At 40.5% G+C, this 72,089-nt stretch overlaps 1 protein-coding gene across 1 annotated transcript; it reads left to right on the plus strand.

The window, feature by feature from the left end:
- The first annotated feature begins 1,266 nt into the window (after positions 1-1,266).
- Adam7 (ADAM metallopeptidase domain 7) lies at positions 1,267-36,023 on the plus strand. Its single transcript, XM_050121868.1, has 23 exons — positions 1,267-1,318; positions 2,278-2,381; positions 6,053-6,129; positions 7,379-7,457; positions 8,699-8,775; positions 9,756-9,945; positions 11,191-11,244; positions 13,854-13,925; positions 14,791-14,960; positions 17,791-17,875; positions 19,622-19,752; positions 21,397-21,571; positions 22,880-22,969; positions 24,110-24,305; positions 24,697-24,799; positions 25,702-25,888; positions 27,568-27,648; positions 28,271-28,349; positions 28,810-28,915; positions 29,276-29,375; positions 32,194-32,256; positions 33,930-33,986; positions 34,950-36,023. Exons 1-23 carry the CDS (start codon positions 1,267-1,269, stop codon positions 34,992-34,994), a joined length of 2,373 nt encoding a protein of 790 aa, XP_049977825.1. The 3' UTR covers positions 34,995-36,023.
- Positions 36,024-72,089: the final 36,066 nt, after the last annotated feature.

Genomic DNA, 72,089 nt, shown 5'->3' on the forward strand with positions numbered 1-72,089 from the left:
TTTGTGTACATAATGTGTGACAAAGGACCAAGAGAAAAATAGTGAGATAAATTAGGATGTTATTTCAGTAAACTAGGGTAGAGGTAATGATGTCTTGGAACAGCACAGGAGAAGGACATGGGAGAGATTATCAGCTATCTCTTCAGGACAAACTGGGTTTGCTGATAGAGGAGATACACGCTGGCAGAGGAGACTGAAAGATAAGTCTGGCGTGGGTGAAAAGATGCAGCTGCTGTATTCAAAACAAGACAGTCTATGAAGAAACTATGAAGAGACTAAAATGACTCCAAGGATGATAGTAGATGTTCAACTTTATGCTAACATTTGAGATAGCGGACATTCAAGTGAAGAAAATTTCCCCTAAGGGTCTTAAATTCAGATGTCAGTTTAGACAGATAAATGAGACAGAGGAAAACGACCGCCGGACGTTGAGCGAAGTCTCGGAAGGAGTTGAGCTGAAAAGAAGATGGTTAAGAAACAGAGTGACTAGACTCCCAATCAGATAGTGGAGGAATTTCTGGGAGTATGGTGAGTTTGCTTAAATGGAAAGAAGCTGATTATCTGGGGTGAATTGGGCGAGACGGTGAGAATTGGAGGAGGAGACGGGATGCAACCCAAATGGAAACACAGTGGATGCACTGACATTAGAAGATTGCACAGATGTGTAGAAAGGCTTGTTGTTGACCCTTTGCACATCTGTCTGTATCTTCTTTCTTTGTTAGTTAGGAAAAAGTGTTACACTATAATGCTACTTATATCTCCCTTTCAATATGCCTTTTGTATTTAATTAATATATGATTTGTAACATGTATACAATTTTGACTTTTCTATTTTGGGGGGTTTTATTTATTGTTGTTGTTGGTTTTTTGTTGTTGTTGTTCAGTGTTCTCAAGTGTTTTTTATATTTGGTCCTCTACTTCATCTACCTCAACCAAAATATATATAAATAGACTTCAATGATCACTTTTCCTAAAACATTCTTGACTCTTTGAACCTCAAAAGTCTTAAAACCTCTACGATCCTATTAGACATGAAACAGGATCTGTGCCAAGTCCACTTCCACCCCCAGTATCTCAAATGTTGTCTTTAATTAGTACATTATGTCCACCTTTGAGTTTTAGCCTCAAGCCGTTCATGAGTTAACTGGGTCGAGGAGGGTTTCCTGTGGAGGATCAAAACTGCCAATTTACCTTCTAGGCTGGGCATCCTTGCAGTAGAAGCAAGAACAAGGAGTAGGGTGCAGCTTTTCTCAGATAACCACTCAGAATGTTCCCCATACGTATATTTTGGATGACTGTACTTATTTCTCAGATTGAAGGTATGTGTTACTCTTTTCTGCAAGGATTATTTATTACGCCTGATCCATGATATCTTTTGCTACAATATTTAAAGTGTAAGTTATAAAAGCTCTAACTGCTTTGGTGACTTCTCTTAGGCTATCGTGTCAGGCTTAGATTGGGTTATCATTGGTCCTGAGATTTAATGAGTCTGTGGAAGCCCTTATCACTCTTAAACATGGACAATAATGAGACAGGGACAGGAATGAGTATTGACAAAACACCTGTAGAAGAACAGACACCGTGCTGATCCTTAGCTACCTTTTATGTCATGGAGAATATTTAAAATGCTATACTATTTTCCCTTTTAGTGATAAAGAATATGAAAATACTGTTGGCAGATGAGATTCGATAAAATACTAGTGCTCATACAGCTCATAAACTGGTGAACCCTTGATTCAAATCTGAGTAACATTCCAGAAATCCATATTATTCTATATTTATTGCCATACACAATTCAGAATAAACTCACATCTGACTGCCAATGTGATAGTTCATGACAAAAGATAATGTATAGCATGGTGGCGGGGCTATCTCATATTATTTCAGCAGTGGAAGCTTTGAACTCTACCTTTAAGAGTTAAGACTTCTAATGCATAGTTCACTGAGGGGAAAAAGGAGTTATTTAATGTTGAAACAGGCCATTCCTGTACAGGCTTTGACAGGAGACAGTATCTGGAGAGAGATGTAGAAAATAAAAATAACAAAGATCAAAACAGCCATAGGACACTGTATCTTTGTCCTTCTGCTAGTGTTGCTTGTGTCTCCCTTCTTTGTAAATAGCCATCTCAACTCTTTCCCATCACCAACCAAGGATGACGTGACTGCATGGCTGGCAATTGGAAACACCTGAGCTAGATGAGCATCAATCCACTTGTTCATCACTAGAGGGTGGGTTATAATCATACATGGATTTTCCCTTCTTTATGTTTTCTTCTAGAAAAGGGGATTGTTGGAGTAGAGGGTCAACAACTGGTTCGTCCTAAAAAGCTTCCCCTGATACGGAAGCGGGATCTTGAGCACACCCATGACTCTGATATGCCGGTATGTGTTTTGACTTAGTAAATATGACTTAATGGCTTTCACAGCTGTGCAGTGGTGACTTTTAACTACGCCCTGCAGATCTGTCTTTGAGGACCTTAAGGAACACGGCGAACTATACTCTCATGCTGTAGACAATCTTCGTTCAGCCTCGCTGTACTTTTATACACACATGTAACAAAGCGATGATGATCCAAGTAAGGTTGTTTGAGTTTAGAAAAACATGTAAATAAATGCCAGTGAGCACATACTAACTATTGACAGCGAAGCCCTTTCCCAGAACTTTCTTAAGACAGACCAATGTAAACACAATTGCCTGGCACAAACTTTGTAGATAATGTCTGGGAAAGCATGGAAGCAACGCAGAAGGCCATCTCCAGATTCAGGGTACACTTTCACCAGATTGGGTTCTATGGCTATGTTCTGACACCCAACAAGAATAAACATGTCTTACAAATTGAATGTAAATGTTTAACACAGGAGGCATGAAGTCATGTCCACGAACAATCTAGGGAACAAAATGCACTTGAGGTAAAAGGCCCTCTGCCTTTTTCCTGGAGACTCTCACAAAGTTCCCAAGGCATTGTTTACCATGGCATTCTTTTGTTTGGGTTCTGACAGTGCAGAAAGCTGCCTCTGCCTCTGAGCAGGAGCAAGTATGAAGCAAATATGGGTTTCAGTTTTGTAGAGGACCTCCAGTTGGTTTACAGCATAAGCTTGGGGGTAACTGACCCTCAGTGGGTGTGTTAGCAAACAAAAAAAAAAAAAGAGGACTGCTCAGGCTTTGAGGGAACTATTTTCTATTTCTCTTTGCAGACTTGTGTAATGCACCCTCAATTTTTCTGAGCTGGTGACCTTGGCATACACTCTCCAGCCTTTATTTTGCTTTTGTGGATTTTCAGTGGCAGACTTATTCGTTATACAGATTCTGTACCCCAAAGGGACAGCTTTCACGGGAACAAAGTACCTTACCTTGCAAAGGTCCTGAGTATTAACATTTAAAAATACCTAAAAGATTACTTTCAAAAAATATTTACCATATAAGACAATATACATAAGATGGGACAAGCATTATAATTTATTCAAAATCCAAGATTATAAAGATCTTAGATATGTGTCCTCCGAAAGTTGGAATTAGATACTTGCATGCTACAACCTAGATTCTAACTTGGGTTCACAGAAAATACTAACAGGTCTCCTGTCCTAACAATGACCGAGGACAAACTTCTGCTGGTGCCATGACCTTTCTTCCCTTTCCCATGGTGGCAGCTCGTTTTCCTTTCCTCACTTGTTAGATTTCTCAGTCATTAGAAAGCTATATTTCAGCTTCTCACATGGTCTCAGGACTTGATGCAACAATGAGGCAGCTCTCTGCGCTCTTCCTTCTGATCGTCAACTCTTTCCTCATCTTTTCAGGTCTTTATGTAGTTAAAAGGCTAACACCTAGCCAAGGGGGAACCTGCTTCCTATCGTCCCCTATGCACGAGCTGTGGCCTTATGATAGCCATGCTTTATATCAGAAGCTTCACTCTGTGTAAAATTAGCCTGGTCCATAGAGGAAATGTATGGGGTGAGCCTGGAACCGAAAAGTGTCCCTCCTGAAGCAAAAGACCTGCCCCCAAACCCAAATCCACATATGTGGGGACATATCAAATGAAATCAAGAGCCAACTTATAGAGCCCCTAAAAGAAAATATAGGACAATATGAAGAGTAAGATAAATGATGTTTGCTTATTTTGCAGCAAGATAAATTACGAAGTATCCATGAAGCTTTACTAATACAAATAAATTAGAAAATAAATAAGCCCACATCAGAGGATAGGCCAATGTTCCATACAGAACTGAGTATTTCTATTCATCTTCCCTTCTCCAGGAGGTATAGTGTTGGTCTCCACCCCTTAACCATGGGCTTCACACTATGACTTCATTCCGAAGAGTGAAGCATAGGGCAGAAGAAAAGTCACTTTCTAAAGAGAAGATTGTAAATAACTAAGATGTCTGCCAGGTGACCAAAGCCAGCATCACCCATAAGAAGTCATGTTGACAGTACGACCTCTTGAGGTGACACTGTGGTACTGCCTTTAGTGGTTTTCATTGGAAAAAAACATAAACTGCAGTCAAGCCTTCATAGAGCATTCAAAAACCCAAGAGACATCCTATAAGGCAACTGATAAGTGCAAGACAAAAATGTTAAAGCCATCAAAACCAGGGAAAATCCATGAAACTCATGGGTTGAGAAACCAAGGGGATATGACAGACAACCATAACAGACAGGGCATGGGGGTTAGGGCTGTCCAAAACCAAAAAGACAGCCAGTAAAATTTAGAGCATAAGAATACATATGAACTTTAAGGATAATGCCGTCTTGGTTCATGAGTTGTGAAAACTATAACGATGTAATATGCTAATAATAGGAAGGTTGGGTGGAAACTCAGTGTTATATTCTCAAGTGGTTTTGAAATCTTACTCCATTGATTTTATTTGTTGGAGGGAGGCCATTTGTTGGTTCCTGACTGCTCAGCCCTGAAATAATCACACAGAAACCGTATTAATTAAATCACTGTTTGGCCCATTAGCTCTAGCTTCTTATTGGCTAACTCTTTGACTCTGCCTTCTTCCTCCCAGCATTCAGTTTAGTTTTCCCTGCCTAGCTCTGTTCCCCTATAGCCATGCTATAGGCCCAAAGCAGTTCCTTTAACAGTCAATGATATTCACAGCATACAGAGGGGAATCCCACATCAATTAATTGCTGTGCCTGAAGAAGTAGTTTTGTCCAACAAATTAAGAATTAACTTAAGGAATGGACAACACATATGAGCAGCAACTATGAACCAGCAGTATAAAGAATTCTCACAAAGTATTAAAACAAAACCATGATGAATTGAATGTTTAGCAAATTCCTAATAATTATACCAGGAGAAAACAGCTGTGCCAATAGTCATCAAAGGCAAAAGAGAGCTAGAATTTCATTGTTCATTACTGACAGCATCTACAGCTAATAAGCTGGCCTGTCATAACTAGATACTTCTATTGGTATTCCCAGCAATGACTGCAATGGACTGTGATGGTAGAATTTCTAAATCTATGTTCCTTTTCTTCAGAGTATCTTGCCAGTACATATCAAAAGCCTTATTTATTTTATCCAAGTTGTAGACAGTACAACTCTAGCTTAAATGAACATCCCAAACTAAATTTCTGATAATTAATATAGAGTAAATAAATTAAGTTCTTTTCATATTTATGTCTGACAGATATGTAAAACCTTCTATATGAGACTAATTATAAGAGGAAGTGGCAAAGAATTATGATGACAAGAGGAAGAATATAGAGAATATACATACAAAACTTTTTTTAAAATACAAAAAGTGAAGGTCTTTTATAAAGACAAGTTAATATGAATTAGTAATTGACTATAAAGTGATTTATACATTCCTGAATGAGGGGTGAATATAGATTATCCATTTTATTTCTTTAGTAGAAATGTCTTTTTAAATAAAATATAATTGGTGAAAATCATCTGTATAGTTCTATTTCTCTTTAAGTTCACCTTTTCAGCGTTTCTTCCCTGAAGTTACTGTGGGGAGCTATAGGTGAGTTATGGCCCCTGAGCCACACTCCACCCACCCTCTTACATAAGCAGATATCAAAGTCACAGGGAGAATCTTGTTTTCCAGGAGGCATATGAAGAAGAATTGTTGTATGAAATAAAATTGGGCAGAAAAACTTTAATCCTTCACCTTCTGAAATCAAGGTAAGTTGTCTTGTTTTCTTTCTACAGAGTTTCTTATAGCCCAGACTATCCTCAAATTTACTATGTAGATGAGGATGACCCTAAACTCCTTATCCTCCTGCCTCTGCCTCCTTAGTGCTAGGATTATAAGTGTCCACTACCATGCTCATCTTAGATCAAGGTAAGTTCTATGCGGTGGCATATCTTATAGGGGTAGGTAATATAGTAGCCCCATTTTTTTTGTACATACTACCAGTAATGTAAATTCCTCAAAACCTTATTAATTCCTCCTCTTCAAATATAAACCTGTAATATCTTAGCAGCAAAAAGCTTATAGATTCTGCTCTCTGTTTACTAATTTTCTCTTCCTATTTTGATAGGGAGCATTTTGAGTGCCATCTTGTCTCTCTGAGACGACTATTAGCACACTGATACATACTTGAGTTACTGTTCATTCTCAGTATGAGGGAAGCTAGTAATTACAGAGAAATTTCTATGTGACCTTCTTCACTGTTGTTTCTTGTTTTCCTAAATATCCATATAGAATGTATGCATTAAAAAACATGCTGATGGTAATGATGCATTTCTTTGTAAGTTTAAGTTCATCTTGTCAATTCAAGAAACCATCTGCTGAAACTTGAGTTAGGATTTTATTGACACTATAAATCAATGTGGAAAGATCCGGTTGGCATGTCAAAGGGCTTCTTATCATGACTCGGTTTATATGGGTTTCTTTATCTGATTAGGAAAGATCACTGAGAAGTGTTTTGGGATTACTGTGCCTTAGCACAAGTGGATCAGTGTATCGAAGATCTGAAGACAAACGGAAGGAGTCACATTTATACACACTAGTGTCGTATCTGGAGCAATGATCATATGTGTTATCATATGTCGTATTCTGTGCAATGATCATAGTGTGAATGACACTCGTTCATTTTAAATGTTGAGCCATCCTGTCATGACTAGGTTTGAAACCTATTTGCACTTTACAAATTATTTTTCTGAAGTTTTAAGAATACTGCTTTGGTAAAATTGTCGCAATTTTTTTTCCCGAATTTTCTGTAGCATGTCTAATAGTATGAAGTTCAATTTGTGAATGGTTTCCCATCAACATGCTTGATATTGTGTGTGTGTGTGTGTGTGTGTGTGTGTACAGAAAAGGATTTATTGAGATTCAAAGGCATCTTTGAGGCTTTACAACCATATGACTGGTTTTGCGGGTAATGATTTTAGAATAAATAAATCTCATTACTTCTCTTCTCTCTTTCAGGGAATTCCTCGCCTCAAATTACAGTGAGACATACTACAATGTAAAGGGAGAGATGCTCACCAAGCATCCACCGATCTTGGTATCTTGTAAAACTTTCCTCTGCTCCTCTCAGAAACTTTTACTTACTGGTGTGGTTTGAAAGAGCAGTGCCAGATTTACAGGCTATTTCAAAGCTTCTCTAATGGAATTAGCCCTGAGTTGACTACTTTTACTAAATGGTGATAAGATGGAACAAAGGACCCGTTGAACCCCGCAGGGAGCTGATTACTTCCTAACAAGCAGAGCAAAGATTGTTTTCTATCTTTCTTTGCTAAGATTTCTCAAGTGAAAGAAGGCTGAAGCAGGAGCCAAAATAAATATAACATATCTATATAGGATGTAATTAAGTAAAAGGGATAAAGCTTAAGTACATGAAACAACACTCCAAAGCTACAGTGAAGTAGATCTTTCATGGTCTGTGACACCTGTCCAGCTAGTTGGTACATTATCATGAAAGTCTCCTTTTCATTCTCCAGAGGAAGCTTCACACCAACCATTACTAGAGTTAGAGAATCTTCACTTTTCTTCATCACCTTTGCAGAACTTTATATCCCTTAATCAAGAGAATGACTTCCTCTGCCCAAAAGTGCCTTTAAATCTCCTATTTCCTCTACATAAAGCAACTTTAAACTTCTTTAAGATCTATATCACCATGCCCGCTTAAAATAGAGGACAAAAGAAACACAGACTAGCAAGTGTGAGGTACTTGGAAGGCCACCGAAAGTGTCACCTGTGGGATGATGAGCAGACAGAGGAGGTAAAAAGAGTCGTTGCCTGATGGAATTACTGTGAGCAATGCACCAAGCGGGAGAAATGAAGAAGCCAGCTGGACTGAAGCAGAGAAACAAGAGAGAAGGGCATTGGGAGGAAAGGCTGGAGAGCAAGATCTAATTTTAGAAACATTGAAAGTTTGGCTTGATTTAATAGGCAGCGTGGGAAACGACGGGAAATTGTCGAGGATTGGAGGATGACAGAAAGTGTCATATTTATAAGAGAAGGAGTCATATTTATAAGAAAAGGGTCATATCAGAAACAGGTCTCATCACCTAATAGATTAATGTATGAGAAAATAATTTATATATGGGTTTACCCAACATAGTCAATCAATTAGAATTAAAGGTCTCTAAATTAGGTTCAAATAAATGTCTTAAACAAGTGCTTAAACACATTGCAAATGTCACTTATAAAATACTGGTTTATTCTCAACAGAAATTGCTAGCTACCAATATTTTTCCAGTCCCGATATATTTATACCTGCCTTAACTGACTCATCTGTTTTAGGATCACTGTTTTTACCAAGGGTCCATCATACATGAATTCGATTCTGCAGCTAGTATCAGCACTTGCAATGGTCTGAGGTAAGGCAGAGTACCTCCCTAACTGATGTCCTAGAGATTTCAATGGCAGCCACTGGCTGATTTATTTTTCACTAGTCCAGTGCATTTGAAAGTTAGTGGGAAGGGGGCGCCGTGTGCCCTCAGTCTTGTGTGTGAACTCCAGCCTGTGCCTTATGCTCAATAGCAAGATGCCTGAAACACAGCCCTCAAGAAGGTGGGTCCAGCACAGGACGGAAGGATTCAAAACTGGTCAATTCCAGAACACTAGCATGCACTCTCCTATTAGAGGTCCGGATGCCGAAAGCATGCAGCTGCTTAAGTGCACAGAACTTGCAAGTATTCAGCTGATTCCCCAGTTCTGACTCTGGGGTCTGTGGGTGTTCCAGTCATTTTTCTTTATACTATGCCCCGCCCATTCTGGTTTAGAAAATAAAAAGTTAAAAATAAAGCTTATAATTTTTCTGTCGGTTTTGGACTTAAATATAAGAATGGAAGATGTGAGGAAAGATGGAAGGCAGAAGAAAAAAAAGCTCTGTTTTCATTTTTCTTGACTTTCTTTAGGGAGGCAGTAGTATCTGTCCCTTTAGATACCTACTCTACAATTAGCGCATGATAAATTTTTCAAATGTATGCAAAAACTTTGAGGCAACCACAGATGCTGCAGTAGTGGGTATTTGTTCTCCCCATGACCTTGGACTATCTGACCCCATAGAGGTGGTGCTTTTTCTGACCTCTTAAAAGGAAAGAGGGAGGGGATTGTGCTCCCTTGGATGAAAACTGTTTTTGACTTATGCTCTAAGCAGAAATCATGCTGACAAGCTTTTGAGGACAAAGATTAAGTTGACTCAGTCAAAGGCCACACGCTGGGTCACTTGTTTGCTACCAAGATCACCCAGCTCAGGAAGTTTGGATCCGGTAGTTTCCCTTTCTGAGAAGGCTAATGTTAATAAAATAGAGTGGGGAAGCTACATATGTGAAATATTGTGTTGCCATTCCCACAGGGGCTTCTTCAGAGTGAATGACCAACGGTACCTCATTGAACCGGTCAAATACTCAGATGACGGAGAACATTTGGTGTTCAAATACAACATTAAGGCACCCTATGCTACCAATTACTCCTGTGCAGGGCTCAATTTTACCAAGAAGTCTGCTCCAGTAGAAGTTAAAAACATAAATGAGCACAAACTGCAAGTGAGTATTCCAAATCATCTTTACTTTAAGAAAGAAAAAATTACTTTAGATTTCCGTTATGATTCTTCAAGAAAAAGTCTGTGCACACAGCTAGTGGAACATGGGTCCTCTTCTAAACTGGAAACTCATGATCCAAAGGCTGAACTTCAAACTTCTTCATACCTATGTAGAAAGTAATTTTGCCTCTTCAGCAAATTCCAGTTTGTTCCATCAGTTTCAATAAAGGAAAAAGCTTCCCATCCTCTTTATAGAACGGCAGCGTTAAGGCTGCAAGCAACTGGAAAAGGAATGTTTGCAGTACCCTAGCCTACTGTTTCTTACCACTTTGGGAGAAGCTGTTGATGACAAACTCACCTCTTACATCAGACTCAATGTTATGATAAAAGACAACCAAGGATGATAACAAGTTTAGTTTCCGGTGGGATGATGGTAAGGTGCTCAATGCTTTTAGGCTTCTTCACAATCAGACGTTGTCTTCTTGACTTTCCCCTCGATGCTAGCTGGTAGGCTTGCTTTCCTTCTCATGCTCAGGGTTTAGGTAGTGGGGGTCTAAAAAATTATATACTTCACGGGTATTTCTTTGTTGAGTACCTCATTGGATAAATAGTCACATAGTTCAGCAAAGAATGACTTAGTCAAACCATGAAGCATAGCCCTGGACACTGTTCAGAAAATGCACTTGCTCCATAGAACTAAAAACTCAGAATTTCCTACTGTTTCTGTTTCCTATAAAGGAAAGGTCTATAATTAGCAGTGCTTATAAGTGTCCTTTGGAACAGAGAACAGCACACAGTGAAAAGGGGTAAGGAGCACTGAGGAGAAATATGGGCATTCTTCATTATTTCTCAGTTACACATACATGGATGCAGGCATAATACTTTTTGCATATATAGATATAAGTACACAAATATATGGGCTAGTGGCACATGGGCTGAGCTACAAACTGTTTGAAAACAAGAAACCTAAAATATAAAAATACTTAATTTGTAATAATTTACAACTCTTATTTTGAGCTAGAAGACTAAACAAAAAAGGCAAAATGGTTGATGATGAAATGTCACTCAAAAATTATTAAAATCTAGTGTGTAGGTCCAGGGGCTTTAATAAGGAAAGTTCATAGACATATTAGATGCCCTCATTTGCTTCACTTTCAAATGCAATAGCATTAGAATTCCTTATCATGATAAGTTGTTGCTTTCTAGTGAACTGGTGGTAGGTTTCATATAACTTAATGTCTGTTTTCAGGGCTTCCACAAAGAAAAATTTATTGAGCTGTTCATTGTTGTTGACGACTATGTGGTGAGTTCTCTGAGAAACAGCAGACTCTTTATTTTTCAATAAAACCAATCTGTGGTTCTCGTTTAGAGAGGAGGAAATTCCACTAAATTCCCTTCTGGATTCACGTGTCTGCTTTCACCTCCTCAAAACATACGTATTATAAGAAACTTTTGAGTCTCTTCATTGCCTTACAGATTAACCTAAACTAGAACCCCCCTTCCTACTGCAACTAATAGATGTTTGGAACAATTTATAAAAATTTGAATTCAGATCAGTAATCTAGACTTGAACTCAACAGAAGACATTGAAAACTTTCAGATGCTAAAAATTAAGGAGAAAAAACCTTCATCAGAATGGGGAGAAAACTTTGAAGGTGGTGTACCTGTATTTGGAACATATGGGAAGACATAATTAAGAATGTGAACATTCTAATAAAAGAGGGATTAATTCTTCCCAGTGGTAACTCTAGCCAAGAGGTCAACCCTATCACAGAAGATCTCCCCAAGGACCACAGAAGATAGAGAGCATTTCTTGCACGCATGTAGCCATGGCAAGGAAAATAGCAACCACGGGAGGGCAGATCCCAGGTCTGTGCTTTGCACAGATGCTCCACAACAGCATCTGGTGTTCGGCTGCTGACAGGCTAAGCAAAATTTTCAACAAAAGATGTTTGGAGAAAGCATGAACAGAAATTTCCCAACAAAGCCACTTCAGTACACCTAGATAAAATGGACCTCTTTAGGTCGACCAGTGTAAAAGGAGGTGGGTTGGTTCTTCAAGAGCTGTCAATCAGCCAATGGTACTTTATTTACACCATATAATAGAGGTGAAAATATGAAAAATGGATAGAGCAAAATAAATAGGATAGTAAAAGAGAGACTGCATAAAGAATGTGCTTTCTGGAAAAACTACTTTAGAATCTGTAAGGGGGAAAGTGTGTTTCTTCTAGTGAATTAAATGGAGATTAAACACACGTGAAGAGAGAGTGTGTGAAGCAGAGGACGAATCAAGGAAATCGCTTACAGAGCACAGGGAAGAGTACAAACTGTGAGAAGGTAATGGACATGAACACCGGATGAACAGGCAGGGGAGAGAGCAGGCAGGTAACCTGATGTCAGATAGTATCTGACAAACAATCATTGAGAGTTTCCCAGAAACAGAAATGTTAAATCAGATAGCAATGTATGAAAATTTAAAACTGGGAAGACAAAGGGAGGGGTATATGGTTTTCAGATCAGCTGAAGCAAAGAGATACATTAACTCTGTGAAATTTACATGGCATGTGCTATAAGCAATAGGAGATCGTGTATGTTTCAAGAATAATACGTTTAAAACATCAGTGAAAATACCATCCTCAAATTTGGCACAAAGTATTTGGCAGTGACAAGGATTGGGGTCATCATTTAAAATACAGTTGGTACCACTGACGTAAGAACTACAAGGAGAAAGAAGAACACACTTGTCTAACCGTCAGGCAACACCAAACACTGAATAAAGGGTTGGAACTAAAGGCACAAGGCTCCTACCCATCATTCGCCTCTACTCTCCTTGGGTTGCAGACCTTAACCCTGTGGTCTCCCAAACAGCCTCAGACTCTTTCTACAGTGTATTTTAGGCAACCCCTCCCACCTGACTATTAGAAATCACGTTTACCCCCTAGAATTTAAGCATAGTGTGGGAGAAAAGGAAACAGCGGTGAGCGGGTAAATGGTAGTAGAAGTGAAGATGTAAAGAAATGCCTTGAAAGGAAGCTGGTCAGCAAACTGCATCCAAGATACCCAGAAAGATGAAGAACAGCTGCTTGATAGAGTTAAGAGGAAGACACGTGTGGACCGAGAGAAGAATTTCAGAGACTTCCAGCAGGATTCAGGAAAGGCATCCTTGGCTCTGATTTTTAGCAGGAAAGGAAACTGACCGTGTGTGCTCGCACAGAAAATCTTCCTCTATCGTTCAATACATTTTATTAATAACTAGTAAAAGAAATAAGGTTATAAGAACAGAATCAAAGTCAGAGCAGTTAAATCGACTTGGCATCATAAGCCTTGTCCTGGAGAAAAGCAATGGTCAGGTTCCTGTCCCTCTCTGGTACACGATTCAATGTGAGCTCTGTCTTGACTGTGTGATTTTTGTGATTTTTTTTTTTTTACATTCAGATTCTCAGGGGTCAGGGAGAGTAAACTTGTTGATGCTTGCAATGCATTGGCTGTTGTGTAACTTCAATAGTTGTGGCTTGGGAATAAAAATGGGCCCTAAAGAATACTAAGCAGCTGCTTTTTAAAAAATCAACAAATGTAATGAAATAGAATTGAAAAAGATGTCCAGATTCAAGAGAAGATCTTAAAGTGCTAAGCCAAAGCACTTCTCCAGGAACCACTATGTCCAGTTATTTAATTTAAAAATCTATTATGTCTTCATAATTTGTTCAATTTTTAGTTCACCGGAAAGAGAACTATTTTCTATTGCCCTAGAGGCTTCATTTTTTTTTTTACTTTTTTCTTTTCTTTTCTTTCCTTCCTTCCTTTTCTTCTTTCTTTCTTATCATTTTTTACACTATCTCAATAGTAACTGAAGTATTTTTCTGGGCTTTTTAAAATATTGGTAAGTAACAAGTACTGTATTTGTGTTTACAGTACCACAGGAATAACAAACCCCAAAACAAGCTAAGGAAACGAATTTGGGGAATGGTCAATTTTGTCAACATGGTAAGTTTTGCTATAATTTGAATCAATCTGAAAATATAAACGCAACGTACTTTTTATGGCAGATCTCTGAAAAGACTGTAGTAATAACCTTGACATCGAGCCAGCAAAAACCACAGACCCACTAGGTCAACTAGTTAGTAAAAATTGCTTCAAAACAGTCAGCAACAAACCACAGCACTGAAGTTTGGGTTTACTAAGTAAGTTGCACTTATTATCTAAATTAATCCCAGAACTTGCTCACTGATGCAGACTGTTGAGATGCCTCCATGGATAAAGAAAGGTGTTTGACACAAACCATGAAGGTGGAACTTGAGTTCCACCCCTGGGATCTTCAGGAATGTAGAAGGAAAGGACAGATGCCACTAAGTTGTCCTCAGACTTCTACACATGTGTTTGCCATATGCACCTGCTGCCACCACACACACACACACGCACGTGCACACATATGCACATACAGAAATAATAAGTGCTTTTTAATTCCTGGATAATTCTGGGTAATTCCTGTTGAGCCAGCAGGATTCTTCCCCTGATTGTTCATAGCCTTCTAATGCGCTCATGAAAGCCTATGATTGTTTCTATCATTTTCATTCATGCTTAACATTTCTATCTCTATACTTAAAGTATTTTCAAACAATTTTTTATCATAGTTTACCATAGTTTCTTTATTGAAATTTATGGAAATTCACCCAGTATTCTAAATAATAATCTTCACTGAAGTTCAGTATAAAAATTTAAACAAGAGCTGTGCTATTTAAAATGTACATACTACATTGAAATTGTTTTTTTTTAATACAAGGGAATACAGGTAATAATGAAAGAGACTTCTAACAATTTGGCTTTGTGAAAATTATTCCTCTTTGGACAGATTTATAAAACCTTGAACATTCATGTGGCATTGGCTGGCCTGGAAATATGGTCAGCTGGAGACAAGATAGAAATCACGTCAAATCTAGAAACTGCCTTACTGCATTTTTCAACTTGGCAAGAAACAGTTCTCAAAAAAAGGAAGGATTTTGATCATGTGATTTTACTGAGGTATGTAATTATTCTATTTTCCTTCACATATTAGGGTGATTATTTTTATTTAAAAAGAAAACAGAGTTCAGGAGATAGCTTGGTGGGTCGGAGGACTAACTATAAAAATAGGAGGACCTGAATTTGAACCCAAGCCCCTACGTAAGAATATTTAGGTATAGCCATGCACTTTTTTTTTTGTCTCTTGTGACCCCAGCACCATGAGTCAGGTAGAGACAGGAGAAGCATGGGAGCTTGCTGTCCACCAACCCTAACTCCAGGCTCAGTGGAAGACCTGTCTTGAGAAAGCAAAGCCATAGCCTGATAGTGCTAAACACTTGATACCCACTTTTGTTCTCTCATGCCCACACATGGGCGTACATATGTGTACACACATGTGCAAATAAACCACACACACTCAAACACACAAAAAGAAAAAAATAGAATAGGACAAATAAATAATGCATAATAACACAAAATTATTTATTTGGGGGGATTTTTATTATATAAGAAAAGTATTAATTATGAGTATAGAAAAATAGAATATTTGAAATAAGTAGAATATTTTTAATAATTTTTTTCTAATACTAATTAAGACTGTAAAGAAAAATATATTCTTATGTAGAGTTGAAAATGTGCCAAAGCAAGGATAAGTTGGGGTCCCTTGGCAATTTCCTATCACCATTCAAAGACAGCTTCTCTCTAATAGTCCACTAAATCTGGCTTTCTGGACTATCTCATCTGATAAGTTGAACCTGCTATAGCTTCAATATCCCTACACACAAGTTTGAGAAAATCTACTTAATTATTAATTCCTCTGTTCAATATATCTAGCATTATACTTAGCCTAGAGAAAAATGATGAATACAGGAATGAAATTCATAGGCTCTGTAATAATAAGCACCTTTGCTATCTTAATCAATATCACACTCTGGGGGAGCTACCTGAGAGCAATAGTAGCTTCCAGCTTGTCGCTGATGCTGCCAAAGTCACCCACTCTACCTAACTGTTTCTCTGCCTATAATGCCAATATCTCCAGAGTCCTCAAATCTAGTCTGCGGAGCCTCTCTCCAGGGTTAACTAGAGGAGGGCTTTCAGGCCGAGTTCAGAAGCAAACAGTTCTAAAGACTGTCATGAAATGTCCAGTCCAGTCATCTATAGGTTGATGAGAGTGAGCCAGATGTCAGCTCTCATCGGATGGGCCCAAATCACTTCTCTTCAGGAGTATACCTTGGGTGTAGACACTCATAGACAGTCATGACCAAAAATGATAGGAGATGAAGCACAGTAAAACATCATCATAAACTTCAGGGTGGGCAGGTTGGAGCCCCTACTCGTACATTAATGTTTAAATATGTATTTATTATTTATGGTGTGTGTGTGTGTGTGTGTGACAGTGCATTTGTGGAGGTCACAGGACAATTTTCAAGAGTCGGTGGATCCTGGATATTGAACTCAGGGAGTCAGGCTTAGAGGCTAGTGCCTTTACCTACTGACTTAATCTTACAAAGCCAAGTGTGAATTTTTAGAACACATAACATTATCTAAATAGGTGTAATGCCCTGGCGATGGTGGCGCACGCCTTTAATCCCAGCACTCGGGAGGCAGGGGCAGGCAGATCTCTGTGAGTTCGAGACCAGCCTGGTCTACAGAGCTAGTTCCAGGACAGGCTCCAAAGCCACAGAGAAACCCTGTCTCGAAAAACAAACAAACAAAAATAATAATAATTGGGTATAATGGAGAAGAATATTTTATTTTAGTAAAATAATTTTGCTTATTTCACAGGTAACTTTTCAGATCGATAAGTTATTTGAAACAGGGCCTTAAAGTGGACTGTTCACTATTCACCTGGACATTGTATCTGGGACTTCTTATGCACTGAGTTACTGAATATTTCCCACCTATAGTCACATAGATATAAAAGAAAAGACAATGCAAAGACTGTAAATGTTTATGTTTAAATTCAGATGACTTTGAGAGAAGTCAGCCTCTGGCCTGTCCTTCACATTTCCCATGTTCTTCCAAGATCTCCAAAGATTGGCAAGCCCAGAATACTGTGTTCCTCTAGAAGCACAGCCAGACTTTGACACATTGAACACAGGGATAGAAAGAGGGTGCATCTTCTTAATTAAACCAGGTCCTTCATCTCACCTTTGTTCTTGTATTTGAATTTCCTGATTGTCTAAGTGTTGTCTTCCTGGTCGTGATGGCTCTGTTTACAAAGGCCCCAATCTAAGCACTGCTCTCAAGGCAAGTGAAAATTAGATCCGTACAATGTAGACATCTATCACTTTAGAAATTATGGGAATGGCCTTATTTTTATACAATGGGGCATTTAAATGTTGGATTAGACCTATCATTGCTCTTTTGTGTTTCTATAATTGATAAATGACTTTAAGTGTTATCAACTATAATCAAATAATTATGATTCTGAGAGCATCCACTATAACATATTTCCCTCCCAGACATTTTAAGTTTAATTGATTAGCTTGTTGTGGTTTTTTGTTTGTTTGTTTGTTTTGTTATTTAAATTGTTTTATCCAGAGTTGAGTACAAGGTATACAAGAATCGAGAAAAATGAGATTCTTCCTCTTTCATTTTGTTTTCTTAGAAAACGTTACATTTTTTTTTTCCAATTTCATGCTAAGACCTCCTTTAGTTTTTTCGGTGTCTCTAGGTTTAACTGAGCCCTGTATCAACTCACGTCATCCATGGTGCCCATTAACTTCAGAAATGAGAAGACTGTTTGAACAAAGGGTGACCCCTATGGTGGTTCACTGCAGTTTGAATTTGGTGTTAATGAAACTGTTCTGCCAGATTAAAAATAAGTATTCCTGCATCTTGTTTACAGTGGGAAGTGGCTCTACACACCTATGCAAGGAATTGCTTACCCAAGAGGAATGTGCCAAGCCTTGCGTTCCTGCAGCATTGTTAAGGTGGGTCTAAAATATTTCTAAAACTGTACCATTTACCCAAATATTTGAGTGAATTTTCTATATCTATCTGAAACACATTGAAACGCTATGTGTGATTTGTATTTGACTTCTGTTTTCCAAGGAATGTCATGAAGAGACCTATCTTCCCTTTAGTAAGTGAGAATAACAAATGTGTCTTATGAAAAACTATAGGGGAAGAATGAAGGTAAAACACATTCAAAGCTCAGAAGGACAGGTATGAAAACCACCACAGTGTATTCTGTAACTGTAAAACTCTTCCATGTTTTAAACGTAACTACTTATAAGGACAAGTAAGGTCCATGCCACTTAGGGTAATTTAATCATCGGAATTGCTTTTAAACTGAAATAAACAAATACAAAGGTCACTTAATTTGTCATATCAAGACAAGCTTGAAAATCATGTTCAGCAAGTAGAGGACCTATGAGCTATTGTCTCTCCTTGCCTGTGCAACCTTTATCCAAGGCTCAAAGCTTCCAGTAAATGGTGCTCATGTACTCTATTAGAGACATGGTTGAAAACATGAAGGTTTGTATTTATTATCTTACCTGTATTTATCTCTCCAGCTTATTCTTGCTGAGAGCCAAGCTTAAAATAACCAGTATTTATTCAAATAACCTCACCCACTGGTTATTTTATAATCACTTTCATGACTATAGATTTGTCTTTAGTATCTGAATGAGATAAGGTCCGCCCACGAAGTCAATTTATCCCAAATGAAGCTTACTTTTTCAATTATCTTATTTTAGCCAAACCAAGAAACCTTTGAAACTCTATATGAGCAAAGATGAAATAAACAAATTAAAGGTGACCTATTAACTTTCTCATAACCAGATAGCCTATGCCTCTTTGAATTTTTTGATAAATATATAGGTTAGAGCATGACAAGGTCTATGAGGCCAGGCAACAATCAGTTCTGCGTTGGATTTTAATTTCTGACTCCCAGAGGCTTCTCATGACAGAAACTCCCTTTACAGGATTATATAGATTGGTTGCTCAATACAGATCAAGACAGATCAAAAACAAGAACACCAAACCTCTCAGTTGAAGCCCTGGAATATCTAATACAGAAAAGACACCAACACCACCCATAAAATTGTGTAGGACATTTGTCTTAAGTTCCCATGGGCTTCAGTAACAAAATACCAGAAACCGAGTAGGCTGTAAGCCATGGAAATATATTTCTGACAATTCTGAAATCTGAGAAGTCCAAGGCAAGGATCTAATCCATTTGTAACTGGCAAGGGTCCACCTCCTGGCTGAAGGTTGACACCTTCTCATCATGTCTCCCACGGTAGGGTAGAGACAGATGTTTCTCCAGAGCCTGTTTGATTAGGGCATTATTAACACAGTTGAGGAACTTGTCATCTTGGCCTTAAACCTTCGAGCTTAAGGTTTCAGAACGTAACTTTGGGAAGGACAGGGCAGTCGGGCATAGTAACATTAGTTAACGATTTTAGCTGTTTGGAAAACTGAGTCTCTGCCAACACATAGGAGTGGGCTGTGCATCAAAAAGTTCAAGTTAGAAATAAGTAGAAGGTCATTTGCCCAATTTCCATTATAAATTATAGTTAAGGACCACCCCTTCCCAAATCCATACAGACTAACTAAGATTTAGAAATTGAGCCTTTCAGACACTAGTTTAAAGTGATACCCATGTACTACTTTGGGGTCTCTTACAGACATCTCTTACTGCTGTGTGTGTGTGTTTTTTTTTTTTAAATCAGGATCTTCTACCAGATGTAAATATAATCGGGAACAGAATGGCGCATCAGCTGGGGCATAGCCTGGGCATACAACATGATGAGTTTCCATGTACCTGTCCTGTGGGGAAATGTGTGATGGGCGGTAGTGGAAGGTGAGCCTCTGATAATGCACATAATAAATTTACCTTATATATATTTTTGAAAAAAAATTATATAATGTGTTCTGATCACACTTTCCCTTCCCCAAATCCCAACTTCTCCCACTTCCTTCCCACCCACCCAACTCTATCCCCCCTCTTTAAAAGATAAACAGGCAAAAAAAAAAAAATACCCGAATAAAACAGACTAACAAAACAAAGCAAAAATGTAAGAAATACAAATAGAAACAAACCAAAATTCCCAAGCCCTTAAAAACACAAAATTTAAGATCATAATATAAAAACAAAAGAACAGTAAAACAAATGTTCAAGCAAAACCATATGAGGCAACAAGAGTCTACAAAACTACAATTTAGTTTGTTTTCTGTTGACCCCGCTGGGCAGGGTACCCTTAATTATCCTTAAGTACCCTTTGAGACTCCTTTGGAGAAAACTCTTTTTTTTTTTTTTTTGCAAGTAGCTGTCAATAAGAGATTGCATTACAATATACAATGAGTGACTTACCTTGTTGTCAGGTCTTGGTCCTGTGCATCTTTGGAGTCCTTTGAGCAGAGGACCTATGTTTAGCAGCATCCACGTTGGGAAGCTCACCACCACCTGTAACTCTAGCTCCAGGGATTCTGACTCCCTCTTGTGGCCTCAGTGGGTACCTGTACCCATACCTGCACATTAACACACACAAATACATATAATTTTAAACCAAATAAATATTTTCAAAAGGATGAAAAATAGTCAAAGCTCAAAATTCAGTGGCTGTCACAGAGTAGAATGGTGATATGTAGTATCTGATATCAAACTAATAATATTATCAAGGTCATAGCAACCCTATTTAATGGCCACAAGTCTGTAAAAGTCCTTCTGTATTCAATCACTGAAGGTAATAAAAACAAATAAAGAAGGAGTGAAGTGTTGTTTAAAGAGGGGCATTTAGAAGTCATGAGGATGTTTCTAATATTAATAAGCAGTTTATTTGCACAAGTATAATAGAGAACTACTCCAACCCAGGCACTGTGTTAACTCACAGTTATTTTTAAGGAAATGAACTTGATGCCCTCCTTGACTTGGTGGGGACGTTTGTGGTCTTTCAGAGATGGTGAATCAGATTTCTATTCTTATGTGGTTGTATTACAAGGGACACATTAGAGGCTGGAGAGATAGCTCAGTCTTTAAGACTACTTACTGCTATTACAGAGGATTGGGGTTCAATTGCCACCATCTATATGAAGATTTGTAACCATCTTTAGCTCTAGTTCCAGGGGATCCAACACCCCCTCCTAACCTCTGCAGGTACTACGCACATAGTCATAGATATACATACAGAAAGGCAAACACTCATAACATAAAAAATGTGCTTTTTTTTAAAAATAAGAGGGGCACATTAGAGGTAAATAGGAAGCGGAAGCACAGACAATCAAGTAACTGTTGGCATCAGGAAGGGTTTGTCAGAAGACACATAACCCGAGTTTTTCACTTGAAATGGCATTTGATAGTTGTGTTTTGGGAGCACAACTAGTAAGTCATAAGGAGCTGTGACATGCTCTCCTCTCGTAGTTAGCATTTGTATTTCTTTCCCAATCCCTCATTAATTTTTCACAGCTTCCTTCATGTGATTAACTTTCATTTTTACCTTGTCTCTAGCATCCCTGCAATAAAATTCAGTAAATGCAGCCAAAGCCAATACCAACAATATCTGAATGATCAGAAGCCAGCGTGCATATTCAACAATCCACTGCCTGCTGATTTTATTGAGTATCCATTCTGCGGGAACAAGAAGGTAGACGAAGGAGAAGAGTGTGACTGTGGATCAGTTCAGGTATTTGCAAATGATGTCATCTTTAACAAGGTTGGGGTTCAGCTGGACTCTCCACAGACAATGTTCTCAGTGAAGCCTTAGGAAGCTGTTCCTCTTGTCCACTTGGAGCCCGGCTGTTGAGGCAGCCTCATTTCAAGCCTTCTTAGGAAATCTCAAGTCATATGTGATGACCTTGCTGGAGACCAGCAGCATTCCATTTGCCTAGCTTACATGTTAACTGCCTTGTCTTGTGGGAAGTATCCTTAAGCGGGATCCCGCAGGCACACATAGTAGGTGGTAGTCATTCTGTAACATGGCCTAGTCAGTCAAGCTTTACTTACAGCTTTGGGAGGCTTGTCTATAGCTGGGCAGTTGTAATTATAGAAAAGTCTCTTTTAGTAGAAAGACAAAAGGCCTCCAAATTTTTCATATATTTATTGAAGTCTAGATCATCTAGAAAAGCCTTAGAGGCGAATTTTCAGGTAATTCTTAGTCTGCTTTTAGAAGGTATTTCTTCTAGAAACTCGCCCAATAAATGTGCGTCCTCCACTACTTTTTGCCTCAAATGGACAAGGCTGTGTAACCCTTTGGAGATGTGCTAAAATATGAAGCTAGTAGTCCTCCAGTGTAGCTTGGGTTTACGGTCCCACCAATCTGCTGGGTCTTCAACATTTTCTATGTTAGCTCTAGTTAGACACTGCCCAGTTCAAAGTACTGTAACAGGACAGCAATCAAGAGACACTATAATGAGGGTGGGGCTGACCCAGAAAACTTGAAAACTGTTTTTCAATGTCTCAGATGCAACAAGAAAAGGTTTTGGCTTTGGACAGGGATCCATTTCCCCTGTGACGTAGACAGACAACAGCCTCAGAAGTTTCAGTTTTGTTCAAGAAGACAGAGTACCTAAGTGTGACTATTTTATTGTTATAAAATAACAATGAATTGAACGAGAGAGAGAGAGAGAGAGAGNAGAGAGAGAGAGAGAGAGAGAGAGAGAGAGAGAGAGAGAGAGAGAGAGAGAGCTGTTCAGGTTGAAATCATGGCATCTCAGACTTCAGCATCTGGAAAACAACAGCAGCTGGGAGGTCACTGTCTTTGGACTCTTCCCACCAATGAGAGTTCATAAACTGGGAATTACTGAGGGAACATGAGAGAAGGCAGCAAAGTGGAAGCTTCCAAGGCAAGCTGCACCAGTAATCTGATTCACATCCCAAAGCCAAGGGTCCTGCACTTCTATGGAGCTCTTGAAGGGGTGCAAGTAATTAGATCATCAAATAGGACCAACACATGAACCCATTTGTGACGACATCTCCATTTTCCTCTTACCAGGAATGCACCAACCCTTGCTGTGATGCACGCAAATGTGTCCTGAAGCCGGGATTCACCTGTGTGGAAGGAGAGTGCTGCAAATCATGTCAGGTGAGACCCTTGGCTCCCGAGGCCTGCTGTGTTCTCAGTTCAGGTGTGTGCAATAATGAAGCACTATCTGATCCTGCAGTTATAATTCCAGAATGCAGTGTCCCTTGTGAACACCCAGGAGTATTTAATCTGAAATAGTCTGATATCCAAATAGATGATGCTCTGGTCGGGTTACAGAGAAGATGGTTAGCATCTTGGTGTTTTTAGGAGTCAAATCACGTGACCAACACTATCCTTAACCATGTGTGGATCAGTGTCAGTCTAAACTCAAGTGGGACGGAAATTGATATCCCGACAACAGTTCATCTAAAGGCAGAGTATACATAGACACTAGATGTCCAGGGATAGAATTAAAAAAAATGGCCAGAAATCCAGATTGCTCCAAGGAATTTTCTTATGCTTATTTGACTCCACTGAATAGCAACTGTAAGCTCACAAAGGAAATAATCATTTTATGTATCTTCAACTCTTCTTAGGAACCCCACACATGTAAGAGAATACCTTTGTGCACTTCCCTGAACAATGAGAGGCAGGGTATTGTTACAGTTTATGTGGTGGAACATTATCTGTTGGTGACAGAGATCCTGTGTTATGGACTAGATGGGTAGGGATTCATTGGAGTGATATAGCAGAGCTAGGAATGCAGAAAATATGAGGTAAATGAAAACATCTGCCCATTTAACCAGTTTTGTCCATGTCAGCTCTGCCTAAGGCTAGGCTTTTGTAATACCAAATTTCAAAACCATCATCGTGGACTGGAGAATTGGCTCAGTAGTTAAAAGCTCAGACTGTTTCTGCAGAGGACCCAGGTTAGGTTCCCAGTACCTACATAGCAGATGTAACTCTAGATCCAGGGATCTGGTGCTCTCTTCTGGCCTCTGTGGGCACCAGGCATAAATTCATGCAGGCAAAATACTCCGACACTGAAAATAATTAAAGCTTTTAAAAATACCTCACTATCTTCTCATTCTTAAAGCCGCAGAAAAACCATGATCTCTACAGGTGATCATAATCCTTCGCATCAAGAAGGAAGCTGTGAGCCTGTCTCTCACAGACCAATTAAGTGTGTCAGCTTTCTGCCTGTACTCAGTGTCACCAACTCACACATCAAAGATGCCAATACCTGTTTCTCTTCGACAGATTAGGAAGGAAGGGACCATATGTAGGCCAGCAAAAAATGAATGCGACTTTCCTGAAATGTGTACTGGCCACTCCCCTGAGTGTCCTAAGGACCAGTTCCAGGTCAACGGGTTTCCTTGCAAGAATGGCGAAGGCTACTGCTTTATGGGGCAATGTCCTACTCCGGATGACCAGTGCTCAGAGTTGTTCGGTGATGGTGAGAGACAGTCATGGGGATAAATGATCAAGACAATAGTAGCTATTTCTGTTACTATCTAAGAATTTGGGATATAATTGGAGATAATATAATTTGTGATATAGTTTCAAGGTTTCATCTAACACATCGCTGGCTGCAACCTGTCTTGCTTATTTTACTTCCCAAGCAATTGATTGGCTTTGCATCAGAGCTTCTCTGCGCCTGTCCCTCCTACGCATTTCTCTATTCCCACTTCAAAACCTTTTATATTTCTCAATAATGTATTGACTTCTTTTCACCGTACCATTCTGGGGCATGATTTGGCAAGCTTAACTTCATTAGGAAATGAACCGCTTTACGATTCTCAGTGTTCATTTCCTTTTTCTTTACACTGTGTAATTTTGAACCCCAGGAGCACAAGAGAGTCATGGTCTTTGCTACAAGATAAATAAAAAAGGAAACAGATTTGGATACTGCAAGAAAAAGGGAAACACATTTGCTCCCTGTGATGAGAAGTAAGTGCCCCATGGAAACAGATGTCCAGGAAAGTGAATTGAGAGCTCATAAAGACTCCATTTTGAAAGCTGTTATTCTGATTGTGCTGAGGATTAGAAGGAGCATGGAAAGCCCAGACCCCTGGTGTCATTAGTTGAATTTGCCAAGTTTACTAGTTGGGGTCCTGGAATAGAAAGACTGGAAGGGGTAAGACGGGTGGAAAGAAAGGGAGGAAAAGAATGCTACCAAACCAGGGAAAACAGGAATGGAAACCATGTTTTAAAGGGGGTAAATTAAAGAGTGAAGGAAAGCAGCGGAGACCTCTAAAGAAATTGGAAGTGAGACTGATCTCTATGAGTTAAACTCCCTTCCAGGTCCGTAGACTGCAGTTCTGTGTGGCCTTTCATGTGTGGCGAAATAGGGACTGGACTGAAAGGAACAATCCCAGAATCCTCCGGTCAAGCTCCCCATGGCTTCTATATACTCCATGCGGAAACGGAGTGGCCCTCACTTCCCTCTCAGTCACTTACTTCCAGTGATGAACCCTCCATGCAGTGGGTGCTGAAGAGCCGCGGCCCCCAGGCTTGCTAGAATTAGTTAATATCAAGAGAGGAAGAACAGCTCTTAGCATTCCCATTAAAGTTATGCTAATCAAAACCACTAACAAATATCCTTTGTGAGTGTTAATGAATATTGCGTTTTAAGAACTGAAAATTTTTTCAGTGATTATTTTGCACACTATCTATTCAGGTCAGTTCTTAGAGTTCGGGCTTTAAATCTCTGAGAGCTTTTTCCGTCTACCACAGTCCTGGAAACTGCCAACCAATGGGGTTTGGAGGAAAGCGGCTGGGCTGGTTGTCTCATCTCTGAAACGTTGGTTCCTGGTTCTGAGTCTGAGAACATTCTACTTCTTTTCCTCCAGAGATCTCAAATGTGGAAAGCTCTTCTGTGCTGGAGGGCAGCGCTCGTCGCTCCCCGGAGAGAGTAAAGTGTATAGCCTGACTAATCAGAAGCAGAATGTGACCATCAAATGCAAGACCATGTTTTTAAACCACAATTCTAGAGACATGGGCCTGGTTAACGCTGGAACCAAATGTGGGGACGGAATGGTAAGAGGACAGCGGCTCGCCAACAGCATGGCTGCTGGGATCGACTCCAGATGGGTTTCTATGTGGGGAAACAATGGCCACGTTTCCTGTTACTTATTGAAGGAGAGGGTAGTGATAATATGGTAATATTATTCTTGCTTAATTGCAGTTATACTAAATTATATGTAATTGGTATAAGTGTGCTTAATTGGTATCTTAAAATAGGCATCTAATGAAATTATGCATGGCTTCTACTCCAGTTAATGTTACTGATGCCAGCAAGCACTCTGCCTTTTATCCCTTCCACCACGCTGACAGACTATGTACTAGGGTTTCGTAATTAGGCCTGCTTCCCATGGCCTACAGACCAGTGTACTTGATCATGTCATACACAGAGCCTGGACACAGAAATGCTTTTTTGGGGCTGTGGAGACCAGGGCATACTGGACCTAAAGGAAGAGAGCTGGCTACTCACGGAGTATTGGACCTACTAAGATTTCAGCTTGACTTGCTACAGTTAATTTTAACAAAGAGAAAATAAGGAAGACTTTTTACTCTATATTCCAGATTTTAGTAATTATTATGGCCCACACTTAATTATTATGCACATATGTTGGGTACAGTATAATCTTTCAGCACATATGTAGAATGAGTAATAACCAAATCTGAGTAATTAGGATAGACAACCTCTTTAACAGCTGACCATTTCCTCATGTTGTGAACATCCAAAACCCTCTCTTCTAACTATGTTAAAACATACAATGAGATATTATTAATTACAAACATTCTGCCATACGATCCACTAGAAATTATTATTCCTGGTTAATTGAATATTTAAACATATTGTCTTGAGTCTCCCTTTTCCTTTTCCTGGCCATCCCACCAGCCTTTGGAAACCGCAATCCAGTTCTCTGCTTCTTAAGATTAATGTTCTTAGCTTTCGTGTGTGATTGAGAATTTCTGAACTGTCTCAGGTGTGAAATTCCCAACCTGTGTCTGACGTCCCTCATGTAATCTGCCTCCCACACTTACTCAAGATGCCACGATGACGTGCTTTTATTCATTCTGCAGCTAAGCTATACTCCTTGACATGTTTGCACACTTTTATGTCCGTGTATTGATGGACGCTGAGGTTGAGTCACTATCTTCTTTAGCATGAATAATTCTTCAAAAAGCATGAGAGTCCAGAAAAGACTTTTTTAGAAATAAATTCCTGCATAAACACAACACGAGGCTCTTTGGTTCCCATCTGCTTGTTTAGAATACAGCACTAACAGGACAAAAAAGGATGAAGCACAAGGGAAGAGGAGGGAAGAGAAGAATGGTGAAAGATTGGAGAGTAAAGGAAGAAGAAAGGAGATCAGTTGAAGAGAGAGGGAGGGAGAGAGAAAGAGGTGTTATTCTATCCATTGGTATAGGGGAACTGAAACTGTCTTTGGGGTTATCTTTAGTTTGACTAAACACCCAAAGTTGGTAAACCAAAGCAAGACATTTCTCAGTATTATATCAAGTCTACTTGTGATTCCCCTCAGGGAGAGTGACATGGGTGTCACAAGAGTGAAAGCAATCTCCCCTAGTGCTGCATCCAGCATGCAACTAATCCACATAGGAAGGAATGCAGAATCCCATCTGCCAGTGTGTAAAATCACGTGTCCCGTAAGTTGCATCACTCTAATTCACGCTGATTGCTTCCCCTCTAGGTCTGCAGTTATGGCGAATGCGTACAGATGGAAAAGGCCTACAACTCCAGCAGCTGCCCCTCCCAGTGTGAGGAAAACGCTGTAAGATTTCATTGCCTCTTAAAGTAGTGTCTCAGCAGCCTTTTTTCCCTTTACCTTAGCCCACACTCTTGAGCCTGTGTGGAAGTAAGCTTATTCTTTTAAAGAGCTATATATTTTCTTTACATTTTATGTATAATCAATAAATTCAGTGCAAAGAGCCAACCTGGATATTATTGAACAAAGACATTACCAATGTTAAAGAGAAATAATTTATTATCTATATTGATAATATAGAAACCTACTTTTGTGTATACATATAAAGCTTAAGTATGAAGTTTAAATTTTAATTTTTCCTAATGTCACTTACAGTTAAGTTACACTAGTATCAACCTCAGCCCAAAGGTTTTGTAAAAACACACACATTCTAAATTTGTTTTTAGCTGAACACTGCTCAATGCTAATGGTTTATATCTGGGTGGAACATCGTCCTGAAACCCAGCTATCACTTAAAATTTATTAAGATATATATCAGATACTCTTTCAAGTACTAGAAATCTATAGTTATGGATAAATGGATGTATGGGGCTGATGCAAATCTAACATTAGCAGAAATGAGCTGCAAAGCACATCTTTTCTCGGTCATTCGATAACCGTAGCAATATGTGATTGGCTGCTCTTCCAGGTGGATGACCGCGAACTCGAGTGCCACTGTGAGGAGGGAGCAATAATTACAGACTGGGGAGAAACTTTCAACCTTACCAGTAAGGACTATAACACTCATGTATGTTCAAAGTCTTCCGCCATGAAGGTTTTGTCTCATCTGCCATGTGTTTGCTGTGTTTCCGTGAGGGTTTTTATGGTCCTGCCTTCCTATTTTGCATGTTCGGAGACCCAAACTAAATTTACTACATTTGCTTTTTAGAATTAATATACCTTCTAGACAACTGTCCCTTATGACTTCTGAAAGCCAAACTGCAATGGGGCTTTTTCTAGCGTTGATTAATAACTATCAAGCAAAGGTTTTCTTGCTGACGATGGCTTTCCTTAAGCATGCTGGAATCTTGGGGTGGATTGTTAATTGTGAATAGAGACTATAATAATTTGTGTCATGTTGGAGGACAGGGAGCTAAAGCCCTTTGGGGGAAGAAGTGAGATTGTAAGTTCTACTGTCCTCAAGTGGATGGCCCGCTGGAGTTCGGTTTACCTGTTTTTATGTTGCAGGTGTCTCTATCATGGTCATTGTGCTCGTCATGGTCATCATTGGGGTTGGACTTGTCTTATTACTAGTCCGCTACCAGAAATGCATCAAGATGAAGCCAGTTCAAAAGTATGTCTACATATTCTGCATGAAAGGAGGCCATCACTAAATACATGCTAACTCTGTGGCCACAGAACATATCAGTGTGGGGTGATCTGAGTCTACTACTGAAAACCAGATAAGAATGCCAAATCAACCTTTTACATGTCTGTTCATGTCCAAATGCTTATCCTCTTGGTTTCCAAACTTCTTTACAATCTGAAAACCTGTTTAGCTCTTTCATACAATACAAACATTGATTTCTCTCTGAGCTGCAGTTGCACTCAAGTTACAAGCTACACATCACTTAAAAATATCCTGTGTGGTTTAATTAGAATCACGTGTCTTTTCCAACAGCCTGAGTCAGTGTTCCATGTTTCTTCTTCACAGCTCTCCTAGAGAAATGCGGGGAGTGGAGAATAAAGGATACTTTCCCGAGGAGAACCCTACAAGGAGGGACCCAGTCCTGACAGATATCCACCCCCTACATGTGAGATACTTTTATTTGTGACAGCTAACGAGCTGTCACATGTGTGTTCATATATTTTTTATTATTGTAGTGTTCTATTTATTATTATTATTATTAATCTATATACATATGTATATATGTGTCTACCTGCCTGCCTGGTTATAAGTATGTGTGTGTATATGTCTATCTGCCTGCCTGTCTGCCTGTCATATGTCTGTGTAGACAGAGATCAGAGGACAACTTTATGGAGCCAGTTCTTACTTTCCACCTTTAAGTAGGTTTTGGGGATTAAAGTTAAGGCTTTAGGCTTATGTAAGATTTGAAAGATGAGCCATCGTCCCAGCTCTGTCTCTCTGGCAAGTATGTATTTTCAATGTAGAACTCACCCTAAGCTAAGCAAAGTGGGAGCTGCTTAGAGGCATGCTATACAAGGGAAGATTTCACTGTTTAAGTGGGGGTAGGGAGGACAGCAGAATCAAACAGATATCATACAATAACCAACACTTATTTCAGAGCAGAAAGGACTTACTAAATAAAATATCACATTGTGTACTAGTGGAAAAGTTTACAATTGTAAACCATATTCTAGGGTATAAAACAAATTGAATTAAATTCAGGAAAAGTTAGACCACATACAAACTGTATTCTCAAAATAATATTGTATTAGTAATAAAAAAAAAGAGACCAGAAAGATATCTCAAATGGAATTTTAGTAAGAAACCCTAAAAAAAAAACTCCCCCATTAAATGAAAAACAGCCCAGGCTAGCCTCAAACTCAAGGCTGTCCTCCTTCCTCAGGCTCCTGAGTGCTGGAATTATACCATGTGCCACCATCACATCTTGCCAGGCATTCTGTTTTAATCTAAGTAATCGACGCCATTCTTGACAAGTTTACCCTAACAAAATGGTAAAATGCCTGTTAGGACCCAAGACTTGAGCAAAAAATTGTTTCTGTTATCAGTCAGCTGATTCTAGGCATACTGCCAATAAAAATAGAAGGATAAATCTTTTTTAAAGATGCTTTTGTTTTATGAGTGTGTTTTGCCTGAAGGTATGTATATGCACTATGTCTGTGCTGGTGCCTAATAGGTCAGAAGAAGGCATTAATTTCCCTTAAACGGGGGTTACATGCAGTTGTGGGTGACCAAGTGGTTGCTAGGAACCACACACAGGCCCTCCACAAGAGCAGCAAATGTGTCTAACCACCGAGTCTTTGTTCAGTCTATGTTACCAGTATTATAAAATTCAGGACTTTGAGGGTTTTGGTGCAAGTCTGATGGTACAGTTCTAGGTATTTTGAAGCATTTGCCCAGATGCTTTGCTTCCCAAAATTCTAGGCTTTTCCTAATATTTGCAGAGTATCTGCTTCCCACCCTCATGATGCTCAGAGGCCACGGGGGGGGGGGGAGAACAAAACAAACAAACAAAAAAAAAGTCTGAACTCCACTGGAATATTTAGGCAAGAATAATTCATCTTAATCTTACTATATGATTGTTTACCATTTTCTTTATCAATTTGTGCCTTTTACTATGTCATACTTAATGCTGAGATGGTTAAATACAAATCTTAATTGTTTTTATACACAGAAAGTACTGTGTGATGATTTTCTAAATGTGCACGGAGAATTTTCTGGCATGCAAATATATGATGGTAGTATCCATCTTATCTAGTTGCCCCAGGGATAAATGAAAAAGTCGATGTACTTTGTGTCTGGTGGACATTTAGCACTTACTCTATGCTAACTATCTACTAAGTCTTACGTGCTTGGCAGTTGCTTTCCTAATTACAGTTTCCTTAAATAACTGTGTGTAAATTAGGTGCATTTCATGAGCTGAGAGCCAAGTTGAAATTCTCTAAACCCCAGGATGAGGGCGGGGCAACTGTCAGAGAAGCCAACCCAGGGTTTAAGCAGAGCTGAGACGTACTTGTTACGTGTCAAGGTTGCAAGTTTAAGTTGGGTACAGTTGTGTATGCCTGTAATCTCATCACTTGTGAGACCGAGGCAGGAGAATCTAGAGTTCAAGATCAGCCTTAGCTTAATAACAAAACAAGGCAATATTACTAACACCTTAGCGGCGTTATGGCATTTTAGGTTAAACAGAATGCTCTGAGAAGTTTGTTGATTGTCACAATGATTCAGCTTCATGTTGATGATATACACACTATGATACAATTTTGTGGACTTTACAGGAATCTGTAGGCTCTTAAAATATTTTTTGACATATTAACTCCCTACAGAAGGCCAATCTTCATCAAAATTGTACGAAGAAGACATCTATGCACACATACATACATAATACATGCATGCATATATGTACATGCACACACACACAAATGAAGTCTGGCTTTTTCTCTTTGGAAGGGAGTGCCTTCCTAGGTCTTGCTTCTGTTGGTCCACGTTTTCCCATTGTTTCACTGTTTCCTGAGGAGCTAACAGAAAATAAATTAAAAAGGGGCACCTCAGTCGCGTACATATTCATAGGCAGTTTGGGAGCACCCAAAGAGCTTCCAGGTTCAGAACAATGTAAGTGGCTGTGGCCTTTCTCCATGCCACCAGGACTTTTGAGATCTGGAGACTAGTAGACCCTTCCAGGGCTACTCACGCCACAGCATACTGGGAAGATCTCACCTTCTGCCTTTCATGGGTGTTCTTTACAGAACAGGTCTTAGATATGCCCGTATGTAAGACAGCAGTCTAGGGAAGATTACTGTTTCTACGGGTCTTCTTATTTGTGCATTTCCTGGATCTGTGTCTCAGGAAACACATTCTGTGGCCTTGGAAAGAGTGGTCCTTTCTCGAGGACTACTCGCAGGTTAATAGCATCTTTTCATCAACAGAGTGCTGCAGAGACACTGGAGAGCCTTCCGTCCAGCTTCTCAAGCCCTCACTACATCACACTGGTACGTCCCTTCCCTTGATGGGATGTGCCCATTCGTGTCCAATCCATTCATCTCCTTGTTGTCACTTAACTGCCTTTAGTTCCTTGAAAAGACCCAGTAACAGCACCCAGATCTTGGGTTGAAATATAAATATGACTAACTGACTCTAATACACAATGTGCTTAGCCTGGTGGGGCTGAGCAGAAAAGAAGGAAATGAGCCTGCCCTCCCAGGGACGCACTTTGTTTAAAACGTTCGTAATGGGTCATAAGTTCTTGTTGATTATCTGTGAATTTTAAAAACCTTTTTTCTTTTAGTTAGAATACGTAGTTACAGGCTACGGTATGCGTTTTTCACACAGACTTTGTTTTGTCTTCTTTCTCTGCTTCTCATCCTCATTCCCCCCCCCTTCTCTTGTGCCCTTTCACCTCTTTCTTCTTTTGTGCCATATGTATTCTGTTACCGACTCCTCCCACCTCTTTCCTTAAGCCCACTTTTTGCATCTCAAGCCCTCGTTCTAGTTTTGTGATCCATAGCCACAACCAAATGCAAAGTTAATATCCACAGTCCACATAGGAAAGACACATGAGATATATTTGTCCTTCTGAGTCTGGGTTAACTCACTTACTGGAGTAATTTCCAGACCAAACCGCCTCCCTGCCAATACAGTTCCATTGTGTATCTGGATATGTTCCTCTTACCTCATTTATCTGCTGAAGGACATGTAGACTTGTTCCACTTTCTTATTGTGAATAGTACAACATTACAATGGATGTCTGAAAACCTCTCTGGTAGGGTTGGGAGTCCTTTGGGTGTGTGTCCAGAAGTGGTCTCGCTGGTATGAGTCACTGTAATTACTGAGTTTACTTTTATTATTTAAATTCTGTTTTTAAATGAATGCCTATTCATCACCCCAATTCTGGCCCCAGTTTTGAGGGGAGAAACACAGTGATAGTTTTCACTGAGGCCCTGATTAGCTCCAGGGCTCTGGACTCCCAGTTTGCCAAGATGGTGAAAATAAAAACTTATTATAGATTCTCCAGTATGACCTGGGTCCTTGCGCATCTTTAAAGTCTCACAGGAATGTACCTCAACTCACACTTGGTGCTAGGAGATGTATGTACATCAGGATTCTCCATCCTGCAGCTTCAAATCAGCTGTTCTCCCTAAGTGGATGAGCAAGAGGCCGTCCGTGGCCAGAGTACTTCTGTCTGGGGTTCTTCAGTATCACAGAAAGGATCTCGTATTGTGTCTAGCAGAAGCTGTTCATGCGGCTTTCCTACTGTATTCCCTGCAGAACCTGTGTGGTCCGTATCAACGATGGCGCTAGTGGGTTTCAGGAGACATGCTTGAATAGTCTCTTATATAACATATTCTTAGAGATTCACACACTTTACTAGAACTGCATGGCTTCTCGTGAGGCCTTATCTAAGCAGAAATTCTTCAGCCTCCCCCCATCCAGTAATGATTCATGAACTAGCTTAAATGTGTGTGTGTTTTTTTTTTTTTCATGGAACAAAAAGCAGTGTGTCCTGTGTCTGTGCTCATGAGTATGTATGTGTATGTGTGTGCTGTTAGCAAGAAGTACTCTGCCCTGGGGGTGGGGGTGGGGGCTCATGTGCATGTGTGCATATACGTATCCTGCTCACAATAGCTGGTTCAGTTCCTGATAGAGCATATGTTATGTGTTATAGAAATCTGTCAGCAAGGACTCAAGAGGCATTGCAGATCCCAAGCAAAGTGATGACGTGGTAGGTTCCTGTGACACTGCATACATCCCTATTTAAATATTCAAATACTTGCATTCTTCAGTGTCCCTTACCTACCCATTCACTAACTAGAGCTATCGTCTGCACTTACCGCATGACAGAATGGTTGAAATTGTGTTCACACACACTCGGAAATTTCTATGGAGTACACTAAATGCATATTTAAGCTTTGTGGAAGGAGCAAGCTAAAATTTAAGTTCAGACTCATGAGATGTTCTAGAAATAACGAAAATGAGAATTTCCTCTCAGATTGTATTGGCCATCCCCACAAGCTGGGGTTCCTTGATATATTTTAGAGGGCATGATGGTCTGGTTACCATGGCAAGGAAACATTGTTTATTAAATTGCTCCATTACTAAAAATTTTTCTTATCAAGTCAACCGACAACTGTGGGTGAGGAGCACTATCCCATTTGAATCACTATATATATATTGGAAACAATTATTTTAAAATTAGTTTTGTCAAAGAAACAGAACAACTATTTCTAGTCTGTATTTCTGAACTCCTGCCTTTTCTCTTTCACTGTCTTTCTGTTGTGATTGGCTCATTCATTTTAAAGCACAAGTCACCATGACTACGATCTCACTATCTCAGGGGTGTGAATAAAAGGAGATCAATAGGTCAGTGAGAGAGTCCAGCAGGTGCAAGCCCGACCACCTGAGTTCCATCTCAGGACCCCATGGAGGAAGGAGAACGCCAGCTCCCTAAAGTTGTCCTCTGATCGCCATAATATACTGTGGTGTGCTCTCTCTCTCTCTCTCTCTTCCCCTCTCCCTCTCCCCCTCTCCCCCCCCCTCTCTCCCGCCCTCTCTCTCTCTCTTTCACACACACACACAAGTAAATAATTTTAAATTAGCAAAACAGAATCCATGAAGGAGGGACTGAAATACATGTTTATAGATTTTACAGAAAACAACTCATTCTTAACCATCTGCTTCTGTTCAGAACTTGAAACTGGATATCCAGAACGGCTGCGCAAGACTGGGATGAAGAGCCTCCGTGCAGCTCGCCCCAGCCTTGATGTCCTGCTAAACAGATCTTGGCTGTTTTTCCAAACAGTCTTTAACCGGCTAGAAAAATTATCAAGAGAAACAGTTCCTTTAATATTTAGCTACACAAGCACAGATTGTAAACTCCAGATTAATTGTGTATGCATTTTCCAATGGGCTTTAGTTGAATGTCCAAATAGGAAGTCTCTCTCCTCTAGTAATCTGCTACATGATGTTAGTCTTGTTGCTTTTCTAAGAACTAAATTGGACAATGATCATTTCAGAGCCTCACACAGAAGGAACAAACAAGGCTAGTGATTGAATGGTTACTTTGTTAAGGTCATAAGAACGCATACTTTCAGGCCTGGTGTGTGGCCCAGGCCTATGATCCCTGCAGGTTGGGGCAGGATGATCTCAGGCTCAGGGTCTATGTGGGCTGCAAAGAGAGATCAGGTCAAGACTGGGAGACTTGATGAGAATTCTTTAACAAAAGCATGACATTTGAAAATGGACTAGGGGCATTGGGAATGAGCTCAATGGTATAACATGGTGGGACACACCCTAGATTCAACCCCCAGAACTAAAACCAAAACAAACCAAAACAAAACAAAACCCCAGAAAGATCAAAACAAACAGAGTGCCTATTTTGATTTTCAAGATACATCATTGAAATCTGGTTTAAATTAGATTGTCTCCCGTAGACGTGTCAGGGAGGTAAGTGCAGGGTAGTGACTTACACCAGTAGACTAAAAGTGCAGAGAACTACAGAACGTACTCATGGATTACAGAATAGCCATAACGCATGGGGCTGCTAGAAACTCTGGTTTCCTAGGTCTGCCTTTCTAGAGTTCTGTAAGCAGTTCTGTAGATGTCAGAACCTTTTAAAGTTCCCTCCACCTCCTTATGTGCCTGCTAGACCCCTGAAGCCTCAAGATACCTGGATGAGTGCTCAGTGTTCAGTTCCCGTCCTGTGGATCTCTGCAGGCCTGTGAGTTTGTTGCCTTGTGTGGGGTTCTTTCCTTATACAGAATCTGTGGGTAGGGGAGCCCTCTTGCTCTCACAGTGTCTGTTTTCTTGTTGGGGACCGCTAAGCCTGCTGAAGCTATTGCTATTTTTCCCTTATACTGAAATAAAGATCTCAAACGCTGAACAAAATGTTTGTGATTCAGTGAAATAAAAGCAAGGGAAGAACAGAGTGTACTGTTCTTGGTGGTGTTTCTGTGGCTGCGCCCTTGCAATTTATCCTCTTGGAAGCATCCCTGAGAGTCCTGGTGACTCAGCATATCACACACATCAGTTTCCCACTGCATCTCATCAATGGATTTAACCAAAGTTGCTTCATTAAGAAAAAATATTGGGCTGGAGATGCAGCTTATGGTGGTGGTGGTGGTGGGGCTAGATGAAGGAAAGTGAGGTCAGGTCAGGGAGAAGAAGAGGAGGGGGAGGGGAGAAGAGAGGGGGAGGAAGTGGAGGGAGAGGAGAAGGAAAGGAGAAGGAGAAGTGAAAGAAGGAAGAGGAGTAAAAGGAAGAAGAAAGAGAGGAGGGGAGAAAGAGGAGGAGGGGAGGAGGAAGAGGAGATTCCAGTATCTGCAAGGAACTACAAAGTCTGAAGCTAGCCTAGGCTGTGTAGTGAGCTCAAGGCAGTCTCAGCTACAAAGGGAGGCTTTGTCTTGAAAAACTGTGGCCTGTTGATGTGGCTCAGTGGTAGAGCTCACTGCTAAAACTTCTAGGTCAATCTCTGCACCGTAAGAAAAAGGAATGGTACATGGGTAACGTTTTTATGCCTGAAGACAGTAAAATATTCTATGTAAATCTATGAGGACTAAAAGAGAAATTCCATTATTCAGTGAGAAGTCCTTCTCTGAACATGCTGTGTGAGAAGTATAAACATATTTGTGTCTTCCTACAAGGGGAGAATGTATCAAACAAAGGCAGCTTCAGGTGCTGCTTTAATTTCACTGGCTGTGATTTTGCTTGATAGCTGGCCTGGCCATTGATGGTCACAGGTTCGATCATTCTATTTTAACTACTATTACTAACTTTTAGATTATACACCATAATATGTATTTTACAGAATGACTAAGAAAGGAATAATGAGGCTGAGGAAGAGAGAGGTGTTGTCCTAACAGAGGGAGAGTGCTGATGCAGGGATCCAGGAATGGTCCATAAGGGAGAGCTGATGCAGGGGTCCCAGAATGGTCCACAGGTGAGAGATGATGCAGGTATCTGGCATGGTCCATGGGGGAGAGCTGATGCAAAGGTCCAGAAACAGTCTGTAGAGACCAGATGAGAAGTCTTACCAAGCCCAGGTGCAGAGCTGTGCAGGTCAGAAGTCAAATGCAGGTACTGACAGAAGGTGACAAGGGTCAGCTTGAAATGGTCCAAATGTCATGGACAGAAGAAGCTGATCTCAAGCTTGGGGGCTGAGGCAAGAGTCCTTTTCGGTCTCACCTGAACGAGGCTGAGGACAAGCGACTGGGTAAGCAGTCAACTTGCCTGCTGTGCTTCGGTCTTGGGGCGCTCCGTTAATGTTATGAGATAAGGGGGAGGACTTCAATCGGGTGTGATTGGTTAGTGCATGGTCTGGTCCAGCGTTCATCATAATATCATACATTTTTAGGTGTTCTTAATACTTGGTACAAATGATCAGTCTGTGTCTCCTGGTGTGGTTGGTCATTACATCTGAAAGCAAAACGTCGACTCGCTTTCTTGGCTCTTTCTTGCACTCAAACTGGGTTACATCTGGTAAAGACTGTGGGTTTCTGAACTCGAGCAATTCAGCCTTGGCACAACCAAGGGTGTGTGAGCTGATATCTCACATAGAGAGCACACAGTAACTCAGGATAGGTCAAGCTTGTTCCCCTCGGTCCCACTGAACCAGACAATAACACAGTATGCAAACACAGGGAAAGCCTCTCTTCCAGAGTCTCCTGAATGTGCCATGTGTTGGTGAAGAACACACACATTGTGGTGTCGTTCAAATCCCTTATTAAAGGATCGCCCTCTTGATTTTTTTTTTCTATTTTTCATTGGTGTTTATCCAACATCTCTTCAAAAAAAAAAAAAGTTTAGCCCAATTGTTTCTTATCTCGCCTTGGTCTCCACATTCAGTTGATTGCTAACTTCTGGTCATTGTTCCCCAAACGTCTTCTTTCTCTCACTATAACTATGTCTGGCCTTTCCCCAAGCTCCATCCTCCTGATCCTCCAGTAGGCAATCTCCCCAGAGTTCTAACCTGCTTATGCTTACTTTGGGTAATCCCAGAGCCTTCTCACAGGCTAGTCCCTTAGATGTTACCCATAGTTCTCCAAGCTTGCCCCAGCTAATCTGCTGATAAATCATATCCCATCTGTCCTTAGATGAGGCATATGTATCAGGAGGTAGAGGAAGCTGAAGCTTCTGGGTCTTTCCTGAGCACAACTTCTTGTAATGTCCCAGTATCTTTCAGCTCATTTTGTCTCTATGTTTATTGCTATTTTTTTTCCTCTCAACTGGGCATCGAACTCAGGTCTTGGTGCATGCAAAACACACCTTCTATTATCAAGCTTCACCGCTAGCCCTGCGGATTTTAATTGGCCTTCCATGGACTTTAGGAGAAAAGCGAGAGCTTTATGTGCACAGTGTCAAAGCCTGTAGTAGAAAAACAGAACGGAGATGCGCTTTGATGAAACTGAGCTTGCTAGTTGCAGCTGAGACTGGGAAAGGGACCAACCTGATCACTGGATGGAGAGGAGCTCTAAGAATGAGCCCAAGTGTCCATGTTTCCATCCCCCATCCATGTATCCCTCAGTGAGGGATTCGGAACCAGAGCCAGAACGTAGAGAATAAGGACTGAAGACCAGCTGACCAGTGACCATGCTCTGCAGCCTACACACAGACCATTAGTTCCTAGGGTTTAGGTGAAACTACTACCCAAATTGTTGAGCTCTAAACTAAGCAGACACGAGCAGCTCATAGAAACACCTAGAATATGGTGGTGGAAACACGATCAGAGGCATTAGTGACTGCACACTGAAGGGCCATGTGGTCACAGAGAGGTTTGTGAGGAGGGAAGTCACCTTTCAAACACTCAACCAACACACAAGACAGAATCGACATTTGCGATAGTTTTCAAAGGTTGTGATGCCAAGGGATCTCAATATATTTTCAGGTTTTTGTCAGGAATGAAACTATGGTGCCACAAAAGGAGCTATAGAAATGATCCACGAGACAGTCTCGATGACTCATAGCGGTCCCCGCCAGGATCCCAAACACATATTAAACATATCTGTCATTATAGACCTCGCTCCCATTTTCTCAAGCCATGTATCCTGTCAATGACTGCAGAATAGAAAACTCACTTTCAAAGTGCTGAAACTGGAGAGCTCCCATCCCAGCGTTCTCAGAGAAAAAAACTGTTTCCAGGCAATGAAGTTCACAGATGGAACACAAGGAGGCGACATAGCTAGCTACATTTCAGGTGAATGAGTCTTTACCCAGAGATCCCAGACTTTCCAAAGAGATGACTTGAAATAAACATTGAAATTTACTAACTTCATTCTCAATTCTCAGAAATGGAAATTGGTGTGAAATTTTCCCGCTCTCATTTCTCACTCTGCCAAGATTATGGGTCAAAGGGAAGACATACACCGAAATAAAACAGAATAGGAGATGAACGGCAATCTGACACCTTTGATTGGACACTTCCAACCAGAAAAACACATGGCTTTACTTTCGGCTCTGATGTTCTGGACACCAACACAGCAATAACCCAGACTTCTGAACGCTAAAGGGGAATGGGCTTTATTTGTTTTCAGTAGGTACTGTCCAGTCATTTGTTTCTATGAAGGTCAGCAAGTGGCCCTCTGCTGCCATGGAAACCTGAAGAGCCCTTGACCTTCATCCTAAGGATCTGCAATGGATGGTCAATGTGAAGAAATGCTGGACTCTTAGTTGATGTGTCTGGCTTTGTGGTAGACTATTGGTGACAACTGATGTCCTTCTGCTAATCACAGCCAAAGAGTGAAAAATATTGATCAGATTCTCGGGCTTATTTGAAGCTTCCTGATCACTTTCTAACTGAAGGTCAGGCTTTTAGGAGACTCAAGTGCCTCTCTATAAGGAAGTGGTTGTGCTGTGGCTTGACAGGCTCCATTAACGTCTTTCACCAGGACGTCTATAATCCAGAGCTATGTGTAATGGGTATTGATCGCTAAGAAAAGAAGATAGAGATAGTTTGAAGGCTTCAGGGGTCTTCGGGGACAAATGGTATAGAAGGGGAACACAGGGATGCTATCTAGGAAGAAACAGTAGAAGAATTGTCTTAGAGACTCGTAAACAAGTGAGTTCAGAGGCAGGGTTGCCTACTGAAAGATATCAGCTATTTGCCTTGAGAACAAACAGTTTTACTGAGCACATGCTATGTGCAGAACATTGCTCTAAACACTTTGTTTGCATTAATTTGAGTAATATAAAACAACTCTATGAGTTAACCATTGATTTCAAGTGATACCTTAAGAAAGCTGACATCCAAACAAGTCAAATGGTGTCTCAAATTCAGAGAGCGTGCTTTGCTCTCCTAGTTTCTCTAACTCTAAGGAGCATGCTTTTCCTCCATCCTATGATGGTGAGATACAATTTTGATGAAGCAAAAACACACAGAGCATGCTGGGCCATGGTGGCATATGCCTTTAATCCCAGCACTTGGGAGGCAGAGGCAGGTGGATCACTGTGAGCTCGAGGCCAGCTTGGTCTACAAGAGCTACTTCCAGGACAGGCTCCAAAACTACAGAGAAACCCTGTCTTGAAAAAGCAAAAATAAAAGTAAAAACAAAAACCAGATTCACAGTGTACAAACACACACACACACACACACACACACACATTCACACTTGTGCAGGCGAAATTAATATGTATCATTCTCAACCTTATTTTCCATCCACCAAACTCTCCAGCTCTCAGAACCACGTCAGTGAGGATATGAGGGTTCATGTCTGGAGAAGGAAAGGGCAGAAATAAGCAGCAGACCCTAGCTGAGATGCTCATGTTCAAGGGAGCACTCCATCTGTAACCTTAATAGCTTTTACTGGTTTCTAGGGCCTCTCCTTAGCAGATCTTCTGTGATTCTGAAAACCGTTCTGTCTTCAAAGTCCTCACATTCTGGAATATGTTTTGCCACAGAATGGACCCTCCCTGTGTGGTCTCTTAGTTCAGCTTTGTGTGCCTGGAAAGTCCTCTATGGCTGCTGCCACCATCACTACGCAAAGAAGGAGGGCAACAGATGATGCTGCAGCAGAGTTTGGTGGGTTTAGGGTAACAGCGATCAGCAAAAGGACAGAGGCTTCTGATAGACTCCACCTTACTTCAGTAAAACAAAAATGTGCCAGATGAGGGATCACTTGGATAAGACAGAGAAAAGAGGGAGTTTGCCTGGCCTCTAGGGGGCCCCAGGCCTTGGTGAGACTTTCCCACCACCATGATCCCAGGTGTGAAATGCCAGCTCACCGCTGGCAAATGGGAAAACAATAATTTGAACAGAACTCAAGCCAAAGTCATGATTGCAACCATTACCCGCCCCAGTCCTGAGCTGATGGATGTGACCATGGATTCATCCAGGCAATGAAATGCCCTAGGAGTAGCACCTTGGGAAGAGACATTGCCTTCAGAAGCCATTGGGAAGACATCAGAGAGCAGCTTTCCCTTCCCCTACTTGATTTCTCCACAAAGCAGCAAGGTATCAGTTTCACAGACTTCCACTAGTCAAGACTAGAGGGAAGATAAACTTCAAAGGTCGATTGTCATTCTGGCAGGGATCCAGGAAAAAAAAAAGTCATTGTTCACCTCTTGGAAAAACGTAAATGAACTGAGATGAGTCCTGCTGTCATATGTATTTAGGGGACTTTCCGTGCATCATCAGCACCAGCATCCTGATGTCAGCGCTAAGGATGAGAAAGACATGCAGGTCACATCCTGAGTCTGGAGCTGCTTTCCCTTGGAAATCCAGACTCAGGTCTGAGAACGTCAGGTTCAGCAGATAAAGGTACTGGAGATGATTAATAACAACTTCTGAAATGTCTCTAGTGTTTACTCTGAAGAAGACATTGACAAGTTCTGGAAATAACTGAACCTCAACCCTAACTCCAACCCTAACCCTAAAACTAACCCTAACCTTATCCTTGCTCTAAACCCTGACCCTAGCGCTTCCACTAACACAGAGCCTAAACCAAACACTAGCAGGAGGGCTCTGCTCCTAAAGTCACCTGCCTTGAACCCTAACCCAACAAGTGGAAGAACACATGCACTCAGAGAGATGGTAATGTGGTAAAGTTATATGGTGCCCCTTCCGGCATCTCGATAGCCAAAACTGCCATCTTCTTTACCAGGCCACCAAAGGCTGGTTCTCTTCTAAAACAGCCAACCAAAAAGGGAGTCATAGTTCCAGAGTGATTGTAGATTTCTGTGGGAAAATATGAGATTAAAGGTAATTTAAATGTGTGATGAAATGGACTATCTCCAGCTGGTTTCCATTTCTATTAGTCCACACCATTCAGCCCACACTCACTGTAAACTTGTGAGGTAGCACCTGTGTTCCTGCTGCGCCTGCTATTGTATTTGACCTTTTATTTCAAGGACACGAAGATGCGCTGATGTATGAAACACTGCATATAGGAGAGTGGATACTGAGGCAGACTGAAGGTGGCTTTTGTGGGATATTTCTTGTTTTGGTTGTCTTACAGGCAATCGGATGACTTAAATGAAAACATGGCTTAATTGGTATTTGAGAAAAAAAGAGGACAACATTGAGGGGAATGCCCACTCTAGTAAAAAGATGCCAGGTTTCACAGAGTCAAAAATGACAGAAGCAGAGAGAAGGGGACAGGGAGAGTGGGAAGCTCACCTGCCTTCTAAACTGACATGCATCCCTGCGGCCTCTCAAGTCACTCCACTAAGAAAAGAAAGGTTGAATGGCAAGCAAGTCGAAACAGAGGTGATAATGCAGATTAAGTCTGAGGTATTTAAAGCAAAACTTTACATAATTACAGTGAACCAATATGATAATTGATAATAAATAAACATCACCAAACACTTCATGTAAAAACAATGTTGCTTTAAATATCAACTCAAGAGCTGGGAGACAGCTCAGTGGTAAATAGCTCCCACTTCTCTGCTAGAGGGCGCTACTTCAGGTCCCAGCAGGCAACTGGGCCTCCAGGTCCAGGAAATCTGACACCCTCCTCTGTTCTGGCCACCTTGAGCACTGCATGCATATGGACAATCCCCTCTCCCCCTCTCAGACACACAAACATAATCAAAAATAAAAGTAAAATTTAGTATATATACATATGCGTATTTGTTAAAAAAGTATATGTTAGATTTCTTAAAATCTAGTGTATATAAATACGCATTGTATGTGTGTATGAATATATATATATATATAGTCTTACATATATACTATGTTAATAGCTGACAACCCAAAATCTTATTCCAGGAACACAGAGTAGATATATTAATATTGATTATTGATTTAGGTGTAAATAAAAATGGGTTGCTTTGATAAGCAATGAAAATGAAGCACAATGAGATTAAATAAGTAGAAAATAGATACATATTCATAATCTTAGAAACAGGGTCTAGTTCCCGACTTCTCGGATAGTGCACCTTCTCTGCTCATCCTCAAAGAACTGCCAGAACAGAGCAGACTAACAATGTCGTTCCAGCAATGTTCCCGAGCCAGTTTCTCTCTTCCATTAGGCCCCACTATAACTCTTATTCTGAGCCCCATAAATGTCACTGAAGGGACAAAGATGTTTTATTTTAGAAGGCAATGGCACCCTCATCTATCTCTGTCCAACAAAGTTTTCCTTGTCCCCAGTCTGGAGCCACTGATCTAGTGCAGAGCCTGAATCGCGTGTAACTTTTCCATGTCTCTGTGTAAAGTCCTAGCCCTAACCCTAACCCTAACCGCACAATAGGCAGCAGCAACAAGCCCGCAAAAAGAACATATGGGCTCAGCTGAAAGTGAAAAAAACCTTAACAGCTTTGTGTTATTTTGTGCACAAAATAACAAAGGGAACCAGGACTGGGACCATCAAGGGCAGAGGTTTCTGTATTTTGTTAGACATGCTTTATCATTATTTCCTATATTTAATTATGTGTAATTTATATAAAACATTTAGAAGAGGGTGAGTAATGAGACCCAGTAAGCTATTTAAGAAATTACAGACCTTGTTCACACAAATAAGTCAGTAATGATCAATTTGATGTAACTTTGCTGTCTTTATTTCCTAAATGAGACACCAAAAGAGGCAATATTTCTGTCCCTCAATGAAAAAAATTGTGTCCCCATTATTTAAAGTTGGCTTTCCCTAGTGGAGAATGCAGGAGGGGGGCTGTGTCCCTGATGTCCCTGCTGGCCCTCTAATTTTATCAACACTATGTGGTGCCAGAGGCCCATCGAAAATTCTGACAGGAACAAAGCAGAGGTTGAGTGGGAGAAGCTAGGGCAGCATGATGCTTTAGAACTGTGATGCAGGGAGCATCAAGACCCAAAAGCTGAAACCAGTTTGAACTGGGTATGTAGGTGACTTGGTAAGAATCGGCGAAAACAGATGGAATGAGTAGTCCCAGAGGTGGGAGCCAGTGTCCACCAAGTCTGCTTGCTTGTGTGGACTTTCCATGTTTATTAATTTGCAAGTGTAAGTCCTCCCAGCTTTAGAAGATGGGGTCCAGGAGAGCTTCAATCTATTGGGGGCACTGATCAGCTAACAGAGCCAAGGCTTACACGATAACCCAAGGATTCTCCGAAGTGATCTACTCTTTTAATTAGACACAGTTCTTAGGCTTTTATCTTGGACTACATCATAGTACTAGACAATGACTGTGCAGTTTTGCATTATTGGCTGATATCTAAGTATTTTTAGTTGATTCCAATGATGTGGTTATGTATAAGAAAAGTCAGACTTTCTTTTTAGAATGATTATGTTAAAATGAAAACTAGGAAACAGTTTAAGCTAATGACATCTAACTCTTGCTCTCATTTGCTTAAAAATCTCTTTATTCATATTCTAATTTCTCAAGGATAATAAGCTACATGGGTTACTTTTTATCCTTGGTTACAAAAGCTATAAAATTAGTCCTTAATGCAGCTGCATTTGACAAACTATTAGAAAGGGAAGTAGTGAAAGCTTTTGGGTATGTGCGGTGAGGAAAGAGAGAAAGGGTGTGTAACAGAGACAGCAAAAAAGAGATAGATGTGGGAGTCCCCTTTGTATGCTGTGAATACCATTGGTTAATAAAGAAACTGGCTTGGCCCAATAGGGTAGAAGAGAGCTTGGCAGGGAAAACAAAACTGATTGCTGGGAGAAAGGAGGCAGAGTTGAGGAGAACCCATGGAGCCACCATCAGGGACAGATGTCCAACCTTGCCGGTAGGCCACAACCAAGTGGCAATACACAGATTAATGGAAATGGGTTAAATTAAAATGTAAAAGCTAGCCAATAAAAAGTTAGAGCTAATGAGCAAAGCAGTGATTTAAATAATATAGTTTCTGTGTGATTATTTCTGGGTTGCGGGGCCAGGAACAAATGAACAGCCTCCTACAACAGATAGAGGGGAGAGGGAGAAAGACTTGTTTTGTTTTGAGACCATTTCCTATCGTGTAACCCAAGCTGACTCATTGTCCTCAGGTCTCAGCCTCTTAAGTGCTAGGATTACAGGCATGTGCCACCATGCCGGGTACAGTTTCTATTTTTTTTCATATAAAGCTAATGATACCCAGTGATATTTCAGTATTTCCGGTGGGTCACCAAAGTGTGGTTAAAAATGACAAAAGTTCACCTTGGTGCTGCCTGATTTCTGTTTGCCTTATTAAGGGAAACAGAGAAGATGTTCAAATCAATCCTTGTCCTCAAAGCACTCCTACCAGTTTGGAACTAAAGACTTACATGGAAAAGAGAAACCAAGTGGAATGGGCAGCAATGCATGTAGGAACGGGAGAGATCCATGTTGCTCGTGTACTTCTGGAATAGGCAGTGATGTATGTAGGAACGAGAGAGATCTATGTTTTCCATGTGCTCGAATTCGAACAAGAAGAGCCTCATGGTTGTTTCATACTGCTTCCAAGAAGGAAGAGAAAAATAAACAAAACCTGAGGATTATTTAAATTCCGTCTTGGAATGGTGAGCTAGTCCAGGGAGGAAAGGTGCTGGCCACCAAGCCCAACTCCCAGAACCTACACAGTAGAAGCAGAGACTTGAATCTTGTGAATGGTCCTCTGACTTCCACCCCCACTCCTAATACAAATAAGCAAAGGTAAGTTTTAAAGACCTTTTAGATTTTTGTTTTGTAAGCTTATAGGAATTTACGCGAACTGTTTTTTTTTTTTTTTTTGCAACTTAAATTAAGGAGTGCATTTTCTAAGATAGAAAAACAAGTGATATCTGACCGTTTTGAGAATACACTGTCTGAGGACCTCTGATCATCAGATTATAGCAAACGAACTTTCAGGGCACAGCTTGACCTACTCACCCCACCTGATGCCCACTTGGTGCAAAGGCAGGTGCATCAGATGTGTCTCAGCCTCACGGCCCACCTCTTTTCTATATCAAAAGCTACCAGGGTTCCCAGCATACCTGGATTACTGGAAATGAGTCTCACAGATGAGCACACCCGACTCTGGTGTGTGGAAAACATGACTCGGTTGTTATTATCATATGAGAGAGAAACCGCAGTTCAAGAGGAAGGGGGAAGCAGCACCAGTGTATTAGAGGTGTTTCTACACCTTCTTGGGGTGCAGGATTTTCTCTGGTTTCCACTGTCCAACTATGAAGGATGATAGCCTCGTTCCTGCAACAGCACCGAACTACATACAGATGCTCAGTTACAGAGGCCATCAGGGCATCTGTTTACATGTAAGCGTGTGTGTTTGAGTGGATGATTGGGTCTCACTTTTCTCAATGTCTTTTGAAATCATTCTGACACATAACCACCACAATAATCCCACTTGTGTTTGGGGGATCCTTGCATCCTCACCTGTCAGAATGTGCACCAGATAGAATATGGAAAGGTGGTACTATGCTGACCAATGTTGGAGGCATGAACACTTTAAACCGAGGCACACAGCAATCAGCTCCCAGCAAACATGTGTATTGATACATGGCCATCCTTGTGTATCAATCATTAGAAATTATTCATGGGTAAAACATTCAGAGCTGCACAGTTTGTTTTTAACTTTTTATTGTGTATGTGAGTGTATGCCACGTGTGTGTAGGTATCCTCAGAGGCCAGAAGTGGTTGTCAGATCCTCTATAACTGGAGTTACAGGCGGTTGTGAGCTGTCAAACACGGGTGCTGGGAACCAAACTTGGGTCCTCTACAGGAGCAGTATGAATTTAACTGCTAAATTGCCTCTATAGCCCTCAAATTCTGGTTTTGAAAGTTGTCAAATTGCCAATAATATTTAATTAGTATCAACTATTTGCCCAGATGTTAACATCTTAAATTCACATCACATCTATAAAAGGAAAAAGCGGTTCTTAATCTTCTATTTGGACTGGGAAAACAAGATTTATAAACGCATAAGAGTATGTAATTCAAGTCAGGCAGTGGTGGTACAAGCCTCTAATCCCAGCACTCAGGAGATGGAGGCAGTGGGATCTCTGTGAGTTCAAGGCCAGCCTTGTCTACAGAGCAAGCTCCAGGACAACCAAGGCTACACATAGAAGCCCGTCTTGAAAAAACAAAACAACAAAAAAAGCATTTCATTCAGGGCTAGATGTTAGGGCATGAAATAAATAAAGTGATGTTGTGTGATGTTTTTCTGACATACATGAAGAAACATCTGTTCACTTCAGATAGGGTTCCAATGACATCCCAGAGAAATAAATCAATTCATGTCTCCACTGATGGATCAGAGGGTGTACTGGGGTTCCCTACGGGCGTGTAGTGAAGGGTTAGCCCTGGAGTAAGGCCCCTGCATTATCAAAATGTCTACCAGGCATGGGAGACAACTCACAAAAGCTGGGTCTCTAGTGATCCCTGCATGTCTTGCAGGCAGCTCAGCCAACCAGAGAGTCTCCTTCATCAACAACTTTTCACTCTTTTAATAACCTCGAAGAGATGCCCTGTGAATCTTGTAATTTTCAGGTCTTCCTAAGCTGAGCAAATTTCATTTACTTCCTTCATCATATGAAGCTCTTTTCTCCATCCAGAAGGGAGTGTTTTCAATTCAGAGGGAAAACTACACACCAAGAGCCAGATAACCCAGATGTTCCAAGTACCCACTTACTGTGACTTCAGATTCAGGGTAGGAGAGTGGAATTTTAAAACGCAGACTCCTAAGAAGAGTTATGCCCTGTCCTCAACCAAGCAAGTGAGACTTCTGGCTCTGAGATGTACTGTAGCCAAAATATTTTTGACCATTACCATTTGGGGGTCTCCCCATATATGGCACTTAGGGATATTACATTCTGTTTAAATTCCACCCTTTTGCTTGTGGTAGCCCTGTGTGGATTCTTTGATAGATGCTCAGCAAATATTCAGGGTTGGTGGCTGTTGTGATCAAGGGAGGATAACGTGCTACTCAAAGGCCTTTGCACATCCAAGCAGCGTATTCCCAGTTCCAGGAGTAGTTGTGAAAAGAGAGCAAGGAACTTATAACTTACAAAGGTCGGGAAAATCATAAAAGAGTTTACAGATAAGGTGAGAATTATAGAACCTTGATATATTAGGAAGATAAAAGAATTCCTTAAGGAAGAGTCCCATTTGTGCAGAGACAGCGAGAAGTCATAACCATTGTGAAGAACAGATCTAGGGGACATGGGAACATGAGCTGAAAGAGGAGAGGGAGCCACTCCCCTCAAGATATTAAATGTCACCTAGAAATATCTAGATTCTGTGCAGTTCACAAGTAGAAAACAGCAAGTTCTAAAATCACCCCGAGAAGACTAGTGATGAACCTCTGCCAGAAATTCTGCTCTGGCAATTTTAATCAAATCAGCATGACCTTGGAACCTTGCAAGTTCTCTCTCAGAAGGCCAATATTAACCTTTAGGATGATGTAGATTCAACAGGAGCCCAGGTCAATTCTTCCACAATAACACATATGGAGATCCTTAAATTTTTGTTTATAGGAGCTCTACAAGAATTATGGTGTTTAAAAAAAAAAGAATTATGGTGTTTTGCTGGTAGTCTGTTGGGTGGAGGAGAGATGACTGATGTGTAGGCCTTGGACACATTCTGCACTTGGAAACCACAAATCTGTCAGTGTGTTCAGAAACTTAACCCAAAGAGGCTGCCTAACAGAAAGGTTCCTATTGCTTATTTCTTGAACACTGAGAGGATAATAATTCTTGGTAATGATGCATTATTTGATTTTTAGTCTAAAAGAATCACATAAAGGGGGATAAAGAGATGGAAATTGCCAGAAATGGCTGCACAGAAATTCTACCTAGCATGGACTACAATAAGATTAGAGATTGCAGAGTGGCTTTCTAAGCATAACACCGCATCATTACCAAGAATTATTATCCTCTCAGATTTGTATTCATATGCACCCCTGCTACAAAATGACCACCAAGAATAGCTAGCCATCACACCAAGGCTGGCCTTGAACTCTGGGCACTTCTTTTGACTTTATTTCTAGAGTTCTGGAACTATAGACCACGGACCCTGGCTAACCATGAACAACTGTAACAAGAAATTTTCCTAACCCTCTACAGTTCTGCACTGTATATTTAATATTATGTTTCAAAAGCGACCACAGAATGTGTCATATTGAAAGTGTTAAGTGACACGTCGTGGAGGATTTGAACACTAAAAAGAGTTTAGCCACTGGGAAGTCATTTTGTATACTTGAGTGTCTCTTTAGTCTGGGCAGTTCCCAAGCACATCTTTGAGGTTATGTATAATACTAGTATATAAACTGACTGAAAACACAGAGTTTAGAACTAGAAAATGTCTTTTAAATAACCTCTTATTCTCTCATTCTAAGAAAATCATTGCTGGACTTTGATCCATTTGGACTTGAGTTTTGTGCATGGTGATGGATATGGATCTGTTATCATTCTTCAACATGTTGATATCCAATTATACCAACCCTGTTTGTTAAATATGCTTTCTTTTTTCCATTTGATATTCTTTGTCAAAAATCAGGTGTTTGAAGGTGTGTGGATTAATATCTGGATCTTCTATTCAGTTCCATTGGTCCTCCTGTCTGTTTTTATGCCAATACCAGGCTGTTTACAGTACTGTATATCTGTAGTAGAGTTTGAAGTCAAGGATTGTGATGCCTCCAGAAATTCTGACACCGAGAGAAACAATTAATAAATGGGACCTCCTGAAAATGAAAAGCTTCTGTAAAACAAAGGACAAGGTCAACAAGACAAAACAACAGCCTACAGAATGGGAAAAGATCTTCACTAACCCCACATCAGACAGAGGTCTTATCTCCATAATATACAAAGAACTCAAGAAACTGGTCATCAAAAGAACAAATATTCCATTAAAATATGGAATACAGTCCTAAATATAGAACTCTCAACAGAGGAATCTAAAATGGCTGAAAGAAATCAAGAAAATGCTCAACATCCTTAGCCATCAGAGAAATGAAAATCAAAACAACTCTGAGATTCCATCTTACACCTGTAAGAATGGTCAAGATTAAAAACACTGATGACAACTTATGCTGGAGAGGATGTGGTAAAGGGAACACTCCTGCATTGCTGGTGGGAATGCAAATTGGCACAGCCCCTGTGCATATCAGTGTGGCAATTTCTCAGAAAATTAGGAAACATCCTTCCTCAAGACCCAGCAATATCACTTTAGGGTATATATCCAAAGGATGCTTCATCGTGCCACAAGGACATGTGCTCAACTATGTTCATAGCAGCATTGTTTGTCATAGCCAAAACCTGGAAACAACTTAATGCCCCTCTACCGAAGAATGGATAAGGAAAATGTGGTTCATTTACATAATGGAGTACCACACAGAAAAAAAAATGACATCTTGAAATTTGCAGGCAAATGGATAAAGCTTGAAAACATCATTTTGAGTGAGGTAACCCAGACCCAGAAAGACAATTATCATATGTAGTCACTCATAAGTGGTTTTTAAACATATAGCAAAGAAAACCAGCCTACAAATCACAGTCCCAGAGAACCTAGACAACAATGAGGACCCTAAGAGAGACATACATGGATCTAATATACACAGGAAGTAGAAAAAAACAAGATCTCCTGAGTAAATTGGGGACATGGGGAACTTGGGAGAGGGTTGAAAGGGAGGGGAGAGGCAGGGAGGCTAGCAGAGAAAATTGTACAGCTCAATAAAAATCAATGAAAAAAAGAAAAAGAAAGAAAGAGGAGAACTTACATAATTTAAAAAAGAAAAGGAAAGAAGAAAAATAGGGCTGGCTATGTAGAACACTCCCCACACTCCCCGTTTGGAAATAACCAACTGAGCTCTCTCCTTCACCGTGCCACCATCCACATGGGATCCCAAGAAACTGCCTAATCTAAATACTCAAGAAATGGTAGCGAGAGTGAATGGCCACCTCTTGTAAAAGCTTCTGACTCCCAGGGCAGCAGGCTTGTCTACTGAGCTGCAGAAATCCCTCTTTTGTTCAGGAATTTGTCTTCATAGTCAAACAGTGGATGCAGCTGGGATGCAGATGAGGAAACCAATCCTGGGAGAAGTTTCACAACTTGCAGAGAGCAGACAGCTCAGCCCTAAACAGTTGCCCTGTGTAGCTTTCATTGCAACATGCTTCCCTCCATGCTTGCTCCAGCTGTATTTCCATGACCCATGCGTGTACAATGGCCTATTTAGAATCACATTTCAAAAATAGTCTAACTGATACACTCAACACTATTCTATTTTGTTCTAAACACAGGAGCCAGTTGAGAAGGACTGGTACCAATGAGAGTTCCCTTTTGTGGTGCTTTTATTGACCACTTATTGAACAAACTTCTCCAAACAATTTACATAACAAAGTTAAGAAAACAGAAGGATAGACATTTTCCTGGACACTTCAACTATCTCATTCAGCCCTCACAAGTCCATCTACAAGAAGAGAAAAGGAGAAGAAATGCTGTAGGAGGGGAGATGCAGGAAGTATCTTAATTTTATAACATAGGAAACTGAGACGCTAGGTCACTTACCTAGTAAGTAACAAAGCTGAAAATAACCCCTGGTTCCAGAATCCAGACTCATGCCCTTCAACCCAACTTAAGGTCACTCATCTCAAGCACCAACTCTGTCCCCAAATCAAACAAACACAATTTGTTTCCACATAGGAAAATCACATGTGCATGTTTTGTGGTTTCCAATTAGCAGACCCTGTCTGAAGTGTGATCGTGTCCTGCCTCTGAGGGGTTTGCTTTCCTTGTTAGTGCCTGCTAAATGAGGAAATCATTAATGTGATTTAGCAATTCATCCTCATTTTTAATGCATATCAAGGAATAGGGACTGCTCTGTAGCCTCAGAGGCAGGGATAGAAATCAAGTATTAGAGTTTTGCTGAGCAATATTAATGTCCTAGATTGGTAAACAGCCACCTAACTCTAGAATTGCCTTAGTCCCGGAGAACTATTCTCCATGCTAAAGAGCAAAATGAAAACAATTACCAAGGCAGGTCTGGGAGTCCTAGAAACTAGTACTGTGAGTTGTGAAGTGACATTAGCATCGCTAGAGTGTTAATGCCATCCCACAGGCTAATAATGGACCTTCAGCCTTGGGCCATCTGAAATTACATAGTGTCGTAAAAATCCACTCAGGTGGGGAGCAGGAGATTGTTCTAGGTTCTATCCAATGCCTGCTTTTCATTTATTTCCGTGGGTTTTACTGATTGTGTGCCTGCATTGGCATAAGCATTGCATGGCTGTTGTTCTAGTTTGTACTGCCTTGACAGCATCGACTATTTTCCAGCTACTCCAGCCTCGGAGCTCCCAAGACTAAATTTTTTTGGGATGGTATATTTAAAGCAAAATGGGATTCTGAACATTGGTCTATAATGTGGGTGTTAGTCTTCCTAGCCACCTCTAGCTACAGAAAAAAGACAGGTTGCAGGATCTCTTTAGACCACAAGCAGAATAAAAATGAGATACGGAGAAGCAACAAAGAAACTGAAACAGGCTGGGGGAAAACTTGCAGCAATAATGTGTGTGCAGAGCAATGCAGCCCCTCTCAGCTGCATGGTAGGGTATGTGAGCACGTGCCTCCTTCCACACCAGCTCCGCAGTCTTAGATATTTATGATTGGATACTTATTTCCACATCTGTACTTTAGGCCATTGATTTATTATGACTCATGCAGACGAATACACAATTTATAGAAGTTGTCAAAGTTGAGGTTTATTTAAGAAACTAGGATATGTTTTTTATCTATATTATTTATAGGTCTTTAGCAACAGCATAGTGAAACAGTTCACTGGGTGGGCTGAGAAAGTCCATTAATGACTCTTAGCTACACTCTTCACACACACACACACACACACACACACACACACACACACACACACATATAAAATAGGAAGCTCAATAAGTTCTCAGTGCTTCAGTTTCCACACTGAATTGTAAATTGCAATACTAGGACCTGTGTCCTCTATTGCTGGCAATTACTATTTTTATTAAGGTATTTATTTATTTTTGTGCATATGTATATGTGTGTGCAAGCACATGCACATGTATGTTGCCCCTGAGTGCCATGATGTGTGCGCAAAGGTCAGAGGACATATTGCAAGAGTCAGTTCTCTTCCTCTAACAAGTGGGACCCTGGGAATTGAACTCAGGTGGTCAGGCTTGACAACAGGCATCTTCAGCCTCTGAGCAATCTCTTTGCATTTATGCCAGAGCCTTGTACAACAGTTTAGTCATTGTTGTCATGCAAAAGAGACCTTCTTGGGGGCTGGAGAGATGGCTCAGAGGTTAAGAGCATTGCCTGCTCTTCCAAAGGTCCTGAGTTCAATTCCCAGCAACCACATGGTGGCTCACAACCATCTGTAATGAAGTCTGGTGCCCTCTTCTGGCCTGCAGACATACACACACAGACAGAACATTGTATACATAATAAATAAATAAATAACAAAAAAAGAGACCTTCTTTAGCTCCCTGCTTCCCTATTTTTATTCTCTTTCTGGTGACATTTTGTTGAAGATGTCCACAAATCCTGAAACGCCTCGTGCAGTACAGGAGATATTGAAAGCAACAATGCATAATCAAAGAGAAAAAAAAACACATCCCCAGATCCTCCAAGATGCTGTCATGTCTAGAACAAACAAATTAAAGCATTTTTAGGAGGCTAGATCTTGAAACACAAGGTATTATTTACTCAAAGTTAGAAAATGAAGGCATGTTTTTGGCAGCTGTGAAATTCACTTAGTTACTTTTGCTATTGCTGAGATAAATTATTCTGATAAAAGGAACTCAAGAGATAAAGAAATTACTTCAACTCAATATTGAAGGCATAATCACCATGGTGGGAACGCCATGGTGGCAGGAGCTTCAGAGAGCTGGTCACATTGCATCTGCAATCAGGAAGCAGAGAATCATTAAAGGAATTGTTGATACTCAGCTCAATTTACCCATCTCTTTAAGGAATCATCCTATCAACAGTTAAAATGGCGCTTCCCACATTGATCAACCCTTCCAGATCCACCCCCTCATTCCATACCCACTCAACTTTATGTCCTCATTATTTCTAAACCTATCTAATCCAGTCAGTGCTGTCTAAATATTATCTATCTGTGGTCTATATAATGTCTATGTACTCTCAGGTGCATAGGGATCCACTGGAGTGTGTTCCACCTACCAGGAGCCAGACCCTTGAGGAAAATTAACTTCCCAACTTAGTCCTGAACCATTTTAAATGGAACCCAAGAAGACAGCCAGGAAACTGACTTGTATGCTGGTATGGTGTTGATGACTGGTCTTGTTTCAACCAGTTCTGAGTTCGTTCTCTAGTCACCCAGGATCACTAGATTAAAGGTTGGGCCATAATTTGGCATCGATTTCAACCATGAGTTCCTAGACCACACTCTTACCTGGTAGCATGGGAACTTGAGGCTGGAATCAGAGAAATATGTGTGCTCCCATTGAATTCAATGTAACTTCATTGGCATGTGTCTTGGGAATTGAACCTACTTTCTCTACCGCTCGCACTGATTTACACTTTGTTCTAAGCAAAATTAACATCTTGACCCTGGATTTCAATGGATAAGGCATCGCCACACTACAGAAGTCTTTATATGTTTTAAACCACAGTCATATCAGATGTACTTAGAGAGAAGTGGCAGCCCCATCAACAATTACCTAATGTTCCTCATAGACACTCCCACTAATATTTGCATATGGTCTCAGAAGCTAGAGAAGCACTCTGCCTCGGAGCCACACTCTAGCTCATGGCCTCAGATGCTATCTTTCTTCTTTGTGTCCCTATTCTAGCAGACCTGTGTCTGCTTATTCCACTCCTCCAGGAGCACCTCTAAGTGGTTCACTGTGACCCACCACACTTCACAGCAGAGGCTGTGCCTCCTTCACTTTGGACACATACACTCATATGCGTGTTTGCAGACTCTCAGCGTTATTACAGATGTAAATATCTACATTTGTGGCTGCTAAAGACACAAGAAGGTCACAGTAGTATTACTTTAAATCTCAAATCGTTGAAATGTTATACTGTCATCCTTCTCTAACCAAATACTTTCTGATCTGAGGTCAGTGCACTTTCCTGAATGGATATTATATTCTAATTAAAACATCATTAAAAATCATAGCCACTATAATTCAGAACCCTGCTGCTTCATTTGGGTGCTACAGATTCCTAAATAATACACATTATTTGTCTTGGACACTAATCTACCTCCACTCACGAAATGTTCTCCTGTGGATAGATGATACCCAACTTTATGACTATATCTCTGGCATCATCAACTTACTGCCAGCCTGGGCTTGTACACACGATGCTGACCTTGGACATCCCACTCCACAATTCCATGCTGTCTGCCTGTTATGTCTTAAGTCCATTATTCTTTTTCCCCAACAGCCTTCATTCTCCATGCCTTCTCCTGGACAGTGACAGCAGCTATATAATCTATCTTTACAGCTACTACATTTTATATCCAGTATAGAAGAAACATCATTAAGTCACCACATTCAACGATGCTACTCCATTGGTAATGCTGTTGACAGCTCTCAGTAGCTTGCTAAGCACAGTCACAGCTACTGGACCTGCCCTATATACTGTGCTAACCATTCCCTTTGCCACCCACCCATCCTCTCTTCACCATTCTTTGTCTCATACTTGGCCGATCTCATCAGCTCTCTCATGCCATCTTACCATCAATACTTTTATTTTATATAATTATAATCTTTCCTCTTCTAAAGACATTTTTAAGTCCAGAGTCTTAATTGTGCTTATTCTATGATGTTCAATTAAAATGCTACTTTTTTCATGCATTATTGTCCCCATTCCTTCCTGATGTAATGTCTCTCTCCTTTATTGCTTCATTTATCATTATGGAAACAGAATAGAATGATGGGGGAAAGCGAATGAACAGGGGAAGAAAAGGGAGTTCCTAACTTCAGACTTGCCAGCTAAGAATCAAAAATTCTACCACAACTAAGGCTTGCTGTGAAGGTTGCTGATGTAGGGACAATAATCGTTTAATGTAGAAATATTTTCCAGGGAATTTTAAGGTCCAGTGAATGCTTCTGGACTGTGCAATAAAACCTTGAGCATGCCATTCCTCCTTTCCCAGACAATTTCTAGAAAATTCACAAAAAGGGCTATTAATTTTTGTTTACAGTGAAAATCGTAACTTCCTGTGCAAGTATTAAGATTTGGGGTTTTAGCTCATCAACTTCAATTATCCTGTCTGGTGCCCTTCAAAAACCAGCCTCTGAGGTCATTTAGGTTTCTTAGCAACTCTTTGAAGATAGAAGCTCACAGCCTCCCAAATCATGCAAGTGGCTATTGTCCAAACAGTCAAGAGTGACACTTCCTTGAGAACCTCACATCCACACTTTGATTTGTCTCCTCCTTTCTTTGAGTACCTATATCTTTATTCTACACTTATAATCTCCTTTTGCTAAATTCCAACGCTGCTGCATGCTGGCTCTTCGGGAAATTCCTCTTTGTAGCAAAGCTGAGGCTCCTGGCTTCTTTGGGTGGAGATCTCTGAAATGAACTCCTCAGGCTGCAGGCGGCAGTGTAGAGCTGTGTCTCCGGCCCATGCCTGACTGCTCCTAACAGTATCTGTGGCTTGTGCTGAACTATCCGACTGTAACAACTATATGTAACTATCCATTTTCTGCTTGAATCTAAGACCCTGCACAGAAATGTTGAATATGTAACCAGAAAGCACAAGTCTGGGTCCTACCTTTGCTGCTAGCCTCGCGTGATTACAAGCAACTCTATCTGAGTTTCAATGCCCCCCCTTTTCTTCCAGGATATAGAACATGAATAAGAAATTTCAGAACTGATGATAATTTAAACCATATCATAAAATAAGTTCACCAAGGTCACTAGAGAACGTTGGAATTTAACTAAAAGGTTCTTAGCTAAGGGACTTGCAGAAAACCCTTCCCCCATGTTCAGAGTACCTGTATGCATCTTCTTATCCTCTACAGACCTTTGACGACGTAGGAGACAGGCTGTGAGATGTATTCATATTTATTTCCTGAGTGTAAGCACACGCCTGGAGCGCTCTGCTCACTGCAGAAGCACTCAGGCTGCAAGTGATTATGCAGAAGGACCATGCGGTGACAGGGTGCTATGTCGCAGAGAGTGAGATAAGGTATTTGATCAGAATCAGCTGAAGATTCTGGACCACGACCAAAAAGGAAAACAAACAAACAAAGAAAGAAAAACAGGGGGGCTGGAGAGATGGCTCAGAGGTTAAGAGCATTGCCTGCTCTTCCAAAGGTCCTGAGTTCAATTCCCAGCAACCACATGGTGGCTCACAACCATCAGTAATGGGGTCTGGTGCCCTCTTCTGGCCGACAGAATATTGAATGCATAATAAATAAATAAATGTTTTTTAAAAGAAAGAAAGAAAGAAAGAAAGAAAGAAAGAAAGAAAGAAAGAAAGAAAGAAAGAAAGAAAAACAGGATCTATACTCAGGAACTAAGACTTTAGTGGCCTGATGGTTCATTTTCGACAGATACCACAGTAAAAGAACTCACGGACCACCCAATCCCCAGGGGTCATTTTGCAGGTCCTTATGCCAATTGCTCAAATGGGTTTCCCACTTACTGCAGCAGGCAAGCTGCAGGGAGATGCCAGGTTTCCTCTACTGCCGAGAGGTTTTCTTCTGCCTGTCACATTGCTTACCTCTGAAAGCCCTGTTGCTAGGCAACCGTGAGCTCTTTCAATCACTTAAGTTTAAAGTGCATTTTATGAAATCTCCCTTCTTGGTATACTCGAGCGATGGTAGGGGTTACTAAGTAGAAAGAACAGCTGTGAAACTAGCTAGTTTGTGATCTCAGCGCAGTTAACTTAATCAGTTTCTTCAACTAGAAAAATGGAGGGATCCTAGCGGATGGGATAATGAGCAAGATAATAACGGCATCATAGTGCCAAGTAGCCAGAGTCTGCTCAGGTCGCAGGAGTGCTCATGGAGCCTATCATATTTCATTCAAGGTCAGTGGCTAGTGTCCCCTTTCAGTCACTATGGCCTTTCAAAATATCAAGTTTGGAAAGTACATTTTTGAACACTCGCTTTCAGAGGACTCTCCCTTGGAATCCTCTGCATTTAACATGGTTCTTGCAGGAGTATGAAGCAGAACAGAGAGGTTCTGCTCTCCCCTTAGTTTGTCATTTTTTTCCACTGCAAATTTGCCCCCAGATCCCTCGAGCCCATTGCTGAGCTCTGTGCCCTAGGTACCTTGGGCTGCCTCACAGCCAGATCACATGGGACTCAGAGCTGCCTTGTGTAACTGGATTTGACATTGTTGTTCATATTTCCCTGCAATGCACCACAGAGGTCTCCAGCAAGCAAGCTGGTCTTCAGGCTGCAGCAGCTTAATAATTTATATTTCAATGTTGGAATTTAGAACACATATTCAGGATGGCTCAGCTTGCTATTTCTCAAATGCGTAGAAATAAGGAGCATTTTGTAACTGATTGCTCTCAGGGTGACCCTTTGGCTCCAGAGACAACCTCTAAGCACATTAACCCTTACCATGAACTGGCAGCTCTGATTTTATTTTTAGCTTTTAATTGAGCCTTGTAGTGATAACTAACCAGTTATCTAATAGGTAATGCAAGGGCATGGTTCAAAACTCAAAAATATTTGCAAGTTGCCAATAGCAACAATGGAATGACTGTGTGCTGGATTTGACCGCAGGAGGGGGTGGGTATTAGATCTGGTTTATGCAAAGAAGGTGCTGAAAGTCAAGTGTGTCATGTGACCTGCCAAGAAGTGTTTATAGAGGATCTGGATCTTCACCAAAGACTCCTAACTCCAAATCCACTGTTTTCTAGCTAACGATGCTCTTTGTCAAGTGTCAGGATGTTAACCTTCTGAACTCCCCAGCCAAGCTCCTGTTAGATAATTATATATACATATATAATTTTAAATTAGCTATTACTAAGAGTAGACAATATATTTTGAAATAAATACCTTGTTACATAAGTGTTCACGATTTCATCCCTGTTTTGATGAGGAAATTCAAGCAAAGAAAAGCTATATAACTTGATATCTGTCACATGATTAGAAAATGAAGATTCAACTACAGACCAATTGGTGTCTGCTGTCAACAGCTGTGATCTGGGTATCCTACATAGCAGCTGAGTAGAGGGAGGTTATAATGGTGGCTAAGCAAGTCACATACTCATTTGGGTCCCTACTCTGTGACCCGAGTTTGTGGAAACGATCCTGCTCTAAATCACTATACCTTCCCCCCCTTCTTTACAAAGTTGAAAAAATACAATAGTCACACATTCCTATTTGCCCAAATCATTTCTGTCTTATATCTGTTGTCCATAGTTAATGTTATCAGTAAACCTCTGTGCTCACAACAGGTTCCCAGAACAGAAGCCAGATCAGTTGGTAAGGAACATAGAGTTTCTCGACAACAAGTCTTGTATGAAGAGTGAAATCCTACATTACACTGTGTAATTAGCATGAGTGTGGATTTTTGCCACCCAGTCTTTTGCCATGATTAAATTATGAACATTATCAAGGTTTTCTGTCTTTCACCCACAGAGTGGTAAATCTTATGTGTGTCACTCACATTTATTATGAGGGTAAATGAGCCACTTGCATTAGCTCGCATAAGTTTATTCTGTTCTTCGTTCTACTGTCATTTATTTAATAATTAATGCATGCTGACGCTGACAGTTTTCCACATACGCTACTTCTCTTCCAAATTAGATCAACCCATCAATCGCCACGACCAGGTGTTAAATCATGGCATGTGTGCAGATACGCAATATGTTTACTTGTTTCTGCTTTTTGTGTAATAAATGTCAGTTATGCGTGGACTTGGGTATTAGCTGATCATATGGAGTGGGTTAATCATCAATAAGATATGACAGTCATGGAGTCAAAAGGAGTGCTAGGAAGACACCCACCCCAAGCTTTTCATTTAGTAGAAAACAAAACTGGCACCCAGTGAAGAATAAATCTGACTTGCGTGGGCATAAGCAAGTCTTTTTGGTGGGTATAACGCTTCTTTATACCCCTGGAGCACCCCCTTGAAAAGCACGTATAAAAGTGTTTTGAGTGTGTATACTGCTGATGCAGTAAAAATTCTTCCCCCACGTTACGTCTTTCTGATCCTTGCATTTTATCTTTAGTTTTCATGAGACAATTGTGTATCCTCCATTGAGGAAGTAAAGAGGACAGCAGTCTTAAAGGAGATTGGGCTCTTTCTAAGAGCTTGCTGGCTCCTTAAATGAGCACTGCAGGGTCTGTTAAGAAGGCATTGACTTGCTTTAGCTGTAGAGAAAGCCAGGTCCGGGGGAACATTCATGGGCAGATAGTGAGACTGTTTCCAGCCTCGTGTAAGTGTCCTCTCAGGATCTCAGGACTGAGTTAGTATGGGCGGGGAGGGTCAGTGAGATAAGCATGTCTTCTTTGAGCCATTTACACAGAGTCCTACTAACTTTTCTATCTTGCAACAGAGGCTGGCTGGAGAACTCAGCAGGCAGCTGGCAGGAGAATGAATCGGGATTTATGTAGCCAGTGTTAAAGCAAAGACTCTGACAGGAAGAGCTTGCTGTGATGATGCCCAGGGGAAGAGGGTGGGGAGCTTGACAATTAATAAGCTATTGTTTGAGCAGAGCTCAAGCCCTAACCACTTGAACACACGAGAATTCTGTCTCTAATTAAAATTCACCATATTTTATGCAATTTCTTATTAAATTTACATCACCTAGATAGACTGGACACTAAGTGAAGGCAGCTCAACTTCATCCTGGATTTTACTCCAATCCAGAACCTGGCAAGCACAGTTTGACAATTCAACAAATATTTGTTACTCAAATACATGAATAAAGCACACAAAACAGCCCCTTAAATGTAAAGACAGGTAGATCTGAATCAGGCAGACATCAAGTGTGTGACGCTGGATGTCTGAAAGTGATGTGGGCGCTCTTCTGTAGACAAGATCCAAGGTCAATACAGCAGGGGAAGAGATTTCATGTGACTCACTTCTATAGACAAGATCCAAGGTCAATACAGCAAGCAGGGAAAGAGATTTCGTGACTGTTGAAACTGGGTTTCTGAGCTAAGTCCAGAAAAGGAGCCATACTGTTGGTGTGCTCTGTTCTTGTTAGACTTAGCTCAGAAGACATGAGTCTGAATATCAGTGGATTAATCACCGTGTGTGTGTGGGGGGGGGTTCACAAAACATATTAGCATAATTTAACCTGCATGAGATCATTTGAAATAGGCGTTCTGGCAGATTGTGGAAAATCTATTATCTTGGCTTGGTTTCTCAATGTAATTTGATGGAAGCGAACTATTGATTTTTAAAGTAAAAGCAAGAAATATTTGGAAAGGTTTTGATCATTTCCATTAACATTATTGGGGTCATAACAAATCATCCATGTCCTAAAATTAAAGTATTCTTGTAGAGGAGTTGGATCCCAGTAAACTTGTCCTTCTCTCTAGCTCTTACTAGAAAAGTCCAGGAAGTGTTCTGACTACCGGAAACTGTCTCTTCATGACCTACCTACTCTGCTTGACTCTTAACTCTTCCAATAAATGGTTCTGCTCAGAAAAGCGCATTCCTTAGTTTGTTTAGTGGAGAATTAAAAATGTCTGGAAATTTCCAAATATGCATTGAGAACTATTAAGATTTCCTTTTCATTTCCCCTTTGAATATGGTTTTCTACGCATAGTATAGGGTAGCATTTAAGGATAATTCAGATTTGTGTATGAGTCATGCTGGGAAAAAAGAATCCATTCTGGGGTGAAGCTGAAACACAGCCAGATCAAAACCAGTGAAAAGAATACTATTCTGTCCAACTATGCCTCAGAGCTTAGGCAAAGGACTCAAAGTAGAATATGTGTTCAGAAAATAGATATTCAAAGAGGGAAAGCGGGCAGGGAAGAAATGGGATGGGTGTGTTAATTGTAATAATACAAAACAACATCCGAAGAGGTTGAGGGACATGGTGAACAATTAGTCATAATATATAATCAAATCAAACTTGTGTTTCATGAAAACATGGGCTCTTATGTGAAAAGATGACACAACTCTGTCTTGAAGACACGCAGATGGTGGGACTAGAGCTTGAATATTACCTGTGTGAGCCACAGTTGTGTTTAAGACCCTTGCCTCATCATGGAAACCAAAGGTTCAGCAGGGCAATGAGATGCAGCCATGTGGAAATGAGAGCTCTGAGTTATAGCTTTGTGGAACACAGAGGTTCGGTCTTCATCAAAGGTAGAGCACACCGATGACAACAAATGAAATTCAAGACCTCTCAAGTCAGAAGCTGGATGCTATCAAACTGCTTCTTTCTCTTTGGAGGAGGAGAGGTTAGACCTGGAAGGAGGTCAAGCTGTAGCTGAATCTCCCAGCAAAAATGAGTAAAGTGGGGACACTGCCAGAAAATTCCTTCTAAGGACAAATACATCTATCCTACCAAGAGCAAAGAGGAGATGCAAAGAAGACAGCAAGGGGGAAGATCTCTGAGCTTTCTAGAATGCTTGCAATTTTTCTTGTGAACTAGATCCCATTTTCCCCAGTTTTATAGGCAAGGAAACCCAATTTCATGACGCATGAAATATAATGACATATATAGTCAAATCTAACCCTTTTGAAGCACCACCCACTGACTTAAGACTCTGAGAAACAAAGTCGCTCAACTACAAAGAAGACTCATCTCTTCTTTTCTGGACTGATTGACACCATCCTCTGAGCTCTTCAGAAACGTGACCATTTCCAGGTCCTGTCCTGCATTCTGACTAGAATCAGCTCAGCATCATCTTCAGATGTCTGATGGATCAGGTTCTGGACCATGCAAACTCTTGTGATTCTTAAATATTGACCTTACAGGATTTAAAATCTCAGTGGTGACCAAGAATAAAATTTATTAGCTAGCAATAAGTTGGGTCACAACTTGGGTACGTAACTATCAAGTAACAGTACAAAAACCACACGGGAAGGAATCTATGAGAGAGTTGGAAGTATTATAAAAGAGAAGATGTGGGATTTACTTTGGTCTGAAGGATCAGTGAGGTTGGGAAAAAAAGACAGTAGCCCACCCCCTCCCTTCTATCTCTTGCACTCTGTTGGTCATGATTACACACGAGCATCTTCTTTTCCTTACAGAGATGTGAACATGCAAAGAGGCAGCATGAAACCTCAAAAAGGGGAAGTGGAAGAGTAGAAGGAGAGGGAGAGGAAACTGAGGTTGTATGGAAATGGAAAAATGGGACAAAAGACCAGAAAGCCAGTACCTGCCCGTGCTTTGGTCTAGGAGTCCCCTGGTTCCTGGCTTCTGGCATCACTAAGCCTACAGTGATCATTTCCCCATATCCACAGATTGTTAGCTCCCTTTTTGGTAGGTAACTAAGCCCAACATTAGCTTCCAGTTGCCCAAAGACAGGTGGGAAGGAGATACAATCCACAAGAATAATGGTTCTCTCAGGAGCCACGGGCTTTGGAATACGCGACATGGCTTCTGGGTATGGTGATCTCTGCTCTTTCTGTTCATGAATAGATATTGCTAGCAGGCAAGTTAAAGTGCCATGAGTCAGCAAAAAAGAGAAGTGAGCTGTCCTGTAAGTCGGACTGACCATCCAGTCATGCTGCTGACACAGTTTGAATAGAAATGAATGCCATTTGCTTCTTTGATCTAGCCATATGGTATCTGAATACCCCAGAAGGTCTTCAGCATTAAGAATTAGCTCCTACGCTGCACTGCACACGTTTATACTTAGAAGGGTTAAAGTGTTAGAAACTGCATTAAAGCTCCTAGGAAAGTAAGTAGCCAATGAAAGACTCTTTTGATGATGTAATGCATTGTGCCTGAGCTACATTGGTTGAGTCTGGGATTCCTGTTTCCAGGAGTTTGAGGACAAGTTGCTTTGCAACCAGAAAGAACTGGATAGTCTCCAATTGCTTATATAAGATATTTTATGATCACTCAATAACAGCGAGTCCCTCTTCAATTTTCCAATAGCCTCCTTGAATTATTTCCCAACAACACTCAAATATAAACCTGACTGCAAAGAGTACTGGTTGTTCAAGAAAAAAATTACATTAGAGAATAAAAAAGAAACAAATTTAAGTTCTCAATAATTATATTAGGGTACTATGGTGGGAGGAATACTGAACTTTAGGTAACATAGCTTAGTCCTCATTCTTGCTCAGAAACTTGCCCAACCTTCACTGCAATTGTTTTTTGTTGAGGGTGGATGGTGGCGTCTTTAGTCTATTCTCTCTTTAAGAACTGCATTCCTTTGCTTATAATGGCAATGCAACAGTCCCATCAACTTCATAGGGTATGCACGCAAGACTTTAGAGCTCTGAAGAAAGATGCAAACGCCTGCTCAGATTTTCAAGTTGCCTGTTTTTAAGGAACGATGACATTAGTAATGTCTTATTTTTGAGACAATGTTAACACCCTTTAGAAGCAAGCATGGAGAGCCTCTTTGCTAGAAATGAAGCTGATGCTTCCATATGGTGAAACATCCCAGGAGCCAAGAAGGCTGTCTGTGTCTCAGTGCTAGGGGAGAATATGCAAGGTTTCTTTAGGTGGAGCTCGCTGTAATCAAACTGCCTTGAGGCTTAATTATCTAGTTCAAATATTGCTGTTCTGTTCATCAAGTGTAAGCAGGCGGTCCTTTGCAAAGGGCTTTAACTTTCATCTTCCAGCCTAGTGGCCGTGGAAATGAGCAGAGCATGCTGCATTGCAGTGTCCGACTGTTTGATCACACAACCCACTGCAAAGGACATCAGTTCTGGGCCTGCTACTATCTTGACAAGAACGATTTAGATTCTTCTTCTGAGAGGCCATGCTCATTATAAATCTTTCAATACTTAAAAGCAAAGCTCTGATAGCCTTACTATCCAACTCCTACCTTAGTAAGTGTAACACTCCTGTTCTTGATTGTTGTATCAAAACTCTATGAAATGATTCTGAGTTCCTCTCTTGACACTCAACCCCAAACCTATCAAGTCCCATGGACCAATCTCAACAAAGATCTAACATTTGAACTCTTTCTCACCATTTCATATGCTATCTTGATGGTCAAATTTGTTTCTATCCATTCTCCAAAAGACGCAACAACATTCTAACTGTTCTCTCTTTGCTTTTGGTCCTGTATAGTCTACTGCTCATACAGAAATCAGAATGGTTCTTCAACAGTTATGAGCTATGTCACCCTTTTTGCTCCAAACTCTCTGCTGGCCTCACACACACACACACACACATACACACACACACAAAAGCCAGAACACAAAACACAGAAATTAAGATACTTCATAATCTCGTGGTAACATGGCCTGGGAATTCCTCTCTAATTCCTTTCACACTATTTCCTACATTTGAAACTCAGACACATAACATATCTCACCTTTTTCTGTCCCTTCATGCATTTCTATGTCCGAAGCCCTTGGCTTCAATGGATTTGTGTCCCTTCAATTCTCAGCTTGAATACAGGATGTACGTGGCATATCTTGGGATTTCTTCCTGTCCTAATCACTTGATCAAATCTCCATACTAAATCTCTCATCTCTACCTTTATCTCTGGGTATGTTTCTCTGGATCCTCTTGGCTAATAACTTAGAAATAAATCTTACTACATTCAGTATAAAACCAATCGCTCTTTCATGTGTTCATGCGTGAACATGGATGTACTACTGGGATAAGTTGGAAAATGTCTATCACTCTGACTATAGACAATCAAATCCCGACATATAAGTAAGCTAATCTTTAGGAAGAAATTTAACTAGTTAGTCCTTTAGGTTGTAAATATATATTTCATTAATTTCAAATACTTAGAATATTTAAAATTCTCCAAATGAATCAGTGTACCTTTCAAAATTTTCTATTTATGTGACATTGGAGAATACTCGGGGAACATAGCCATTAAATAAAAATTATTGCGATTTCTATTAAGGATTTTACTCAGGACTTTTGGATTGTTGGGAATGTTCCAGTAGCAGAGAAAGAAAGGGGCAAAGGAAGGACAAGACAGATAAGGATTAAGGAGCAGAGAGAAAGAGTCAATGGAGGAGACAGCCCATCAAAGGAATTCCGGCTAGCATGAATTAAGAGCATTCTTGTTCAACCTGAACTGAGTTAAACTGAGACTGTACACAAGAGTGAGAATATGAGCAAAGAGGTCAATACCATGATGGCTTCACTCACTGAAACAGTTTACCTGAGCTCACCAACTCCAGCCAGACAGGGAAGGGACCAGCATAAGATCAAACTAGTCCCTCTGATTGTGGGTGACAGTTGTATGACTGGGACCACTAGCAATGGCACCAGGAGCTGTTCCTACTGCTTGTACTGGCTTTTTGGGAACCTATTCTCTTTGGATGGATACCTTTCTCAGTCTAGTTATAGTAAAGAGGACCTTGGACCTTCCCCAAAGCAATGTGCCTTACCCTCTCTGAGGAGTGGATGGGAGATGGAGTGGGAGGAAATGTGAAGGGGAGGAGGGGAGGGAGTGGGAACTGGGATTGGTTTGTAAAATGAAAAAAAAAAAGACAGTTTGTTTTCTTTTTTAAAAAAAAATTAAATTAAAAAAAAAGGAAGAAAAGAAAAGAACCAGGCTCTGCCTGAAAGGAGACTTAGAGAAGGTTAACTAAAGACAGGTGAAAGATGCCAGCCATCTTTGTCATGTAAAAGAGTTCATTTGAAGTTTATTAGTTTTAAAGAATAAAAAATTAAACATGAATCATCCACTATTTAAATGAAAAAAAAAAAAAACAAGCATCCACTACCTTTGCTTCACACAATGAATTAAATTCTGAAGAAATTCAATCCTGAGTAGAAAATTGGGGAGACCAAGGAGCAAACTAATAATTACAATGTCATTTGCAGGTCAAAAATAGGCTAGGAGACACACCATAGAGGGATCTAATGCAAACAAAAGAAAAGAGCCATCAAGGGAACTTGTGGAGATTCTCTGGTTTTCAATTTGATGAAAGTGTGGTATATGTCAGCAAGGAAAAGTCAATGACAGGAGAAGATCTTTCAAGGCACAGATAACAACACATACAAGGTAGAAAGACTAGAAAACAATATGGTAGCTCACTGAGAAATAGGGGTAGAACTACTCCCCAGAAGGAAGATGGGAATGGATACAACTGATCTTCAGGTGGGACCAGAATACAGGCTAGGAAGGATGCTGTGCTTTTGTAATTGGCTCTGTAAAGGATGGACCAGAGGTGGGAAATTTAGATTTAGAGCTTAGACAGATTTCTATGGCATGGCTCAAAGAAGATAGATTGGAAAAAGAACAGATCAAAGGCAAAGGACTTCTCTCACAGTTTCTAAACTCCAGGAGAGAAAACAAAGGGGCTCCGAGAAAGGGTAATAAGGTTGCAAAGGAAACAATAGATTTAGAGGTAGGCAGTTTTCCTCAGCAGATCTATGTTAAGTATATGGAGCTGGTGTGATTTAAAAATGGCTTTCATATATCTAAGAATGTAGTAGTGATATTAATTATTATAAGAAGGATAAAGAAAATGAATGTAGATTTCCTGCAAGAGAAGCAGATCGTGAATGGCTTTGGAGATGGTGAGGAACCTGCAAGGCTAGTGTCCAGATCTGTGTGTGGGTTTGTGGTATAGAAGGAGGATGCTTTCGAGATAGGAATTTGCAATCATTGTAAAAGAGACAAGAGCTTGACTCACTGGAGAAGAGAAGATAGTCTGCTCTGCAAGAATATAATCAAAGGCTGTGCTGAGATGCACACATGCCTGAGAAAAAGGAACTGTGAATCTGCTGAGGAGGACTGGATTTTATATTATGTGATCCCTAACTGCTTCCAAGGGAAATAAATTAAGTTAATGAGACCACATTGATAGATTCAGATAAACTAATTTAGGCTATGCAAATTTGCTTAATCATTCTGCAAATTAGAGAGAAAAGGATTGAAGGGGGCCTTGTTTGTTTGCATGCTTGTGTTTTGTTTTGTTTTTAAAATAATAGATGGACCCTCAAGGTGGCTCAGCTGGGAAAGGTGTCCAAAGCTAAATCAGAGGATCTGAGTTAGATTTCCAGGACCCACGTGGTAGAAGAGGAGAACTAATTCCCACAAGCTGTCCTTTGACTTCCGCAGGCATGCCATGGCATGTATGCAGCAACACAAGCTACATGCACGTGCACATACACATGTGCACACACACACTACACAAATGAATAAAACGTAATGATAAAAGTATTAGAGATGAATAGGTATGATAGTATTAAAGAAAAGAAATCAGAGGTAGCCTTTTTGAGGAATTAGAGAAATATTCCAAAAAGTGATTTTTGAAGGCAACGTTGTAGAAGTTCAGGATTCATAGGATTTCCTTTGTGGCTCTCTTAGCCTGGCATAGGGAGGAGGAGTGGCCAGTTCTCAAAAAGCAATTCATTTCTACTTTGCGTTATTCAGTGAAATTAAAAGGCAATATTTAGAAGACAAAAAAGAGCAAGGCACGGAAAATTAGGCTCCAGTAATGGACACAAGAATTGTCCGGAGGACTCCCTGCATCCCTAGGGGCACGAAGGCCCCAGTTGGCCTGTGTTGCACAGTACAGATTGACACCAAGGATGCAAACGAACAAAACTTATTGGAACCTAACTACGTAGCCGTGATCCTAGACCAGTCGCCAGTGTTTACCCATAGGTTGACACACACGCATATGGCTCTGTAGTCAGACATTGTATTCGACTTCAGAACGGTAGTCTCATTGAGATGTTCCTTGTGAGCTGCCGTTCGTTCACTCCTGTCTACACTGAACTGCTGTTCTCCATCCACTGCCATGTGTAAACACAAAACGTTGCTTTACAGTATGTCCCCAAATGCTACAGACTGCAGTCTGAGAAAACAAAGCTACCCGATAGTCCCTGATTATAGAAAATAATAACTTTCACTCGATAAGTCTTTCATAATAGCTGAATCATTCTGGACAGATAAGGGAAACTTCAAAATATTTTTATGGCATACATAAAAGTAAATCAGCAGGGCTTTTTCTATTAAAAAGATCAATATTGCAGAGCAGGCTTTTGTGCATTCTGCAGGCTGCTGCTGTCAAGTTTTCATGCAGTCTTGCAGGTCCCACAGGAAACTGATTCATGCTGCGGTTCTGCAGAGATGTGGGTGTGGTTTCCAATACAGAGGCTAGCTGCCTATGAATATTCATAGGCACACTCTAATGGCTTTCTGGGAACCGTTAAAATAGCAACAGTAAATTGCAAGCTAACCAAATACAAGCAGTTAAGGCAGGCAGGACTCTGCCAAGTCCTCTGCAGATGGGTCTAAGCCACAGCTGGACCCCAAACCTTCACCATAGAGACAGTCACCCCTAAATTAGCCCCTTTTCAATTAAGAGGAATCATATCAAAAGGAAGAGGTAAGAAATAAGAAGGAAAGATCCAGAAAGCTGCAAATCAAAAATCATATCTATTCCTAAGATGGTGCCTGATACTGTTTATTTCTAGATTCTCGGGAAGAATTTTGAAACTCAGAGTCTCAAACTTTCTTTGAATATTATTTAGTTTCACAAGATTGAGCACTTAGTGGTGTCATTTTATCTTAATTATGAGCTTATCTTTGTATAAATTAGGAAAAGACATTAAGTTTCATAAAGACAGCTGAAATATACTCAGTTTTCAAATCTAAAATTTATGAACACTGTTAACATGAGACACTTATTTGTCTACAGCCTTAATAAACATGTTCATAGAATTCATATATATTTATGTATATAAATATATATTTATATATGTTAATACTTTGTGAGGTTGCATATGTGGCTCGGTGATGGAGCGATCAAACAATTGCCAGCACAAGACTCTGACTGATCACTTTCTGGAGCTAGTTCTCTATTTCCACATTTTTCCTGGGTTCCTGGGATAGAACTCAGGCTACCAGGCTTTTGCAGCACTCGCCTTGACCTACTGAGCCAGCTCAGAGATCCTGGAGGAAATCTTTTGGATAGGAGTGAAAAGTCATACTAAGCCTGGTATGACTGAAGAAACAGCAAAGAAGAAAATACAGGCATGAGAAGCAAGTCTTGCCCTGGCTCGTGGTGGCAAATAGCTACTCACTCCAAAATACTACGCAGGCGGGTTCTTCCACCGTTCCTGAGGAACAAGAAGTAAACCTCAAAGACGTCTAGCATTGTCAGCACTTTGATTACATTGTGTCCTGGCTAAAAATAGTCCAAGGAAATGACCATAGAATTGATGGTGTTATTCCACTCATTTGGGAAAGAAATAAAGGTTTCTCAATAACTAATTAAGATAATCAACCTGAGATGAATCAACATAGTAATTTAGACAGATATACAATTAACAGAAATGCTTTATGAGCAGTCATCAACAGCTTAGGATAGAGAGATACAAACCCTTGACCCTCAAGCCTTCTGTAATCCTCATTCTTTTGAATATTTACACATAGAATTTGCTCCTATGTACTTATATGGTAGCATCTTTCTTGTACAGAATTGGTCCAATAGGTTGTATCACCAGAGGTAAGGCTACCTCTACAAAGAACCACAAAAATTCTATGATTGTGCTATTCAGAATCATGTTGGTTTATAACAAATTATATGTCCCAATTCAGGGCTAGCTGAGCAATATGAATGGTTACACTTGATATTTGTATGAATGGACCTTGATATTTGATACAGGTTTATCAACCACCTCTGCCCTCTATAAGCTCTGTGATAGGACACTTGTCACTTACTTTTCTGACCGTTACTCACATCTTCCATACAATTCTTGGATACAAGGTCTCATTGTATAGCTCAGGCCGGTCTGCAAACCAGGGCTCTCTATAAAACTTCAGTGAGAAAATTAGCTAGATTGTTTTCATGTTGAAAGGATTAAATGAGAAAATAAATGAATGTGGCTAGAGACTCCAAAAGTCTTAGTCATTGTCTTAAAAGTTGGTTCTGAGTATATGCCATGCCATGTGTGAGAATACAAGGATTCAGCCCTTAAGTTATGACTAAGGAAGGCCATAAGGAAATGAAAATGAGTGTGTCAAATAGCCCATGGCTTAGTGAAGAGACAGCCATATCAGTACAGCCTAGATGAAAAAAAAATGTCAGTCCCATCAGAGTGGTCCAGAGAAGTTATCTGTGAATTGGAAGGCAACATTTCAGGTAGGCCACAGAGGCAGACATAACATCTGAGAAATTGTCCTATGGGAATAAGAGAGCCAGGAAAATTAAAACTTCCAGCGGCAACAAATTAAGGGAGGTATGGAAGATGTGAGGAAGGTCGAGTGGATACCTAAGCAAGGGAAAAAAATAAGGTTCCTGCAATCTCATGGCATTTCCCTAGTCATATTCTCTTTTTTTGTTAACATTTTTACAGCTTTTATTTTTCAGTACTAAGGATCAAATTCAGGGCTTTGCGCATATTTTGCCTATGTCCTACCTCTGAGATGTCTCTCAAGCATTTTTAAAACTATTGACTTTCAGGTAGACTCTC

This window comes from Alexandromys fortis, unplaced genomic scaffold (genome assembly GCF_014885135.2).
Source record: "Alexandromys fortis isolate MF-2015 unplaced genomic scaffold, M_Fortis_MF-2015_v1.1 scaffold_203, whole genome shotgun sequence".
In the NCBI taxonomy this organism is placed as follows: Eukaryota; Metazoa; Chordata; class Mammalia; order Rodentia; family Cricetidae; genus Alexandromys; species Alexandromys fortis.

Coding starts and splice junctions, on each gene's coding strand:
- Adam7 (XM_050121868.1), top strand. CDS start 1,267: ATGTTCCCCATACGTATATTTTGGATGACTGTACTTATTTCTCAGATT. Junction 11,245..13,853: donor TTGTTGTTGACGACTATGTG/GTGAGTTCTCTG, acceptor TTGTGTTTACAG/TACCACAGGAATAACAAACC. Junction 21,572..22,879: donor GTGACTGTGGATCAGTTCAG/GTATTTGCAAAT, acceptor TCCTCTTACCAG/GAATGCACCAACCCTTGCTG.